At 46.3% G+C, this 71,838-nt stretch overlaps 4 protein-coding genes across 4 annotated transcripts in view; 2 read left to right on the top strand and 2 right to left on the bottom strand.

Moving 5' to 3' along the window:
* The window catches only part of LOC124672425 (indole-3-acetaldehyde oxidase-like), a 7,063-nt gene extending 2,796 nt beyond the window's left edge, over positions 1–4,267 (top strand). The window contains exons 4-10 of the mRNA XM_047208651.1: positions 1–137; positions 621–839; positions 1,468–2,433; positions 2,621–2,713; positions 2,808–2,906; positions 3,548–3,737; positions 3,915–4,267. The exon at positions 1–137 is cut by the window's left edge and continues 73 nt beyond it. Of these exons, the coding sequence (XP_047064607.1) occupies positions 1–137; positions 621–839; positions 1,468–2,433; positions 2,621–2,713; positions 2,808–2,906; positions 3,548–3,737; positions 3,915–4,132 (1,922 nt within the window). The 3' untranslated portion in view covers positions 4,133–4,267. The remainder of the gene's footprint in view (positions 138–620; positions 840–1,467; positions 2,434–2,620; positions 2,714–2,807; positions 2,907–3,547; positions 3,738–3,914) is intronic.
* A 792-nt stretch (positions 4,268–5,059) lies between these two features.
* On the bottom strand, positions 5,060–7,439 carry LOC124670227 (DNA ligase 1-like). The gene is made up of 2 exons (XM_047206733.1): positions 7,227–7,439; positions 5,060–6,648 (listed from the first exon to the last, which is right to left on the bottom strand). The coding sequence occupies exon 2, from the start codon at positions 6,629–6,631 to the stop codon at positions 5,291–5,293; it is 1,341 nt and encodes a 446-aa protein (XP_047062689.1). The 5' UTR covers positions 6,632–6,648; positions 7,227–7,439; the 3' UTR covers positions 5,060–5,290.
* A 17,323-nt stretch (positions 7,440–24,762) lies between these two features.
* Positions 24,763–28,497, top strand: LOC124674039 (syntaxin-132-like). Its single transcript, XM_047210075.1, has 12 exons — positions 24,763–24,851; positions 25,829–25,933; positions 26,038–26,094; positions 26,263–26,311; positions 26,405–26,493; positions 26,574–26,647; positions 26,732–26,774; positions 27,379–27,465; positions 27,573–27,650; positions 27,731–27,811; positions 27,927–27,992; positions 28,104–28,497. The coding sequence occupies exons 1-12, from the start codon at positions 24,834–24,836 to the stop codon at positions 28,263–28,265; spliced, it is 909 nt and encodes a 302-aa protein (XP_047066031.1). The 5' UTR covers positions 24,763–24,833; the 3' UTR covers positions 28,266–28,497.
* Positions 28,488–29,168, bottom strand: LOC124674040 (protein CHLORORESPIRATORY REDUCTION 42, chloroplastic-like). The gene is made up of 2 exons (XM_047210076.1): positions 28,808–29,168; positions 28,488–28,724 (listed from the first exon to the last, which is right to left on the bottom strand). Exons 1-2 carry the CDS (start codon positions 29,074–29,076, stop codon positions 28,583–28,585), a joined length of 411 nt encoding a protein of 136 aa, XP_047066032.1. The 5' UTR covers positions 29,077–29,168; the 3' UTR covers positions 28,488–28,582.
* Between the last annotated feature and the right edge of the window lie 42,670 nt (positions 29,169–71,838).

Raw genomic sequence — 71,838 nt, 5'->3', positions numbered from 1 at the left:
ATACGCCAATTTTATCGATAGAGGAGGCAGTCAGAAGATGCAGTTATTTTGAAACACCACCATTTCTCCTTCCGCAAAAGATTGGCGAATTCTCCAAAGGGATGGAAGAAGCTGATCAGAAGATCTACTCAGCTGAGGTACACTTTAATGCTTTTTCCAAGTTAAATACCTTTGTTAGCCATCCGAAGTCTCTGAATGAATTGATTCTTATGTAAAGTGAAGAGTTTCAACTTGACTAACATTAGTACTCATTAGTCACACCACATGTACCTGGTATATCAAATGGTAGTGCTGAAGCACCCTTTAGTTCCCCTAGAGTAGTTTAGATTAAAGAGCTGTTGTGGTCCTTGTGGACTGTTATTTCCTTGCATGTTCCTTTTCCTCTGATTTGTGTCTGCTCTCTAGCTTGTCCAACCTATTAGTGTCGAACTCCAATTCTAATTGTTGAACAACACAATATACAAGTCAATTTTTTTTTGTTGAACAATTGACATATCATGGCCTCCCTTGATAGTTCTAATTTGTGGTTAGTCCTTTCTTATGTATCTTCTTATAAGGTTCTTATTTACATATCTTTGATATTGTCACACTGTGCTACAGCTGACAAACACTTCATGCAGGTGAAACTTAGTTCACAGTATTACTTTTACATGGAAACACAAACTGCTCTAGCCGTACCTGATGAAGATAATTGCATGGTGGTGTATAGCTCAAGCCAATGCCCTGAGGCAGTACAAAATACCATCGCACAATGCCTCGGTTTACCTTGTCACAATGTCCGTGTTATCACTAGAAGAGTTGGTGGTGGCTTTGGAGGAAAAGCTGTTAGATCTTTACCAGTAAGGATTGGTTCCATCATTACTTACAGCCTTTGAAACACTGGAAATGAGGTCTTGTTATCAGTTTGTGCTTAACATTTTCTTTGAAGTACAAATGGCATGTTCAACTCTGCTATATCTGCCCACTACCAGATATGCTTTAAAATGCAGACGCTATCATCCTGAAGTTTTTTTTAATGAAATTTTGAGTATCCTCACACCCAAAAAAGAAAGAATATCTGGACATATCTTCTCCTTATAAGCATACATGTAAAGATGGCTGCTTCAACTATAATAGAACTGAATTCTCATTGTTTCCTCCGTGGCATTGTTACGCTGAATACTGAAGCTGAACTGTCTCATTTAACAAGATTCAGTTTGATCTGGCAATTTCTCAAAGATATACTTCATGTAAAATTTTCAAGTAATACATGTAGGAGGGAAGGGTGACTTCAATCTTGCTGCTAAATGACACTTACTGTCCCCACTATATTTTCTAACAAAAATGTTAAAGAATCTTCAACATGTCTCATTTGAATATTATATTAAGTTCAGTGTTTCAGAAGGATTTTATGTATCATCGTTTTGTAAAAGTTTATTGAGTTAGCATAAAGTATCAGAACACTAATTACATGTATGTTAATTTTAGGTGGCGACGGCCTGTGCACTTGCAGCTTTTAAGTTGCGTCGTCCTGTTCGCATGTATCTTGATCGCAAGACTGACATGATCATGACTGGAGGTCGGCATCCCATGAAAATATGCTATTCAATAGGATTCAAATCAGATGGAAAGATCACAGCATTGCATGTAGATTTGTTCATAAACGCGGGAATGACCATGGATATTAGTCCGACTATTCCTCATAATTTCATAGAGGCACTAAAGAAATATAACTGGGGTGCCTTTTCATATGATGCAAAGATCTGCAAAACAAACTTTTCAACGAGGTCTGCAATGCGGGGCCCTGGGGAAGTGCAAGGTTCTTATGTTGCTGAAGCTATTATCGAACATGTGGCATCAACTCTCTCTACTGATGCTAAATTGGTAAGGCAGAGAAATATTCACACAGTGGAGAGCCTTGCTTTGTTTCACAGTGAGTGCATGGAAGATGCCTTGGGGTATACGCTTCCCTCTATCTGCAATCAATTGACTGCATCAGCAAATTACCAACATCGTTTGGAAATGGTTCAGGCCTTCAACAAAAGCAGCCAGTGGAAAAAGCGGGGCCTTTCTTTTGTTACAATAGCGCATAAAGTTTCATCTCGACCAACCCCTGGAAAAGTGTCTATTCTTAACGATGGATCCATTGTTGTTGAAGTTGGAGGCATTGAGATAGGCCAGGGGCTTTGGACAAAAGTGAAGCAGATGGCAGCATTTGGTCTTGGCCAGTTGTGGTCTGATCAAAGTGAAGACCTGTTGGAAAGAGTAAGAGTTATTCAAGCAGACACGTTAAGTGCTGTACAGGGAGGGTGGACTGCAGGGAGTACCACATCAGAAAGCAGCTGTGAAGCAGTTCGTCGTGCCTGCAGTATCATGGTTGACAGGCTGAAACCTCTCAAGGAGAAATTGCAAGAAAAGCAAGGGAGAGTTTCATGGGATGGACTAATTTTACAGGTATTGATATGATAATAACAACTTTAGTTTATAGCAACTATAATCAGGATGGTCTTATCCTACTCTGTTTTAGAAGTTAGTCACGCACAGAAATTTGTGCATCTCTGGTTGCTATCATCGAATGCACGCATATGCATTACTCAGTAATGTATTCATTGGTATTAAGATATCACATTTCAATGTACAGGCAAAAATGGCTGCTGTGGATTTATCAGCAAGAGAATACTACATCCCTGGGGCTTCTGGTTCATACCTGAACTATGGAGCTGCTGCTAGTGAGGTATCCTTAGTTTACTCTAGTCTCGGATAGTAGATTGTACAAAATTGAAATATGCACGCCTTCACATCAAGATATTTATATTGGGTATTTGCAGGTAGAGATTGATCTTCTCACTGGAGCAACTACAATTCTGCGTAGTGATCTTATATATGACTGTGGCCAGAGCTTAAATCCTGCTGTGGACTTGGGGCAGGTGGGTGTAACCGGTCTCACTCTATTCTAACTGTTGTTTACGTGTCAACATCCTTAATTGGTCAGTCAAAACCTGGCCATCTGAAAGTCTTCCAGTCATTTCAGATAGCAGGTCCTGGATTAATTCTATTATATTAAACTTTAAAATTAGTACAATTATATTAAACTTTAAAATTAGCACAATATAGTTTTATGGGATGCTACAATATGCATGTTTTAGTTCTATTGGTTTACTGTCTGGTGCTTAGGGTGTGTTTGGTTTGGTTCCCCAAGTTGCCCCGCCAAAAAATTGGTTGCCCATAGAGTTGTGGTTATTGTTTGGTTTGTACCCAAAGTTTTGGCTGCCAATGCATGCCCATCTCTCTCCCTCACAAATTTTTGCCAAAAAGTTGGCAAAACGTGGGCCAAGGATTCCTTAACCAAAATTTTGGCAGCCAACTCTTACCAAATATTTGGTAGGGCTAGTATAGGCATCAACCAAACACACCCTTAGTTTTTGGCATTGGTTGTTCATTTCTTTTCAGTATGTTTATATAATCATGTCCACATGGACATCGACAGAGAGCACATTTTATTAACTGATGTTATTTGCATACAAAGTGTCTCAATATCTTCTGCTGTTGCCCTATCACGACACTTCAGGTGGAAGGAGCCTTCGTTCAGGGAATTGGTTATTTCATGAGCGAGGAGTACGTCACCAATTCGGATGGGCTGGTTACCTCGGATGGAACTTGGACATACAAGATCCCAACTGTGGACACCATCCCTCGGCAGTTCAATGTTGAGCTTCTTAACAGTGGATTTCACAAAAACAGAGTGCTATCTTCAAAAGGTATTTAGTTTCTCCCCTGGTTTGATATCTATGAGCATGCGCCCAAATGAGCTAGTTCTATTTTGCCTTCTAGCCTTCTAGGTTCCTAGCATGGGATAAGATGTTATAAGTCCACAAAACAATTCATGATATCTGTTATAAAGTATTCATGCATTTTTTGGCCTTTATTTGTCGCAGCATCTGGGGAGCCGCCTTTGTTTCTTGCAGCCTCAGTTCACTGTGCAACAAGGAATGCGATTGCCGCAGCAAGGAAGGATATCCACTGTTCTGTGTCAGGATCTTCTTCGCCTTCCTTCTTTGAGTTAGAAGTTCCCGCAATCATGCCTGTGGTGAAGGAGATGTGCGGCTTGGACAATGTGGAGAAGTATCTGAAAACTCTAGTCGGTCCCAAATAATATTCTTCATCCTTAGCACATAATTCTTCAAGAAACTCGTCAGCGCACTTTTTTCATGGACCATCTGCAGAGTAAATTGTAACCCTACCATTAAGAACTGTAAAGCATACTTTCAAAGTTCATAGTGAGAGTTAACTTTTGTAGCCCGGGCTACATGTAGGCCATATTTTGAATCTATAAAAATTTCACTTTAAACATGTTAATTTTTTTGAAAAAAAATACTGTGATGTAGATAATATTGTAATCTACAAGTATGTAATTTTTCAGACTGAAATATGTTGTATTTTGGGCTCAGTAAAAATGACAAATCTTGATTTCATCATCGGTGAATAGTAATGAACAGTACTAAAATCTAGATTTCGTCATTTTGTGAGACTTTGTCATTTTTACCGAGGGAAAAATATAATGTATTTAATTCTGAAAATTTACACACTAGCAGATTACAACATTCTCTACGTCTATGTATTTTTTTAAAAAAATCTAAAACATTCAAATATTTTTAAAAAAAATAAAAAAAAAAGAATTTGAGGTTTTCCATAGTATTGGTGCAAACTAGGAGGTCTTTTCTTTTACAAGAAACATGAGTTCTTATTTTTTACAAGGACTAAGAGGTCTTGTGTATGTTTCACTTCTCAACACATGTACACTCCGATTATAACTGAATTTTGTTTGGACACAAATATTTTGTAACATTTTCTCAAACATTTCACGCAATTACAGTATAGTATACTCATGATGAAACATGCTGTATTATATGCAAAGATATATTGTCCTTGTGAGTCAAATACGCAATTATAGAGTAACAGAATTGTATTTACAGAACATCACCAGAAATTACCGTGGTCATAGGATCTCACTATTGACAATACGGAATATAATGTGATTCATGGTATAATAGCAAAGTACATGTCCGCAGAAGGAGAGGACTAAGAAAGCAAACATCTTTGTGATTCATTGACCCATAGTCAAGAGTTACAAAGTTCATCTTTCGGGAGTGAGAAAAATACAATCATACACTTGTATATGTTCTTATACTTAAGCTATATAGAGTTATTTACTGCACAGAGAAATGCACGCACATATCCAGAGCAGAATTCGTGTTACAACTTACAACCGTAATACAACAGGTGTGAACAACTTAGAAAGAGCTTCAAAAGATCAGGGTGCAGCAACAAGATCCTCTTCCTTGGTGTTGCTCTTCCCACTCTCTTCCAGTATCTGTACAGGCTTCTTCTCTTCAGTGGTCTTTCCTGCTTCCAGTTCCAGCCCCTTGAGCTGCCTCAGGATGTCTTCCTTTTCAGCATGTAGGTCTTGTAACTTTGTGTCAATTTTCTCCAGTTTCTTCTTAAGCTTTGCCGGATCGTTTGTCTTCTCTTTGGCGCCCTTGTCTTTCTTCTTCTTCTCTTTATCTTTCTTGCCTTCATCCTCCCCATCATCATCACCATCCTTGTCATTATTTTTCTTCTTACCTTCTTCCTTCTTGTCAGTCTTATCTTTCTTCTTATCCTTCGTCGCTTTGTCTTTCTTACCTTCTTCCTCCTCCTCATCACCATCCTTGTTCTTTGCTTCTTTCTCTTTCTTCTTGTCTTCTTCCTTTTTATCTGTCTTATCCTTCTTATTTTCCTTCTCTTTATCTTCCTTCTTGCCTTGCACACCCTTCTCGTTAATTTTCTCATCCTGTTTCTTCTCCTTCTCTCTCTTTCTTTTATCCTTGCCGTCCTTTTTCTCTTCAGAAATATCAGTTTCTTTTTTCTGTGAATCAGCATCTGTGAACTTGATCTCTCTTGTGCCCAAACCTCCAGATGCAGAATCATTGTTGCTCTCTACTCCTGCAACTTCTGCATTCTTCTTGATGATATCTTTATCCTCAGCGAGGTCCCTGTCTTTGCTTTCGGCCTTGCTGCCTTTTCCCTTCTTGGCCTTCTCCATTTCAGAGCCTTCGGCGCCATCTTCTTTCTTTTTCTTATCCTTCTCCTTCTTATCCTTCTTACTTGCCTTCTCATCGTCTTCAGTCTTCTCTGACTTCTTCTTACTTGCCTTCTCATCGTCATCATCTTCATGCTTCTCCGGCTTCTTCTTTTTGTCCTTCTTATCTACCTTGTCATCGTCTTCATGCTTCTCTGGATTCTTCTTTTTATCCTTCTTGTTTGCCTTCTCATCGTCTTCATGCTTCTCTGACTTCTTGCTTTCCTTCTTATCTTCTTCTTCATGCTTCTCCGGCTTCTTCTTTATATCCTTCTTACCTACCTTCTCATCGTCTTCTTCATGCTTCTCAGACTTCTTTTTCTTCTCTTTCTCTTTGTCTTTCTTAGTTTCTTTACTTTTGGCCAGCGACTTTGAACCATCGCCAGAGTCACCCTTCACCTCTTCCTTCTCCACAACCTTGGCGTCGATTTCTATCTCGATCTCCTTCTTCTCATCCTCTGCATTGTCCGATGACTTGTCCTTGCTCTTGATCTTGAGGTGTATCTCATCCTTTGACTTCTTCTCTTCCTCCATCTTGAGTATGAGCTAGACTGAATACAAGGAGAAAATAATATGAGCTACACTGTATCATGAGCACTAGAATTCCCTCAAGTTAAAAGCAGTTATCACTTATGAAACATGACTTGTTACAATGTTACATGATGAACCATCATACTCAACGAAAGTAAAGCTTTCTGCGACGAATGATATTTGTTCCCAACACAGCATGTTTCAGCACAGAGGCGTGTTCACCAGTTCATACTATCCTATTTCAGCATCAGATTCACGACGTTCGCACTGACGCTCCATTTGAGGGATTATAAAAAACAGAACTAAGAACACAGACTGACAAACCATGTTTCGGTCTGCACACGGCGCAATGCCAGATCACGCCAGGGAAAATGACTCTTGAGCAAAAGTCATGAGCCTGCCTGACACACGCATACCCTAGGCATGCTCTACTAAGCAGGTTTTTTTTTTGAACTGCTACTAAGCAGGTCTGATACTAGCAGTACTGCAGTAGTAGTACTAAACTAGTAATATGGTGATGCTACCCCTGAATTCCCAGTTTTCCACACCCTATAAGATCATACGAGCTTGAGGGCAGCAAGAAGAAGAAACTACTGACCTCCAAGGAAGGAAAGGAAGGGATCCAATCCAACCAGGATGTGCTCAGACCTCAAAGCCGAGCTGCGACCTCCTTACGGTGACACCGAATCCGGTGGATCGCGCAGCGGAGTGGACGGACGCTGCCTTGGCGTGTTCTTGTGGGTGCTGGAGTGGTCAGATCAGCTCAGATTCGAGAAGGGGGTGGGAGCAGGGGCAGTGGATCGATGTAGTTCGAGAAAGGGAGAAGAAATAGGAGGAAGACGGAGCCGCGTGGGGAAAGCGAGTTGCGCGGGTGCGGCGTGGTGGCCGCGTGTGCCAACCTCGCCACGTCGAACGCGCTGGTGTCGGCTCGATGCGGCAAGGTCTACCGATGGACCCATGTGACAGCGGGTAAACACGGTCAATGTAGCTGAAACCTCAGTCCGGTTGAAGTACTACCGGTGGTGCGAGTGATCGGAGAGGGCTAAGTTATAATTCTAGTCGGATATTTCTTTGGTATCTCCAGGCCCACGAACAAGTAGATCGCTCTGATTGGAACCCGGCCCGTTTAGGCAGGTCGAGCGAAAATACACAGGAGAACCTAGGTCCATTGGAACCTGTTGTTTTGGAGTAGCAGCCAAAACATCGTATATCTAGAGCTTCAAAAATTCCGAACAAAAATTTTGCGTATAGAGGACGCACATATGTATGTACGTGTTAGTTTTCATGCTCAAATTTAAAAGTATATATGTAGCTTAGGAAAAATAACAAGTACGTTTAAGATGAATAGTATAAAGTAAACTTACCCGCACAGTATTTGTCTATAACTTAGGGATGGGATAACTACCTAACTTATTGTTGGACTAAGTTTAATCAGATATTCTATGTTCGAAAAAATCGCTGACATCCACTTACGGGTTTTATCTGACGCACCGGTTTTTCCAACGCTGTTCATCCAAGATGTACGAGGTACCGATCATATCGCAATTTATAAGTAGTAAATATAAATCGGGTAGGACTACTTGGAGGCCAACCTCCACCAAGGTAACTTCCTCCCGCGTAATTAATCTACGTCTAATGCGTGTTGGCTTCTCAGCAAACGAACGAACCCACAACTCCGGTGGGCGTATAGGATGCGGAAGTACAGCTCCCGCGCGACTCGCACGTATGCTTCGCGCATGACACCGGCGCATGCGAAACACTCCTGCGCGCGCGGGACACCATCATGCAAAAAAAATCAGCGCAGAACTAGCTACCTTGACTTCCAATTGTAGCTACTAGCTAGCAAGCTTGCAGGATGCCAACATGAGAAACATGTCGACGTACATCGAAGTACAGATTTGATCGAGTGTCCGAATGACGAGTAGTACAACTTCGTGAACGCTCGAGTAGAGTTGCATATAAGCACGAATACCATTACATACACAACACGAGTGCATCGAAAAAGACGAGTACAACACAGTAAACATGCGAGCACAGTTCAATACAAAACATGATTACAGTTGCATATAGAGCACGAATACAAGTACAGCTACACGAGTACAAGTATAGGTTTTTTTTCGAAATGGGGGAAGTATCACCCCAGCTTCTGCATCCAAGGGATGTACACGGCTTTTTTTATTAGATTAATTATTCACAACATCTTACAAGAGCAAAACAAAAGATCAAACTCGAAGCCACCTCGCTAAACCTACAGAGGGATGAATGGGGTGACAATACACCAACTTACATCATCCAAAAACCAAATGCCTTCCCAAGCCGCCCAATAGCAGGTGAGAAGCACATCCAGTTAAGCAGACTCTCAACGCACGCCAACACACACGCTACAGAAGCTGCTACCGCCGTCTTCCTCGACTCCATCTTCAAGAGGGATCATCGCATTGACCTTGCAAGGCCTATCGTCGATACCCCGCAGCACCATGCCACCGAGACTCAGCGCCGTCGATGTGGTAGATGAATACCACTCCACCAACATCCGCCACCATCCAGCAGCTGCTCCAAAAACGATGCCCCAAGAGGTAGAACGACACAGGTAGCGTCGCCATCGTCCGATCCAGGAGACCCAGATCTAGGGTTTCCCCCGGAGCAGCACAAGTGGGTAGATGCATGCTGCAACGACGATGCCTTCAAGAAGGTTACGACGTGTGACGCCGCCATCGCCCGCCAACAAGACCGGAGTCGGAGCACGGTTTTCACCGGCAGCCGCGCATCCCCAACTCGCCGAGTGTAGTGCCGAGGCAAGCAAAGATGATGCCTTCGACAAGGTAACGACGCCAATCGACGCCGCCATCATCCGCCAAGACCGAGATCGAAGCGCGGTTTTCACCGTCTGCCCCGTCACCCAAAGCTCGCCGTCGACTGGATCTTCACCGCCGGAGATCTGAGTGGGATCCCAAAATCCCCCACCCAAGATCCCAATGAGGCCGTCCCCCTCCGGAGAGGAGGTCGCCGCCGCCATGCCCGGGGCCGCCGCCCCGACTCCCATGTGATGCGGGCGGAGCAGCCCGTCGCGCGGAGGAGAAGGCGTAGCAGCACGACCGCCTCCAAGCCCCAAGGGCCAAAATCCGGCCACGCCACCACCACCGCCGCCTTGCCTTCCGGCCGCCGACGCCACGGACCACCACCACCACAAGGGATCAGGAGCGCCGCCCCATCCCCCATGATCGTGACCATCTGAAGCCCCCGCCACCGCCATGCCACACGGGCTTTGCCCGGCGACACCTCCGGCGGCGGCGGCGAGGGGAGGGAAGGGCTGGAGGGGGCGGGAGGGCCGGTGAGGAGGGCTCCCCGGAGTGGCGCGGCGCCGCCACCCGGGGGAGGGTTAGGTCGGGGGAGCGGCCTGATGAGATCACCTCACACAAACGATCAGTACAAGTATAGGTACATAAGTATAGTCGTGCACACGAGGAAGTACTGGTACAGAAGTACAGGTACACAGTGAGTAAGTACATTTACTGGATAAAGGGAGAAGCTGCATCAAATACACTAAAATCAGAAGTAATTATCAGTTGAAGCACGAGTACAGTTTTGTACACACCACAAATACAACCATACTAGTGTTGGAAGTACGGAAAAAAATTACCCCGAAACGTATCAACATGGATCTAGTTTTGAAGATCTTGACGCGAGGATCTCAAAAATAAAAACGGATCGTAATTTGGACTTACGATTTTCATTTTTTAAAAACGAATCTAGAAAATAAAGGGAAAAAAGGTGACGCAACCCAACCCCCCTCTGCCTTCTCTCTCCTCCCTCATCCCCTGCGACACGTGGCGAGCAGGGAGACCACTTCTCAGGAATTTTCTGGCACCACAACGTGCCACTTGTCACTTGCGGAAGCGAGGTTGCCTTCCTTTCTCGAAGGTCGGTCTTTTTCTAACGATTTAGACATAAATCTGGCTCCGTGCGAAAACAGGCCACGGTGCTACTGGGCTGACGATTGGAGGAAAAAAATCGCCGCACGTTGGGCCGGCCCTGGCCCCGGCTATTGCACCTTTACACACAGCCGCACCAAACAACTCTGTAGCCCTCCTCTAAAAACTCTCTAGCCTTATATTTTCGGTAACATTTGTCAAGTTTCGTGAAAAACCAATATATTTTGTTATCTATGTAAAAAATAGAAAAAAATATCTTGTGAAAAGCATTACTTTTAGTTCTAAATTTTATCTTTTTACTCACTTCACGTGAAAATTCAATTTTTCATGAAACGACTATGTGAGCGTGTAGCACGTGAAGATGTACGTGCACATTTTTGTTTCAATTTTTTTGAAATTTAAAATGTGTGTAAGATGCATTTGAAATAGAGGGAGAATATGTTCTTCCATGTTCGAGCTAGCAGAGATGGGTTGTCGGGCAAAAGTGAAAAGACACCATGTTTCACTACCTCACGTGCACAGGTTACCGGCACTTTGTTGCCGGCAGTTTAGAAATAGGAAAGGAAGACGCTGGCGTTCAGCCGGGGGATCGCGCGTTCGCTTCCTCCTCCTCGTGCGAACGACGCGTGTCCTCCGTGAAAGCGATACCGATGGGCCCCACCACGACCTTATCTCCTCACAGCTCTCTTCTTCCGCTCGTCTCTCCTCAGCTTCCAGGAAACAGGACGCCATGACCTCGCCGAAATAACCGCCGTCACACCCGCCCCCACGCAGCCCCGCCGCGCAGCCCACACGCATCTCCGGCGAGGTCACGGCTCTCCATCGCCGTCGACTCGCTCCGCCGTCCACCCCCGCAATGACGGACACGCATCGGAGGAGTCGGGCCACACCGCCGCTGATGCTAGGGCGGCGGAGGAGAGCCAGACGTGATGCTGCGACCAGGGATGGAGGCCGATGCTCCCAGCGCCGTCGTCGTCTGCTACAAGGAGCGGTGGCTTCTGCTACGACTACGACGCAGTACAAGGGCAGCACCGCGGCGTCTGCTACAGTAGGCGACGACCGCTGCTACCAAGGGTGGTGAAGACCGCTACAAGCGGCGGCGGCGATGTGCTACACGCGGTGGCGGCCTTTGCTACAAACGACGGGACGGCATCAGGTGGTTGCTGCGAACGGCGGCGGCCTTTGCTACAAACCAGACGCCGCCGTGCTTCAAGGAGGAGGGCCGGCGGCGGCCGTTGCTGCAAACCGTGAGCCGCCCTACAGCAACGAGGTCGTCGGTGGCGGCCGTTGCTGCAAACGGCGGCGGCCATTGCTACAAACAGGGCGCCTCCGTGCTGCAAGAAGGGCGGCGAGGTCGTCGTCGGCTGCCGTTGCTACAAACCGGCGCCGCCGTGCTGCAAGGAGGCCGGCGAGGTCATCGGCGGGGCTACAACAGGCCGGGGCTAAGTTACATATCTAGGATGGCGGTGCTGCATGCGAGCGTGCGGCGATGGCTGTCGGTGAAGATGCTACGAGCAACCGGCTTCTCCAACTGCGGCTTCTCCGGCGACGGCCAACTTCTCCGGCGATGGTCCGGGAGCATTGTGCGTGTTGAGCGTTGCTACGGGCTACGGGGTTGTCGATTGCGATTTGGGACCGTGGGGGAATTTTTCCTGTGCGTGAGTGACCTGAAGGGAATTAGTGAACCTGGACACGTGTCACGCATAGGAGGCGGGGGATCGGAAGCCCCCCGATCCCCCGGGGGACGCTCAGCATTGCCCTTAGAAATATGCCTCCAATGCTAGTGATTAGCGGCACTTTCTGACGAGTGCCTTAAACTATGATCTAATTAGCGGCATTTTTAGGAGGAGCCGTCAATGTTTGATTATTGCTGGCATTTTATTGAAGTGCCGGCATTGTTTTCCGAAAAGTGAAGGGCTTAATTGCAAAATAACGAGCTGACCTCCGACCCGACCCGACCCAATTCTTTCCCAGTCCTCGTGCTCCTCTCCTCCACCTACCTCTCTCTCTTGCGAATCGATTCCAGGATGCGCCGCCGGCGTGCGTCCGCCGCCGGCCGCCTCTAGTCACTAAGCCAGCTGCGTCTTGCGCTCCTCCACTGGATCCCTACCCGCGTCCCACCGCTACGCTCCTGAGAGCGAGGCCGTGGCTAACCCTAGCAGTGGGGTTTGGCATGGTCGCCGCCGCGGTTCCCTCGCCGTCACGCCTCGTGCTTCTCCCGTACGCCATCTGCGGCATGCTTCTCACCCCCGCCCCCGTGCTCCTCGCTCCTCCGTCTTTGTGCCGTGCGGCTTGGCGCCGACCGCGTCGAGCCCTCACACGACGCCATCCACCCCATCCCGCGCGGGGTGGCTGCGCTACACCCCGCCGTGGCCGCCTCGAGGACCGCAACATCGCCATGGACCACGACATTCGGGGCCTCCTCGTCGACAACCGGCCGGTTCGCATGGAGCATCGCCGACCGGACCACGCGCATCGAGGCCGAGGCGCACACCGTCGCCGGCGAGGGTCGAGGTCCAAGCAGGTCCTCGCCGACGTGCGGGTGATGGCTGCGCGTCCTCGCCGAGCGGCTAGGGCGTACCCGAGTCCGAGTTGGCCAAGGCCGGCAACATCCGTATGCGGGGAGATCGAGAAGGGCGGGTAAGTCTGTCTCGTTTAATTCCTTTGAATCAAAGGGCAGGCTCCTCCGACTACCCTTGTTCAAATTGAGACCAAAACCCTTCTACGAGTTCATGTCATGACTCAGTTTTAGCACTCCACTAGCAGTGAGTTTGTACTGATAGCAATGCATAATTTGATTGATAGCACCAAAATCAAATGGACATTATTCAGTATACATGATTGTTGATGGACACGAAGAGGATCTACTGCACATAGAAGGATTGATAGTTCTACGTGCAAAATGGACATTGTTCAGTATACTGAACTGTGCCAATTGTTGCTTATGTCCTTGTCTCCTGTTCTGATTGTTGTTTGTTTACACAACACTAACAAATCTTATGTGGAAGCCCAAGTAAGAATGGATGACAGGTGCTTTCTAGCATTCAGTCTTCTCAGTTTGACTATACTTATATGCAGAAATACAACTCTAAGTAGTCTTGTAGGTCAAAAACATTATCATAGGATTGATCATTTTCCATTCTGGCCTTCACAATCATCCCCACGTACCTACACTGAATCTAATGTACATACTGTAGAGAGCATGTCCACCATAGGTGATACTAAAAGGACTGCTAGGAGCTCGATTATTTCATGAGTGCCGGACTCTTAATATATAAAATAGAATTTTGCCTTCGGTGTGTAGGTCTTTCTTGTGCTATCTTGACTTAATTTTGAAAAAAATATGCCATTTCTTGCTCAAAGTTGAAGGGATATATAAAGTTTAAATGCATTTGATCTATAATTTGCAGGCAATAAGTAATTTCTTGCTTTCTTTTTAAATGTGCATCCCTGCTGGGCCACCTGAATGACTTGGGTACTGATGCCATCATGATCCAGAGGTTTCGGGGATGGACCTTGACTGCTCCAACTTGATGTTGTTGCAAGGAAGTAGAACCATCTTCCTTAATTTGGTCCCTTCTTGGTTTCTTATTTCCTGCATATTCCGTGTTGTACTGAGTACTAATTGTATATGAGTTCATTCCTCTTTTGGCGATTAGAAATGTCCAATATTGAAATATTTGAAAAATATTGCTCTTCTTGTGCTCTCCTCACACTACCCAATCACAAACTTTTCAATCGGTTCATGTGGGATTACTGCCTCTCAATATGCCCTCAAATATAATGACAGTCTACTTGATGTGTGTGTTTAGGGTTGTTAGGAGCTATTTATTATCTAGCGCAGTACCTGTACCTGATCAAGGTAGATAAAAACTATAGGTTCTGAGCTATGTTTTTGTTTGCTTCTGGTAATGGACTGTCCTTTTTTTTTTTTCAGATCTGTGCTTCTAAAATGAACTTTGGGTAACCTTTTACCGCGGTCGCTACAAGTATTGCAGTTCTTTTAGTCCCAAAGAGAAGCCAAAAATATCCGTGGAACGTCTCGCCCTTAGGGTTATTGGAACAACACTGACTAAATTTGAGCACCAACACACTTTAAAATACAATGCGCACTTCCTATCTCATAGCCGTGGAATTCCCTTAGACTGTTACTCTCTAGATACCTAAAAGGAAGTTTGTATTTGAATATGATTTTCGAAAAATGAGATGCTATGAGTAAGTACTACTCCCTCCGTCCCAAAATGGAAAAAGCACACTTTATTTTACATCTGGTATTAGCATTGTACTTGTGCAATATGCCAGTTTAGTCCCACTCTGTTTGAAATAAGTTGTTCAATTGTCAGGTAGTTTCCGTCGGTCTCTGAATCTGCCTAACTAGAGCAATCATGTTCTACGTACAACCAGCAGTTTTTAACATCAAAAGAGGAACAAGAGTTGATTGAGCTTCTCGATTGTAATTTAAAGTAATATTTTAATGCTCACACTTTAGGAGGGAAAGTAATTAAGGACCTCCTAGCATTGTTGGGATCTCCTATCACAGTTGGATTTTTATTTTCAGTTCCCTAAATTACATTGATCTGAAAAAAGAGAAGGACATTTCTGAATTGATACTACATAAGCATGAGCCATATATGCCTGTAGAGGGACTATTTGTATCATCACTAAGCATGCTTTTTTTTCTTGCTCAGAATTTCAATAAGCTCTTCTTACGAATTTTGATTTTTCCAGTCATGAGTAATATTATTTAAATTTGAATGCAGGAGAAGAAATTTAGCAGCCTGACCGAACTAATGAAATTGTTGCAACACTTGGGTTAATTTCTGGAGAGGATGGCAAAGAGGAGGCCCAGAAAATCACCAGTTCTGAACTACAGACCATGGACCAAGGAAAAAGAAGCGGATCATATCTGGCTGTTGAGCCTGAGGTTGGTGCTCTGCTTTGTAAATGAGCAAACATATAGTGTTTTTCGTGCTTGAATTAGTTGCATGAGATGCCGATTATGCTGAATTAAGATTGATAGACAAGTTGTTGCCTGAAACTTGAGCTTCTTTCTTCATTTCGGAGTGTGAAAACTGGGGCATTGTTTTGATGCAGGAGGAGACACCATATCCGAAGAATACAAGGACGTGGACATGGTGAGCACCATGTCAGGATCATTGTCCTCATTAGATACTGGCAGCGGACACCGATCGTGAGACGCCCACTCTATGGGATCGAGGTTCAGGGTGCCCGAGGAGGACTCGTCTGACTCCGAGAGCGTGGCATCCAACTTTGAGTTCCACAAGGAGCGAGGGGCATCCGCTCGGTCGGCGCCCGCAGCGGCGGTTCCGCCGTTCTCGAAGCACCCGCCCTCGAAGTGGGATGATGCCCAGAAATGGATCGCCAGCCCGACGACGAACCGTCCTGGTAGGGCCAGCAATGGAGCTTTCCCGAGGAAGATGGAGAAGATTGGTTTTGGTGGTGGGAGGCTGCCGACAACAAAGGTTGTGCTGGAGGCAATGGAAGAGATAGATACTAAGAGGATAGACCCGAGCCAAGAGAAGATGGAGATAGAGTGGCAGAAAGCGGTGAACTGGGCCACACCTGATCCCTATCCAGAAGTGGAGCCTTGCGTGAAGTTCGCACGAGAATTAATACCGTGTACTAGTCATTTTTGAGGATTGGCCCATGGTCGTGGGTTATTTAACTTGAGTTATTTGGAACTTGTAGGTGAGCTAGGATTTTTGCCTTGATCCCATGATTTTTGGGTGATGGCAGCAGGTGGCTCGGCGTCGGCGACGGAGGGGATATGGCCAAGGAGCTTGGTGCCCTCGCACTGCTCCTCGCCCACGTCGCGCCCTTCTACCTCGATTATATTGGGGGCACACTCTGCCCTTGGGGCTACAGGTGCACGTCCTTCTGCTTCCTTCATTGAGCTAATTAAGGATAAAACAAGAACACCAGGGCCTAGATAGATGAATTAATCCATAAATAATCCCCTATCTCTTCCTTGCCTCTAATGTGCTTTAAATAAGATGACGATGTGAATGTACTACATGCTGATTACACTCCGTATTCATGCATAAGTTTGCAGAGAAGTAATCAGCTGGAATAGATATTTGGATAAAACAACTATATGTGCATCGTTTGGTAAAACGGAGAAGTGATAAATGCTCATGGAATATCTTTAGTATATTAAATACATGTAATTTGAGCATTTCTGCGGGCCGGCATATCGGCATTATCACTTGATCTGCCACATTATCCATTCATTCGAGCTGCACTTGCATACAGTTGCAGATAAGAGCCATATCACTTGTTTTGTTACATGGATGTTTTGTTCATTCACTTGCATACAGTAGTTGGATAGGTGGCTATCTTGTCAGCAGAAGCTTTGTTTTATTATTGATTAATTTATTTGGCTCCTCTTTAGTGAACTTTCTATTAACCTTGTCCATTTTTATGCCACTGAATTTACAAGTGTTTCCTACCGGTATACACAAATAGTACCAGCTTGTACTTTTATTTACTATATACTCAAATGGACTAACTTGTTCAAACTTGACACAACATGTACTTGGTATATTAATTCAGTACAGTTTGAAGAGTGGAACAGACATGGATGTTATTGCAGTCCCCATCAACTGGGTACAGTAATACTGACAGTTTTGTACTAGTTCACCATTCAAATACCTCTGAATGTTTTTATTGCTTGCTGTTTGCTTACGTAAAATACAGTCAGATTTCTGTCAAACAATTACTGGAGTATTGCTAATTCAAATAACTGCACCAAATTCAAATAACTTCCTGATGCCAATGGTTGCCGATCACAAGCGTGGGAGTATACATGCATTAATGTGTTTTCATGTAAGCATGTCTATCTATGCAAGTGCATTCTGCCTTTAACTATGATAATGCTTTCTAAGGAAAATAAAGGAGTATGAGAGTGCTTTTCAGAAGTAGTGTAATGGGGATGCACAAGTGAACCTGCACATAGCTGCTCGTCACAATAGAACCATGTCATAACAAAAACCTAGAATGTTTGAATATTCGGTATCGAAGTGTAGCCAAACATTGGTTGCGAAAACACATTATATTGGATCATGCAACATATATTTCCTAACTTTTCAAGTAATAAGTACAATACTCTGTCTTAACTCTTGATTTGCATGCCATCTGATGAACGGAACTGCGTTTTAAAACTGCAGGATGAGCAACAAGTGGATCTTGAGGCTGCAGTGGAGGCAACCGCTTAGTTCTTGAACAAGTAAATCGGGAACAAATGAGGGAAATTGAGAACCCTATTGGTCAGACAAGTAAGATTGAAGCAAGTTAGGTGAACCCTGTTAGATGAACCTTGTGTATTTTATATAATGGTTTGAAACATGTTTCAAACCATGTTGTTCATGATGTGGAGATGAACCCTGTTGGTCATGTAAGTTAGATGCCTGGATTGTGAATCCTTGAATGTTTCAGAATGTTGGTTTCAGACGTAGATTGCTTGGAAATATTGGTTTTAAATATTGCTTGACTTCTTGAGTGTGATGTATGCTTGACTGTTAGATTGCTTGAATGTTTGCACGTAGTATAGTATCTTTGAAAATGCCTAAGAAAATAATCATCGGCACTAGAATTGAAAAAAGTAATCGGAGGCATCTCTGGAAAAGTGCTAGCGAAAAGATATCGCGGCATCTTCGAAAAAGTGCCGGCAAAAAGATTCCGCGGCATCTTCGGAAAAGTGCCGATAAAAAGATTCTACGGCATCTTTGGAAAAGTGCTGGCAAAAAGAATCCGCGGCATATTCAAGAAGTGCCTGCAAAAGGATTCCACGACATCTTTAAAAGTGCCTGAAATAGTTAATAGCGGCATTTTTGAAAGTGCCTGAAAATACAACTGAAGGCGTTTTCTGAAAAGTGCCGGCAAAGACCTACCTCGACTGGAATAAATGCAGCACTTTTTTTTGTGCCTTGAAAAAACTTTGCCGGCACTTTTGGTACAATTACCGGCACTTTTTTGTGCCGGCAATCTGGGTACGTGACGCAGTGTTTGTGGGCGGGGATGGTGGGTAGGGGGTCTACGTTTTATAATTTAGCACTCTAAAATAAAATTTTCACTAATTTTACCAAATGGGGGGGGGGGCGTTGGCCCCCTGGCTTTCACATAGCTACGTCACCGAAGGAAGGCTGCATTCACAACCTTGCGGAACGTGCTCTCTCAGATATTACCGCAATCCGAAGACACTACACGAGGAAGCACGCGGGGAGCAAGACCCGGCGCTACGATTGTGGACGCTCGTATGACATCGAAGCTGATCTCAAACAGCATCGCAAAACCTTATTTCCAAAAAAATTAACTAACTCTTAATGGGTTTTGTGTGCAGGAAGACACTAGCGCATGGGCTGCCGCGGCCAGCCCGTCGCCGATGGTTTTGACTTCATGGGAGACCTATCTCTCCGTGTGTCATCCCCTGCAACACTCTATGCATGGAGGCCCCCTAGCTAGCGCTCGATCGTCAAACTCGCTCCGAGCGATCACTTTCCGACCCATCCGGAAAAGGAAATTCACTTTTTTCGACTTTCCATTTCGGGCGTGACGCCGCGCTTGAAAAATAATATCGCGAGGGAGAAATTCGACCCCGCGACCTCAGGGGTGCGCGCGCCCAGAAAACCGCGGCTGACCATCTCGGCAAGGACGGGTTTGTGTTGGGATGGGAGACGTACCAGTTTTATACAAAATAATAAAACATCGAAGTTAGAGATAAGTGGCTAATACGTTCCGAACTACAAATAGCAAGCAAACCGGAAAGTGTGAGAAGTTAGTTATCTCAAAAATTAATTATATTTAGAAAATGTTTTGACTTTTTAGCACGCAATTTATTAATGCTCTCCCGGTTATTTATCAATAGTAAATGTGAATAATTACCTACCCAAAAAGCTAATTTTATTTTCAATATTTTGACAATTTTTTTAGCTCACAATTAATCAACCTGCACCGTGTTATTTATCAACGGTAAATGTGAAAATTTATCAACCCAAAAGGCTAATTTATTTTGAATACTTTGCCACTTCCTTAGCTCACATTTTATCAACCATGTGTCGCGTTATTTATCAACCATAAATGTCAATAATTACCTTTCCGAAAAGCTATTTTTATTTCGAATATTTTTGCAACTTCTATAGCCCACAATTTATCAACCCTCCCCCTTGCTATTTATCAACGATAAATGTGAACAATTACCTACCTAAAAAGATAATTTTATTTTCAATATTTTGATGATTTTTTAGGTCACAATTTATTAACCCCGTGTCGCATTATTTATTAATGGTAAATGTGAAAATTATCAACCCGAAAAACTAATTTATTTCAAATATTTGGACACTTCTTTAGCTCACAGTTTATCAACCCTCTGCCACGCTATTTATCAACGGTAAATGTGAACAATTACCTACCGGAAAAGCTAAATTTATTTTGAATATTTTTGCAACTTTTTTAGCTCAGAATTTATCAACCCTCTCCCTCGTTATTTATCAACCCTTATGCCTGTTATTTATCAACGGTAAATGTGAAAAGTTATCTACCCAAAAACCTAAATTTATTTAGAATATTTTAGTGACATTTTTAGCTCAAAATTTTATCAACTCTACCCGTTATTCACATTTTTAGCTCACAATTTATCAATTGTTTTGCCCAATATTCATCAATAGTAAATGTGAAAGTTATAAACACGAAAAGCTAATTTTATTTAGAATAATTTTTGGGAATATTTTTAGCTCATAATTTATCAACCCCTGTGTTCGTTATCTAGCAATGGTAAATGTGAAGAGTTATCAACCTGAAAATTTAATTTTATTTACAATATGTTAGAAACATTTTAGCTCACAATTTATCAACCACTACCCATTTATTATTAACAGTAAATGTGAAAACTTACCGACTCGAAAAGTTTGATTTTATTTAGAATATTTGGCTCTATTTTTACCTCACAAAGTTATCAACCCTCTTGTCCGTTTTTTATCAATGGTAAAATAAGAAAAGTTACCGACCCGAAAATTTAATTAAGTTGAAAGAGATATTTATTTGAGTTGCAAGTGTATTTATTTGAGTTGCAAGTGGTAATTCATTTGAGTTGCAAGTAGTTTTCCCACCCGTTATTTTTTCCCTCTTAAAAACCACTAGCCCGAAAAAGGGAATTAGAAAATAGTCCAAATAACATGAATTTTTGTACAAAAGTAACAAGAATATAGGAAAAAGAGAAAACATGAAAATAATTTGTAAAAGGGAATTGTACAAAGGGAATTAAAAAATGCATAGCTAGGTTGAATTTTGAATAAAATTACGCAATAACTGATACAATTGAAAAATAGCATAGAAGGGAATTCGCAAAAAAACATATGTTAACGTTTATAACATGTACATTCTATAGTACAAATTGTATATCTCTCTCGTTTTAGCACGAATAACTATTGGCTCATATGGTTAGCACGTTAGGCCAGGCGTGCGTGGAAGGAGATTGTAAGTTCGAATACCTGCGGGCGACCTAGCGCTTCGCTCGTAGGAAATGCTCGCGGGAGCGATCGTTCGCTAGAAAGGGAATTCGCTATGCATGGTCATTGGACGAGTGGATGACTGATTTCTCTCTCTAGTAGATGTCCGAAAATGCGTTCACGCAGCTGATCTCGGGCGTTGTGGATATCTGGGCCCTTGCATGGCATAGGGATGTCCATCCCTGGGTCCCACGATTTTGACTACCCACTTTACAAGATTCCCTTCTCTAAATACACTACCAATTGAAAAACTAGCACAACTTTCACGTAATAAATTCAAATGAATTTTTATTTTCATATTCGACTTCCTCGCGACGAGCTCTTCAAAATGAGTCTAATATTCAATATTTTAAAAGTTATTTTGTAAATCGCATCTATAGAGTTCTCTATTATCGGGGCATACAGATCCGGACACTACGTCCATGTAGTCCTGCGAAATATAGTACTCGATTTTATCAAGTCCTTCCAAATTTGTTTGAACGGTACATGTAGTATTTGTGAAAAGTACTTCTATTTTTGTACATATGACAGCTGCAGATTCCCTTTTCACGTGGGAACCATTGGCACGAATCTCGAAAAAGGCTGAATAGAGACAGTGGCTATGATATCAGCTTCGCCCGAGATCAGCTGCGGAATCTGCGCGTCGGTAGATGTCCAGATGTATTAAGTACGTACTAGCATTTGGACCTTTCTGCTTTTTTCTTCATATCGTTGCACCAAGACTGTGCTCATTGTACCAAATAGTAGCCTTATTATACGGCTGAAACCCACAAATGAGATGAATTAGTTTGATGGATTTCTAGTTCGCTACCACCGCTACCGCTATGAGACCGCATACGATCCCAGGTTATATATCTTGACTGGGTACCATCACCCACCTGCAGTTGGAATCTCCGCTAGGGCAAGGATGCAAGCGGCCACGAGTCCAAGTCTCGCCTAGATGTCGTGTTTGCCGTACCTGTCGGAATTCGCTATGCATGGTCATTGGACGAGTGGATGACTGATTTCTCTCTCTAGTAGATGTCCAGATGTATTAAGTACGTACTAGCATTTGGACCTTTCTGCTTTTTTCTTCATATCGTTGCACCAAGACTGTGCTCATTGTACCAAATAGTAGCCTTATTATACGGCTGAAACCCACAAATGAGATGAATTAGTTTGATGGATTTCTAGTTCGCTACCACCGCTACCGCTATGAGACCGCATACGATCCCAGGTTATATATCTTGACTGGGTACCATCACCCACCTGCAGTTGGAATCTCCGCTAGGGCAAGGATGCAAGCGGCCACGAGTCCAAGTCTCGCCTAGATGTCGTGTTTGCCGTACCTGTCCCATGCCGCCTCGGCGCCTGCATCCCAGCTGAGCTAGGTCTGCGTCTACTCCGTCCACTGTTTTCAACTGGGTCTACTGCGTTTATTGTATTATTGTCAAGTACCGAATTACTGTATATGTTTTAGAACATAAGCATTTTTAGAAAGCAGTAAAATTTATATTTTGGAGCGAAAATACTCCGTCCGCCTCATGAAACTTGTATTAACTTTGTCAAATTTTAGATGTTTTTAGCATCTAGATACATCTAAACTTTAATAAAATTTATACTCTTTCCGTCCTATGAAACTGGTGTGAGATTGTCTAAATTTAGATGTATCTAGATTTTGACACACCTCCGACATGTTTCATCGGATGCCGAGAGTAGATGGATATATGGAGGGAGTATAGCTGGACAAAGCTTTGGGCCGGGCCTTAAAAAGCTTAAAGCTGAAAACCTAGGCCCTATCCCACCTCAACCCGACCGCCGGGCTTAGAAATCAGACCCGAGCCTAGCTCAAAGCCGAATAAAAGCCTGACCTGACTTGTAGACCCGAAGCCTAGTCTGAGCCGATGTTTAGGTTCAGTATTCTAGCCCAAGCCCGACCCGACGTGCAATCTTAGCTCGACCCAGCTTGCTAATTTCAGGCCGGGCCGTCTGCTCATGCCCAAGTGTACGAGGGAATATTGCTTACAACAGTTAACAATACGATTGTTTGTTCTAAAAAACCGCAGTACGATATTTTGCTACTCCTGATGTGCCAGTAGATGTAGTGGAGCGGCACTATGATTGACGGGGCCCGCAGGTTGGGTTGGTCGTGCCAACCGCACCGCTGCCCTCCAGCTTGGACTGCGCCCATTGGCGGGTCCCACAGTGCACGTCCCGCAGCGCATACAATGACAGCTGGGGTCTGAAGAACCGGCCGTGAGGTTCGGCGCAGGTGGGGCCAGTGACAGCCGCCGTTTGTACTGGCAGGTTGGCTGCCCGCTGCCGACCCGACGCGGTGTTCCAGCTGCAACTGCAAGGGCGAATTGAAAAGTGCAAAGCACACTCCTGTCATCAGCAGGACAGAACCAAGAACAAAATACTGTACTGTATTTGGAGAGTTTTGCTACGGCTACACGCGGCAGTGGACTCGCTTTCGCTTCAGTTTTTTTTCTTTTTGCGGGACAGTGAGTTCGCTTTCATGGACATGGAAAACACTGAATGTTTCGAAAGTCTTTGGATCTGAATTACTATGTGTTCAAATTCGAAACACAAGAATCTATCGTCAACACAGACATGCTTACTTTAGAGCTGCAAGTGGAGCCCACCAAAGTTTTATTTGTAATTTATAGTTCAAAATATGGCCTTAATTTTACACTAGATTTTTTTTTTAAAAAAAAGCAAGATTTCGGTGGGATCTCACTTGACACGTCAACTTTTTTTAGAAACACAATACAACCATAGACGCTCACAAATACGTACCTACACACACCTGATGAGCATCTCCAAAAGACCGAGACTAAGAAACTGATGTGGCAGGTTTTGAGATTGACAAAGTCATCACAGACGCCTCGCCGCCATCGGAAACTTCGCCTTCCACCACTAAAATAATATTTTGCTTTTTATAAAACATCCAGGGTTTTAAACTCTAGTGGCTTGAGGATGTCACCACTCATTGCTCTTCTAAACATCCAACCACATGTTGGTTCTTGGACATGTTACTTACTCTTGTAGTTTGAGACAATATACTCGGGAACATTTTGTTTTACTACTCCCTCTGTTCACTAATATAAGACCTTCTAGATATTTTAAAGTGAACTAGGTATGGACCAAAGTGAGTGAATCTACGCATTAAAATTAGACTAGAAACATATCGAAATAAGCGAATTTACGGAAAACTAAAGAATCATATATTATTGAACAAAGGAAGTAGAATACAGCAAACCAGAGCGTACACATGAAAAGCTTAACGCGCAAGTATTTTTTTCCGTTATCGGTCTAATTTCAGCTATGACTATACATTAAAGTAGTGATAGCATACCATTATTGGTTACGAGTTATGATTAAGTCCTTATCATTGACCTCCACCTCAAATACCAAAAGATACTTCGGCAACCAACATTTATTTAGAAAAATCAATCAATAATGAGTAATACATGGAAGAAGACATCATAATATTAAGAAAAGATTTGTACGATTTTCTACCGTATCTTCAAAAACAACCTTGGTGTCTGCCGTGTGAACGCAGCGACGACGTCCAGGGCCCAGCTGCAGAGACAGAGGGACAATCCAATAACTCGTCAGTTGGACCCACCTGCCAGCCTCAGCGCGCGGCGCGTCCAGCTTAACCCGCACACGTTAAAGTGTCACCTACGGTACAACGGCCACCTCTCTCTCTCTCTCTCTTTCTCTCTCATCGCCGTCTGCCAGTTCCTCTCTCCTCGCCGCGCCGCCATGAACAACCTGCTCACCGTAAGTGCCCCGCTCTCCCGCATCCCTCCTTCTGCTCCTCTCTGAACCTCCCTCTCCCCTGATCTCATCGCGCTGGCTCCTCCAATTGCTTCGCCGAGTGTGACGGGGATCCAGCACGCGAGCTCGAGATCTGGGCGGGGCTAGTCGCCGTGTCCCCTCCCGCGCGGAGGCTTCCAACTCCTGGCGGAACCGCCGGTCTTTCGCCAGGGAAGCTCCAAGTCGGCTGCGCTTGATCGGGTCTGGCGGCGGTGGAGTGACTGGTGGGGAAAGGGATTGCTTCACCGGCGCCGCGAAAGAAACAGAAAATGCCACGCAAGGAATCGTCTTTGTTGCTCAGATGTGCGGGGCGAAGTAGAATTTTTTTCCTTTTAGGATGGTCGCGGTAGATCTGTTTTTCTGTGTTCTGGGCTGGTTGTGCTAGGAGCAGGGGGCTACTTGCTGTCTTTTTTTGTTACCTTCCCGGGATGGGTTGTTCCGATTTCAAGCGAGCTTTATGCTTAGCCTTGGAGTAAATAAATTTTGGTCTCATGGCCAAAACACCATTGACTGCTAGGTTGAAAACTCATAATGATTGCACTAGTTATTTGGACAGTCAAATTAACTGCCTTCGAATTTCTGCGGGGTTTGATGTGCCCCAAGACTTCAGAACGTTCTTTTGGCATTACATGGTCAACCCTATGTTTGTTTCTACATGCACTATGTTATGAATTACAAATGGTTTCTAACTCGGAAGGAATTGTTTTACTTTTGAAAGTGACAGCTCAAATTCTCTTTTGGCGGTTTATCTGCCTTGTTAGGAATTTGTAAGCTTAATGATTATAATGCTAATAATGTTTTATCAGGACACAATCTTATTAGTTGTAGCTGGTGAAAGTAGCACATTTGGCTTGTCAGATTGGTTTCATAACAACCGAGCCCTCTTCTTTGCAACTGCCGCAGTACATTTATTACATATTGTGAACATTCCGCTTTTGCAGGATTCCTTTGAGCTTCCTCGGCGTGATTCCTCAAGAGATGGGGACGTTGAAATGGGAATGCATCAGCCTGATGCTTCAGATAATTTAAAAGGTTTCTTAAAAAAGGTAGTCTTCGGAGAATTCTGTAGCCCATGTCTCTGCATTTTGCAACAGTGCACTTTGTCCAGTTTCTGCACTTCAGATTAATGACATGATGGTTTGATGCATAGGTTGATGGAATCGAGAGCCTAATCGCTAAGCTGACGAACCTCTTGACTAAGCTCCAGGTCCATTCATCATTCCCCAAACTAATATTTTCCTGCTTCCTATGTTTGCTCATGTATTCATTTTAGTAGCAACTATGGGATCTTGTGTCTCAGTATTAAGTTCCTTGCTGAGTTTATCAATGCCTTGCAGTTTTATAAAATATATTTGCACGCCGCTTTTGCTTGCAGACTGCAAATGAGGAATCAAAAGCAGTTACAAAAGCGAGTGCCATGAAAGGTGAGAACTTGTGTACTTTTGCAGCGAATGAGTTTGGACTCTCTTGAAACTTTCGCTATACTCATAGTCAGACACAACAATACTTTTATACAGCGATTAAGCAGCGAATGGAGAAAGATATAGATGAAGTTGGCAAAATTGCTCGCTTGGCAAAGGCAAAATTTGATGAACTGGAAAAAGACGTATGTTTCCCTGCTCGTGAATGGCATTTTCTCTTAGCAGTATTTGCGTAAATTAATCGTCTGTTGCCCCTGTGATACAGAACCTTTCTAACAGGCAGAAACCTGGATGCGGGAAGGGTTCTGCAGTAGACCGATCAAGAGAGCAGACTACTGGGTAAATTTACTGCTGATTTCTGTTTTTGATCTCTTCCCTTTATGAATTAGTGTTATTCACTATGCTTATTACTGATCCCTACAGAGCAGTAAAAAAGAAATTGAAGGGACGGATGGATGAATTTCAGGTATTGTTTATTCTAACTGGAATGTCTAACTTGGCATGTATGTGAGGATTTTCCTGTTCCGTGAACAAATGTTCCCTATAATGTCCAATAGTTCTTAATATGCAAAGACAATTAAAACTAGTCAATATTTCTATTTACGAGGGCTATTTCATATGCCTCATAGAGCTCCAGGGAGAAACCACTCTGCATCCATGCCTATGAGACATCAATCTTGTTCTTCATAAGCGGGGAAAGTGGCTCCATTGATTCTTGTATATTCTTACAGCTGAAAATAAAGACATTAATGAAAACTGCTTAGCTAAATGTCCCAGTCTGGACTTCCATTTATCACTTGATGGTAAGACTGTAGAAGAGCGTTCCTTAGTCAGTATGACAGATTGGTAGGCTTCATTGATTCTTTTATGTTCTTACAAGTAAAATAAGACATAAGTGAAAACGGTTTAGCTAACTGCCACAGTTTAGACCTTCATTAACTCCCCTGATGGTAATGCTCTAGAAGAGCCTTACCATTCTTAGTCACTGATGGATTGATGGAACGAATGCTATCGGCCTGATGTCTCTGAAGAAGCCTGAAATATATTGATGGTGTTACCCTCTGATGCAGGTATTGAGAGAATCAATCCGGCAGGAGTACCGGGAAGTCGTTGAAAGAAGAGTATTCACTGTAACAGGAAATCGCCCTGATGAAGAGGTAAATAGTTGCAACAAATTTTGATATGTGTTTAATTTTGTACTTTGCATTGCAATGGCATTTATATGTTTTATTTACACTGTGCCTCCTTACTTTGGAACCTGCAGACTATTGATGATTTAATAGAGACTGGGAGAAGTGAGCAAATATTCAAAGATGCGGTTCAACAGCAGGGGAGAGGCCAGGTAAGTTATATATAACATGATCGTTACTTACTGTGGGAAAACTCATCAAAATCTCATCAGGATAATTTTGTGTTTTCCAGATTTTGGACACTGTTGCTGAGATACAGGAGCGACATGACGCTGTAAGGGATCTGGAGAGGAAGCTTCTGGAGCTGCAACAGGTCACCATTCGTTTGCATAAGCTCTTATATGATTTCATAGCTCACTGCATGCATATGTGAATACATGTGGGATTATCGTCTTAATTTACCCCAGTCCATTGGTTTTGCCTTGTAGATATTCCTGGATATGGCAGTGTTGGTCGATGCTCAAGGAGACATGATCAACCACATCGAGACACATGTAACACCACTTAGGAAAACTGTTTATTTGTAATAGATCTAGCCAATTTTATGAACAAGCAAATCATTGGTGCTAACACTTGCATTGTCATGCCCTTTTTCTTGTTCCAAGGTTTCAAATGCTACCAACCACATATCGCAAGGTGTGGGCGCCCTCCAGAACGCAAAGAAGCTGCAGAGGAACTCGAGGAAGTGGATGTGCTACGCCATCATCCTTCTCCTCGTGGTAGTGGTGATCGTCGTTGTTGCAGTTATCCAGCCATGGAAGAAGTAACTCCTGAGCGCGACCTGAAACCGAAGATCTCGGCGGAATATATATACTGTTTTCCTGTTTGTGTAATCTGTGTAGTCCGGTCCCACTCTTCTATCGCTTGTACCTATGTTCACCCAGACAAATGCCCATATTGTTTGCCCTTTGGGGCTACTGCTATTCGTTTGAGTTTCTGTGTGCTCCAACTATGCTAGCTGTGAAACTGGTGAATACGAAACTCAGTTGTGCACCCTGATTCCTGAGTCTTTTATTGCAGTTGTGCAGCAATGCTAACAACATACTATAAGAAAGTCTTGATGTTTGTTGCTGGATCTAAAAGCTTATTCGTCTTCGGCCTGATTGTTGCTGCTGTCGCCTTCCTCATCGACGACCTCCAGGGCCTTGAAGTGCTTGCCATCCAGCAGGTACGTGCCGACAGCAAGCCGCACAGCCCAGACGTCCTTCGGCTTCCGCGCCATTATCCTGGGCAACGTTGGAATGTCAGGTGCCACAAAGAAAAGGCATATCCACTGGACTGCTTGTAGAGTGTAGGATTGGAGTGCTACCTCCCGACGTCGCCTGGTTTGACGCGGCCGGCGTTCTGCCGAAGCGAAGGCACCGACGCTGCGGTCTTGAGCATTGGTGGTTCCTGGATGATGACAATCGGCGAGCCGACCTTGAGCTTCGCCTTTGAGATGTCGGAGGCGTCGCTGTTTGCGCACCGTACACTGATGCTGGAACGATATCGTCGGACTGGAAAGGTTGGGATCGCCGGCCATACGGCGCAGCAGGATGAGGGAGATACAGCAGCAGCGGTTGGCTGTAGTAGCATCATCGTGCCTACTGAAAGCAGGATAAAGATAAGGGCCTTGCAGTTGTGCCTGTTAACCAGTGGCCAGTGGTGTGCCGTGGACCAGGCAAGGAGGCAAACGGAGCGTGGATATTAATTCTGATTTTCTACGCCCTCTTTAAATCGTTACCGAGTGCACTACTAGCGTAAGAATCGGGTTCCATATTTGACAGGCCGATGAGATGACACAAGAAACCAAAGGGGGATGCGAAAGACGTGCCATATCTTTATAGAAGGGAACAACAAAAATACAAGAAACCAAAGGGGGATGCAAACATCTGCCCTCGGTCAACCCACACATACACCCAAAAAAAAAACTAAAGGGCTACTCTCGCAACATGACTCTCCGCTCCCCTTCCCTCGCGGCCCACCAAAGGCCAAACTCCTGTAGGACTAAATACCTCAGCTATGGACAGGTCGAAATGCTACCATGCACTGCAAATCATAACAAAAATACTACACGGGTAAATCGGCAGAACATCCCCTAAAGCAGTATGAGACAGAGAAACGCCACTGTAAACAATATGCATGAACAGAATATTTGAGCAAACATTTGATATAACCAATTCAATGTTTAGGATAAACAAGCAAATATTGGTGTAAAAACTCAACATAACCAATTCGATAAAAGTCTGCCATCCCAGACACATCCAAGTGATTTTTAGGTTCCGCCTAAGCAAAGATAAAGAGCAAAATGCGATCATAGCTTGCAATGAGTCCTTCCGTGGTTAATAAAGTGTCTCCCAGGCCCTATTGCCCTAACTACTAAGAATAGCATTGCCATAGGAGCAAATGCTCTCATTATATAAAATAATTAAAAAACAATTTTAAAAATGTTAAAAAATTCTGATATAAATTTGTTGGTGTACATCTTGACATTCTATGTTAGTGCACAAATTTTCGTGGAGAAACAACATTTTATAAGGCGTGTACAAAAAAGACAAAAAAATATCCTGTACGTAGTCGTGTTATAGCATCAAAACTTGTCTTTTTTACATGAGCCACAATTATTTTTAGTTTTTTCTGAAAACTTGTGTACCAATATAAAATGTCTAGATGTACATGTAAAAATTTAGTTTAGAATTTTTTGACACTTTGAAATGTGGATTCACATAATGGGAGCATATGCTCCTATGAGCCAAAGTGCATTTCCCATTGCCATAGGCATATTCAATAACTTAGTCTGATGACACTTTCTAGTCTCACATGCGCTTAACAAGCGAGCTTCAACGCCTCATACACGGGCCCTCTGTAGAACCACAACTCGCTCCTCCTTCATCGGACGCTGCAACATGCAAAGGAGCTTATAAGATAACCAACCTGCAAACCCAAATGAGACAGACCAAGACAAAAGATTTAACTTACACAAAAGATTATTGAAACACTGCCACACAGAAGTATGGTTGTAACAACTCCCAGCACGCCCAATTCTCTTGGACGAACACCGTACCTGTTAAGCGATATATTGTTAGCTCCTACTACTAAGAGCTTGCTACTCACACGCTGATCACTTGGAACACACACACTCAAACTCCAAGAGAATGGAGGACACGAGTAGTATTTTGGTGCAGCTCAAGACGTCTGCTTTTCTTGCTTCTTCTCTACTACTTGGTGTGTCCTGAAATGATACAAGGGTGTCCTATTTATACTACTAGATGAGCTGCATGGTTTAGCTCTTCTACTACTCTCCAAAGTGTGGACAGCTGACCGTTGAAGGCCAAGAAGTCCAGCCCCATTATTCACCTACAGCATTGCACGTTTATCATCTTCTAGCCGGCCATGCAAGGCTGATGTTCACACTACTACTATTACTACTAGCACATGCACCTACACATGCACATGCCCGTACTGGTTGAGTCCTCTAGCAACTTGATTAATACAACAATTCTCCCCCTAATCTAGTTGCTCTAGAGGTTGACGACGCCAATTCTCTCTCGCAGATTCTGAAACTGAATGCGACCTAGTGCTTTGGTCAGGATGTCCGCGAGCTGGTCATGAGTGCCGATGTACTCGACGTCGATCTTTCCATCCTCGACACACTCCCTGATGAAATGGAAGCGTGTCTCGATGTGCTTACTCCGGTCATGGAAAACCGAATTTTTGCACAGCTGAATTGCAGACTTGTTGTCCACAAAGATTGTCGCAGTGTCATCCTTCTTGTCGAGGAGGTCGCCAAGAAGTCGGCTGAGCCAAATTCCTTGGCAAGCCGCGGTTGTTGCAGCAATGTACTCCGCCTCGCACGATGAAAGTGCGACCACCTTCTGCTTCTGTGACTGCCAAGTCACAGGGTTACGACCAATCATGAATAGCATACCTGAGGTGCTCTTTCGGTCGTCGATGTCTCCTGCCATGTCGGCGTCGCTGTAGCCGATCAGCTTGCCACCCTCCTTATCCTTCACGTAGCGGCAGCCATAATTGCGCGTACCAGCAATGTACCGCAACAAATGCTTGACAGCAGCCATGTGCTCTGTCGTGGGCTTCTCCATGAACCGGCTGACGTAGCCAACAGCGAATGCAATGTCAGGCCGAGTGTGCACAAGGTACCTTAGGCTCCCGACAATGCTGCGGTAGAATGTTGCGTCCACCGGTGGGTTAGAGCTCTCCTTGCTCAGCTTGAGCCTCGGCTCCATTGGGACGTGCACTGGGTTGCAGTCGCCCATGCCGGCCTTGTCGAGCAGCTTGCCGGCGTATGTCGCCTGGCCAAGTGTTATCTCCCCAGCGGTCTGCTTCACCTCGATACCGAGGTAGTAGCTCAAGAGGCCTAAGTCGCTCATCTTGAACTTCTCCTTCATCTCCTTCTTGAACTTGGAGATCTCTTGTGTGCTCGCACCAGTCACGACCAAGTCATCGACGTAGACACCGAGAAGTAGTCGCGTGTCTCCGGTGCCGCGCGCATAAACAGCGTGCTCCGACGGGCTCCTCTGAAACCCAAGCGACAACAGTGTGTTGTCGAGCTTAGCATTCCAGGCCCTCGGTGCTTGGCGCAATCCGTAGAGTGCCTTGCGCAGCCGCAACACCTTGCCTTCTTCTCCTTCGCGGACAAAACCAGGTGGTTGAGCCACGTACACCTCCTCCAGAAGATCGCCATTGAGGAATGCCGATTTAACATCCATGTGGTGCATTTCCCAACTCTGTTGTGCTGCAAGTGCGATGAGCACGCGCACAGAGTCGAGTCGAGCGACCGGGGCGAATACTTCGTCGAAGTCGATGCCGGCGCGCTGGACATAGCTCTTTGCAACAAGGCGAGCCTTGTGCTTGATGATGTCACCAGCACTGTTCTTCTTTAGTTTGAAGACCCACTTGAGCCCGATGGGGCGATGACCCGCTGGCAAACTTGTGAGTTCCCAGGTGCCATTCTCCTCGATGGCGGTCATCTCATCCAACATGGCAGCACGCCATGCTGGGTGTGGTTCAGCTTCGGCGAACGTGGCAGGTTCTTCACCCACCACCAGAAGGAGCTCCTCAGCGGACTCGGCGACAATGTTGTCGATGGTGCGGAACCTGCGTAGGCGTCCGTCACCATCCGCCGAGGTTGGTGTCACTCCAGGTGGAGGTGACACGAACTCGACTGGAGCGTCGTGACCAGCTTGCTGCAACGCAGGCATAGTCGCAGGTGTTGCTGGTTCCTCCGGTTGCTGTGTGGAGAGTGGCGGAGATTGTGCTACTCCCCCATCATCCGTGGCCACATCGTCGTTCACGCTAGTGTCGATTCCAGAAACGGGGAAGTCGATGGTGAATGTATGAGCGGGGTGAGCGTCGGCGTGCTCAGCCCACTCCCAGCTTGCATCCTCGTCAAACACGATGTCTCGGGAGACATGTGCGCGCTGCGATACTGGGTCAAATAGCTTGTATGCCTTTGATCCAACATCATAGCCCATGAGTACCATGGGCGTGCTTCGGTCATCAAGCTTCTTGAGTTGGGGGCGCGCTGTCTTGACATGTGCAACACATCCAAACACCCGTAAGTAGGACACGTTTGGTATTTTTCCATGCCATACCTCATACGGAGTTTTGTTGTCGACGCTGCGCGTGTAGGAGCGATTGAGGATGTAGACCGCCGTGGTCACCGCCTCTCCCCAGAATTTGTTCGGCACTCCTCGCGCCTTGAGCATGCTGCGAGCCATGGCAACAACGGTCTGGTTGCGCCGCTCCACCACGCCATTCTGTTGAGGAGAATAGGGAGCGGACAAGTGCCGTTGGACGCCGTGGTCGGCGCAGTATGCATCGAAATCCTTGGACGTAAATTCGCCGCCGCGGTCCGTCCGGAGCGTGCGCAGTTTGCACCTGCTCTGCACCTCAGCACTTGCCTTGAAGCGCTCGATTGCCGCCTCTGCCTCGTCCTTCGAGGCGAGCAGCGTCAGCCACATGTAGCGGCTGTGGTCATCCACAAGAAGCAGGAAGTATCTCTTCCCGCCTGGTGTCGGTGGTGATATGGGGCCGCAGAGGTCACCGTGCACCAACTCGAGCTTCTCCGTCGCGCGGAACTTGGCCGTTTGAGGAAACGGGGCGCGACGTTGCTTGCCCGCCAGGCAAGCATCACAAAGCTTGTCGACATGGTCGATCTCTGGGAGACCGCGCACCATGCCCGTGCGCGCCATCTTCTCCAGAGCACCAAAATGCTGATGGCCAAGGCGCTCGTGCCAGCGCCATGCATCACTGCCGCGGCGAGCCGAGAGGCAAACCGGCTGCGCGATTTGCAGAGGAACCTTGTACAAGCGGTTTCGTGAGCGCGCCACCTTGGCGAGGAGGCGTCGGCTCCTATCACGGACGTACATGGTGCCGCCGTGTATCATCGTCTCACAGCCATTCTCATCGAGTTGGCCGAGACTGATGATGCTTGTCTTCAGGCGCGGGATGCAGTAGACCTCCGTGAGTGCGCGGTGCTCGCCGCTGCGACTAGTGAACATTACGGTACCGCGCCCGCATATGTTCACCACGGAGTTGTCGCCGAACTTCACCGAGCCAGTGACCTTCTCGTCAAGGTCGGCGAAGGCTGCACGGTCGCCCGTCATGTGGTTCGATGCACCGGTATCTAGATACCACGGCGCATCGACGGGTTCCGCCTCGTCGCCAAGCCGTACTTTTGTGCGTTCTTCGTTGAGGAAGACATGGTCACTAGTGCGCTCGGGCTCCATCGAGATGGCAGTCACTTGTGCCATTAGCATCGCCGGTTCATTGTCGTCGCCGGCCTGCACCAAGTGTGCCTCATCTCGCTGCTTCTTACGGCACTCACGAGCCCAGTGGCCCGGTATACCGCAGTACCGACACTTGTTGTCTTGCGGGGCGCCGTTTGCGGTGCGGCCTCGTTGGCCGCCCTCTCCAGCCCGATTACGTGCGCCGTCCTGGCCGCGCCCGCGTCCTCTGTCGCGGCGCCGGTTCGGCACATAGCCGCTACCACTGCTACCAGACAGACTGTCGCGCTCGCGATGCATGCGAGCGCGCCACTGGTCCTCCGTGAGCAGGAGCTTGCTACTGGAGTCGTGCTCATCGTCGTCTCTTTCATCGACGACCTTGAGCCGGCCGACGAGCTCCTCAATGGACAAATTATTCAAGTCCACCAAGCTCTCAATCGACCAACACAATTGCTTGTACCGCTTAGGAGCGATACGTAGCAGCTTGAGGACGACCTTCTTCTCGTCAAGCGGGTCGCCAAGGACCTCCAACTCGTTGGCGAGAGCTTGGAGTCGCATGGCGAAGTCATCGATTGACTCCCTTGGACGGAACTTGACCTCCTCGTAGTTGAGGCGCAGCGTTTGCGCCCTCGACTCGCGCACTCGCTCGGCGCCGAGTCGTAGAGTCTTGAGTGTGTCCCAAGCCTCCTTGGCTGTCTTCTTGACGGCGAGGGTGGCGAGCATCTCCGGCGGCACGGCACGAAGGATTGCTTCGAGTGCCAGCCTGTCGTCGGTGAACTCTGCGTCACCCGTCTCCACCGCCTTCCACCAGCCACGACCTTAGAGAATGACGCGCATGAGCAGCGACCATTCGTGGTAGTTGGAGCGTGTTAGGAGCGGAATTGCCGTCGAGGACATGCCCGCGTCACGCGCAGAACGCGGAGCTGCTAGCTCCCGTCCGCCGTTCTTCGCTGCCAGCACACGAGCCATGATCCTCTCCTCGATCTCGGCTTCCATTTCCTCCGACGTCCTTGACCCGCTAACACCTCCGCCCTTCGGCATAACTACACAACTTGGCTCTGATACCAATTGTTAGCTCCTACTACTAAGAGCTTGCTACTCACACGCTGATCACTTGGAACACACACACTCAAACTCCAAGAGAATGGAGGACACGAGTAGTATTTTGGTGCAGCTCAAGACGTCTGCTTTTCTTGCTTCTTCTCTACTACTTGGTGTGTCCTGAAATGATACAAGGGTGTCCTATTTATACTACTAGATGAGCTGCATGGTTTAGCTCTTCTACTACTCTCCAAAGTGTGGACAGCTGACCGTTGAAGGCCAAGAAGTCCAGCCCCATTATTCACCTACAGCATTGCACGTTTATCATCTTCTAGCCGGCCATGCAAGGCTGATGTTCACACTACTACTATTACTACTAGCACATGCACCTACACATGCACATGCCCGTACTGGTTGAGTCCTCTAGCAACTTGATTAATACAACATATATGTATATTAAAGCAAACAGCACAAGAAATCAATCAAAGGTTCCAGAATATGCCTATTTCACTAGTCTTTTGAAACAGAAAAGCCTGAACAAGTCTATGACTGATTCATGCGACACCAGCCAAATTGAAATCTTGGTAGTGTTCTGTACAACTTTACCTACTTGAAACAAAGTGATCTAGTTCATGTGCAAAATCAAAATCACATATGTCCTACCTATTTTGTGAAATGAATTAACTACTATGTCAACTTGAAACAAAATCGAAATCATGCGACACAAGCGAAATTAAGGTCCTGGCAATGTTCTGTTCCATTTTACCTGCTTGAAACAAAGGGATCCTGGGCCCTTAGTTTCTTTGGGCTAAGCCCTTTTTTTACCTACTTGAAACAAAGGGAGTATATTTTTCTCTTTTAATAAAATTTACTGTCGGAGCCTCTCCTACAGTTTTCGGCAGAAAAAAAACTAAGCAACTTGAAATAAAATCAAATCATGCGACACCAGCGAAATGGAAGTCCTGGTAGTGTTCTGTAACATTTTACCTACTTGAAACAAGGTGATCCAGTTCATGTGCACAGTCAAAATCAAATATGTCCTACCTATTTCTGAAATGAATTAACTGCTATAGCAACTTCTGACTGCCATAGATGGCCACAAGCATTAGCAAAAAATAGTGGCTATCCTGATTTCTTCTTCCTTCTGATAGATTTCATTACTGATTATCACATCTTATAGAGAATGCCAAATCGTAGAAACAGGTCTAGATAAAGGTGCTGACTAGAATTACCTTGAGAGGCTCAGATAGGAGAGGAAGTAAGCAAATGTGATCAAAGTAATCGCGGTTGGGGCCTCTTCAACACCAGGTGCGTGATGATGTAGAAGTGCAGTAGCAGAATAGGTGCGAACCAGGCACATGTCACAGACATGCCAAGAAGATCATCTGTTACCCACTTATCTGGACCAGGGACAAGCTGATGGGTGATAGTATCTTGGGGTCGGGCATTGAGTATGGACATATTGTAGGCACGGAGGGCCAGTGTCATGGGTAATGCCACTGTGTATATCACACTGACCAGCGTAATCGGTGGGTTCAGCACCGATTTGGTCTGAAACAGCAAACATGGGTACAATATTATAGGCCATAGAAAATAACGTCAGAAAAGCAACACAGGAAGCAGGGGAAACCTTTGCAAGCAGACCAGGGAAAGGATCAGCGGGTTGTGCAGGACCGACTTCTGAACCTGAATCTGAATCTGCAGAGTTGGTTGCAAGGAACGAAATAAATCAGAAAGACAAAAGAAACATAATATTGATGATTAATGTACAGAAAGCCTGTTCAACAGTAAAAAAAAAGGACTAGTTCCTAATCTCCATCTTCACCGTATAGCTGCTATAATCTGTAACTAGAATATATAAATTATTCCTTACTAAAAATTGAGCTAATAAGATATACAGCTAGCACTCCAGATACAGTTACCACGAGCATTAGCAAATTAGTTAGCAGCTGAGTATTTAATAAACAAACTATTTTCCTTACCAAGCACCCAACATGTGGATGATCATGTACTAACTGAAGCTTAGTGTGGAAGCTAACTAGCTTAGTGAAACACGTACTTGCTGGGGTACAGACGACATGAGTCAGTAGGCACACTCAAATGACAATGAAGTTTCTAGTAAAATGTAAAAACCTAAAGATCCCACAATGAAGCATATAGTGAGTGAATTGATTAGAACTGAAAGATCAAGATGGTGCTTAAAGAGCATGCTCAAACAAATTAAACACATAATTATAGTCCAACGCATCGAGAATAAGTAACAGTATCCACCAAGAGGACCCTCATTGGTGAATTGGGTGACAATATAATGATATCGACAAAGTAGCAATATCTTCTAAAGCTCAATAAATATCCAAAAATGTACAATCAGACCTGAACTACATATAAAATGGATCAATTACTTTCATGTTGAGTGAATAGTCAGAGCTCCAGGTGGTTTGATGTAGCCCCGCCTATCGTCGATACTACACCATGGCCAAGGAGTCCCCCAAGTGGACCAACAAGCGCAACCCCGCCTATCATCAACGCTACACCATGGCCAAGGAGTCCCCCAAGTGGACCAACAACACAAACCTCCGCCATATATGTCAAGGTGAACCCTTTCCTCTCTATGGTGGACCTCAACACCAACTTGAATGGTATGCTACCTCATGCCTATCATCATTGTGTCTATAGGTGCCAACATCGACAAGGACCAAGAGAGAAGGAACTCCCATGGTGCAAGGAAGAGGAGAAGAAGAAGGAAAGAAGAGAAGAAGGAAGAGGACGAAGAGGCGGGAGGAAGAGGCCCAGCCTGGCCGGTCCAGGACCCGGTCAGACCGGACCCACAACCGGGCCGTCCGGTCCCAGACCCGGTCGACCGGGCGCCCAACCGGGCGCAGCTCCCTCGTACCGGACGAAGACCGGAAACTTCGCAGTTTCCCGGTTTGCGCCCGGTCAACCGGACCCATGACCGGACAGCCCGGTCACAGGCCCGGTCAAACCGGACCCCTGACCGGACAGCCCGGTCACAGGCCCGGTCAGACCGGACCCAAACCGGATCTGACGGGTTTGACCCCACCAACTTGTACCCGTTCGGCCCAAGCTGCCTTGTATGCCTATATAAGCACCCCGGTCGCCCCTTACCTCTTTAGACAAGATTTAGGCTTAGACATGGATTTGAGCTTTGTCTCCCTAGGGTTTCATCCCCTTTGTATCAAGGCTACCCTTGTTGGATGATTGGATTTGTGAGTGTGAGATTCTAGTGCTACCCACTCTCTCTCCCACTCCTAGATTCATCTCCCTCACCGATCTCTCACTCCGGGATTCTACCGCGCGTCTCTCCCGGTTGATTCTATTGGCGTGGTCCATCGAGCCACGGGGGTAAGTATCGATTGTATCGGGTTGGTGTGCGTGCGTGAGTTCTTCGTGTTCATCGTGTTCCTCGCGCTCTCTCTCTCTCCCTCCTTGGATTTCGGGTCAACCGCAAGATCGGGCCACACACGGGGTCTTAGACCTCATCATATGGTATCAGCAGCCTTTGGTTTCCGCGGATTTGACCCCCCACCCATCCAATTTCGTCTCTAAAAATTTTCCCCAAAAATCCCCAAAAATAGCGCTAAATTGCCTCTTGACCGATCTCGTGATTTGGTTGCGTTTTGAGTGGTTTTGGTCCGTGGATCCGATGTTTTTGTGCTTGATCTACTCTTTCCCCAACTTTGAGCCTCCAATTCCATCGTTTCCCCTCGATTTGGTCGATTTGGTTTTGGTTTGGGGAAGAACATGAGAGAGAAAGCTCCAAATCGTGAAACCCGGTTTCGAACCCGGTCAACCGGGCCACAGACCGGACGAGCCAGCACAGAACCCGGTCAACCGGGCCACAGACCGGACGAGCCAGCACAGAACCCGGTCGACCGGGCCACAGACCGGACGATCCCGCACAGAACCCGGTCAACCGGGCTACGCACCGGACGAGCCAAGCACAGAACCCGGTCGACCGGGCGGAAACCGGACAGGCCGGTCCAAGCTCCGGTCCAACCGGGCCCCAGACCGGGCGCATCCTCGCGCCCTCCTTCGACCTCGACATCCGGCGATCTCCACCACCACCACCACCACCACCACCATCGCAGGTATAACTTGCAGCTGTCACCTTGTAACCCCTCTTCCTTTTGCGATCTATCCCATCGAGCATTGCTTGTCTAGTGTTGCGAGACATTGCACGTGGTCCCGCATGGTGAGGTGTGTGTGTCGTGTTGAGTAAGGCATCCAAGCAAACACTCGTGTGGCAAGATAGCAAAAGTGAGGCTAACGCTAACATAGTGCGTGAAAAAGCCCCAAAAACACAAAAAGAGTGCGAGTAGCACCATACATCCATACATCCATACATCCATACGCCCATACATACAAAAGTGTCCAAGTGCCACCAAAAATACAAACGAGTGCAAGTGCCACCATATACAAAAGAGAAAAAGCTTTTAAGCAAAGAGAGATACGAGAAGAGAGGCCGCGTGTGAATCTAGTTGTCTCTCCGTTGCAACCAAAGCTTTGCCTCTCCTTGTGTTAGTGTGACACCGAGCATCCGTACATACACTTTTCCGCTCACTTTTGGTTGCACTAACCCCGTTTATCTCGTGTGTGTGTTCCACATCCTTTTTCCGTGTTTATAGTGATCTTCGCATCAACACTTGGATTTTTGGATTTCCACCACTCTTAACAACATACTCGATCTTGGATTTGTCTTTTGGCTTTCCACAACACTCGCCTAACACCATATTTTCTAGCTTTTGCGTGTGGTTTTGCGTGTGTTCCCGATACACTTGATCTTGCTTTCGGCTTGGTGGATGGCCTCAATACTATCTTACCTTGGTAAGAGTGCGAGGTAGTCTCCTTCCACTAACATACACCATATAGATACCATCGTGCTAACATGGATAGCGAAGATGAAGATACGGAGGAGTACATGGAGCACTTCGAGGAGAATACCTCCTCAAGCACCGCGGATGTGGAGGAACATGTGGAGCTCTACTCCGACTATGGCTCCCCAAGCATCACCGACATCTCCGACATCGAGGAGCTCGACAACGACCATGGCTCCCCAAGCATCATCGACATGGTGGAGCGCCACCTTGAGGACAACTTCGACGAGCCCTACATCGACAATGGCTCCTCAAGCATGGACAACATGGTGGAGCACAACCTTGAGGACGACATCGACGAGCTCTACATCGACAATGGCTCACCACTCATGGACGACATGGTGGAGCAACGCCACGAGTACGACATCAACACCATGGCAGAGCCTCACCTACGCTCCACGATGAGCAAATACGATGCTCCTACATACCCCTACTTGGCAAATGGAGCTACATATGAGGATGGAGGACCTCCACGAGGGCACCATCATATGGATCGTCAAGAGCGTCCCCATCATGAGCGTCATCGACACTCTTCTCCGAGATCCACAAGGCGCCACCATGAGAGTGCTTATGCACATGATCATCTATGGCGAGTTCATCATATGGAGCATCAAGAGCGTCCCCAACATGATCGTCATCGACATACGTCACCACATGAGCTTCGCCACCACAAGCCACTTCATCATCGCCATCGACCAACATCTTCCACGAGTCTTCGACGACACCACTCAAGCCATGGTGATGATGCACGAAGACGAGAGCCTCGACATGAAGGCGACAAACACCATGATAGGGTGCCTACCACTCCAAGGATGGCAAGTGCACATCGAGCATACCTTCCTCATAAGGCGACTTCCACCTCTTGTGCCACCACCACAATGGCCTCTACCTCGTCACGTGCCTATGGACTACGATGCTACAAGTGCAAGCAACAAGGCCACCCTCCACGGGAATGTCCCAATCTCATATGTGAGGTGTGCAAGGCCAAGGGTCACGTGGCATGGCAATGCACAACGCCAAGTGCCAAGACGCTCTTCTTCGACAAGCTACAAGCACAAGTCCCCAAGATGCCTACGGCGCCAACACTTCAAGATGAAGAACTCCAAGGCCATCGCAAGGACGATGTAGATCCGAGCCTAGCTCTCCTCATCACTACGGCGCCACCGCTTGAGGATGACTTGGGAGGCGATGGAGTTGAGCATGGTGAGCATGGGATTCTCCCTTCACCTACGGAGGCGCATGGAGTTGAGATGGTTGAGCATGGGATTTTCCTTCAACCAAGGAGGCGCATGGAGATGAGAAAGTCGAGCCTACTCCCCTATGCTTCATTGATGAGTTGGTACCAATCCCATGTGAGAATGAGAGCCACTTAGCCCACTTGAGTGAGAGTGATAGTGAGTTGAGTGACTTCCACCCCATATGTGAGTTTGAGTGCTTCCGTTTGGAGGACATGAGTGATACACCAAGCGAGTTGAGAGAGGTAGATGATAGGTCCATGGAGGACATCGCCTTTGCTAACACATTAACCTCTCCCTCGTTTGTGTCTTCTTATGTTGCACTAGGTTCCACGGAGGATGAGTTCCCGATTATGGAGACGATGTACATGGTGCATGAAGATGATGATATCTCACCATGCTTGCTCCAAGATGGACATGTCGACCACATGGATCCTCCTACTTCCACAACACCTACCTCAAATGAGTCGGCCTACAAAGGTAACAACATAGGTGTTGATGATGCCATGATCCCACTAGTGGACATGATGACTTATGAGTGCATGCATGATCTTGATGATACATTTGCTACGTCACATGCTACTTTCATTTTCCCATGCGATACTTTGCTTGATAACATTGTTGATCATGTGGAAGTGAATGCTTGTGATACCATGTCCATGCCATGCTATGAGAGCTTCAATTTTTCCACCATTGCTTGCAATATGTCGACCACTTGCTCTTTACCATGTATTGCTTGCAATGATAATGACAAGGATGACATTAGCTTCCGCATGCTTTGTCCAAAATGCTTACACCATTCCATGATCCTTGCATCCAAGATTGTGAACAATTGCTCTTTCTTATGCTTGGTATGCAAGAATGCTTATTTCATTGTTCACGAGATGGCCCCCATAGCCTTCTCACTTTTTGATGATCATGAGTTACCACATGCCATGAATGCACCTTCTTGCCATTGGCACCATCGCCATGCATTCCATACTATCTTGATTGACACTAATGGTGATGTGCACAAGACTTGGACCATCATGATGGATGATGTGTTCCTCTACCATGCACACACGCTTTTTGTTTTGCTTCTTCCATGTGTAGGTACACGGACGACAACTTCCACCGCCACGGAGCATGAGCTCACGAAACGCGCAATTGAGAGCTACCCCAACAAGGACCCAACCCGCGAGAATCACACCAAAGGGTATGTTCCCACAATCCTTCGCCCTCATGTGTTTCCGACTTGCCTTGTCGAGTTTCCGGTTTGGTCCAACTCCTCGTCAACTCTTTTGCCTCTTATGCAACATATCTTGACTCATCTTGTTGGCACAATGGTTGTTGTATGTCTTGACGATATCATCATACACTCCGAAATTCTCAAGGACCATGTCATACATGTGAGAGACACCTTATGCATCTTGTGCCACATGTCACACAAAAAGTTGCTCTTCTTTGGATTTCTCATTTCATCCTTGGTAATTGCACTGGATTCTTTCACACTTGAGGACACTCATACTCGGCTCAAGCCAACCACACTCTCCCAAGTTCGAAGTCTCCATCGATTTGCCATTGCACATAACAATTTTGCCCCAAATTTTGACGCCGACACTTGCCTTTTGTTTGTTCCACTTGTTTGGGACAATGCTACACCACACATTTTTGACACCTTACAACTCTTACATGCACAAAATTTTGCCCTACCACATTTTGGATACATCGACACTCTTTTGGTTCCTATTTTTGCCAAATGCCTCTTGGAGAAACAACTTGATGCTTCGTGTTTTGTTGAGAGCCTTTTGTTCGCCGATCACAAATTTGGCATGCACAAGCTTTCCTTTCGCAAGTTGTTTTTCCCCAAGCTCTTCTTCGACCGCGACTTTATCCCTCTACCACAACATGGGACAAGCGTCATGGACTACACCGTCGGTGAGGAGGAACAAGAGTCGAGGACGACTCTTCCCCAAGGGGGGGGAGATGATGTAGCCCCGCCTATCGTCGATACTACACCATGGCCAAGGAGTCCCCCAAGTGGACCAACAAGCGCAACCCCGCCTATCATCAACGCTACACCATGGCCAAGGAGTCCCCCAAGTGGACCAACAACACAAACCTCCGCCATATATGTCAAGGTGAACCCTTTCCTCTCTATGGTGGACCTCAACACCAACTTGAATGGTATGCTACCTCATGCCTATCATCATTGTGTCTATAGGTGCCAACATCGACAAGGACCAAGAGAGAAGGAACTCCCATGGTGCAAGGAAGAGGAGAAGAAGAAGGAAAGAAGAGAAGAAGGAAGAGGACGAAGAGGCGGGAGGAAGAGGCCCAGCCTGGCCGGTCCAGGACCCGGTCGGACCGGACTCACAACCGGGCCGTCCGGTCCCGGCACCCGTCGACCGGGCGCCCAACCGGCGCAGCTCCCTCGTACGGACGAAGACCGGAAACTTCGCAGCTTCCGGTTTGCGCCCGGTCAACCGGACCCATGACCGGATAGCCCGGTCACAGGCCCGGTCAAACCGGACCCATGACCGGACAGCCCGGTCACAGGCCCGGTCAGACCGGACACAAACCGGATCTGACGGGTTTGACCCCACCAACTTGTACCCGTTCGGCCCAAGCTGCCTTGTATGCCTATATAAGCACCCCGGTCGCCCCCTTACCTCTTTAGACAAGATTTAGGCTTAGACATGGATTTGAGCTTTGTCTCCCTAGGGTTTCATCCCCTTTGTATCAAGGCTACCCTTGTTGGATGATTGGATTTGTGAGTGTGAGATTCTAGTGCTACCCACTCTCTCTCCCACTCCTAGATTCATCTCCCTCACCGATCTCTCACTCCGGGATTCTACCGCGCGTCTCTCCCGGGTTGATTCTATTGGCGTGGTCCATCGAGCCACGGGGGTAAGTATCGATTGTATCGGGTTGGTGTGCGTGCGTGAGTTCTTCGTGTTCATCGTGTTCCTCGCGCTCTCCCTCTCTCCCTCCTTGGATTTCGGGTCAACCGCAAGATCGGGCCACACACGGGGTCTTAGACCTCATCATGGTTAGCCTTAAAAAGAAAAAAAACTGAAACATGCTAATAACCACACTGTTGGGGCCTGAGGACTCTAAAAGCAGGTTCAAAGCAATGCAGTAATCCAGAACCCAGGACCAGGAGAAGCATACACTAGCTATATATGAATCGAGAAGTGCATTCACAGACCTCAACCCTGGAATGCATAACCCTGGAAGAGGAGGCTGTGTGGGAGGGGTGGGTGGGGGAAGGGGGAGGCTTGAGATGCTAATGGGGATTATTATGGTCACCCGAACTGCAGGAGATATATTTTCTGGCCGAGGAAATGGAAAAATAATTTTTGTCGTTCCAAGCCTAAAAGCAAGGGGCATTCAAAACAGCCGCACTTTACTCTCTCTCTCTCTGTGTGTTTAGTTTGAAAATGCTACCGAAATTGCAATTAACCACAACAGAAAGCACATGATCATGTACTACAGCCACGCCATCTATCCATGACGGAAGGAGACGGACGTCAACTTTACAGCTAATGCTCCCCCTTCCTGGAAACGGAAAACATAACTGGCTTCATTTTCTCCCTGCAGTGGACCCCGCGGGCAGTCTGAGAAAAAGAAACGCATTGTGCGGTCTGCGCTCGGCCGTCAGGTTCAACATAACGGAGTCGGGCCAACACAAGGACACAAATTAAGGAGCAAATTGCACAAACCACCTACTTTTGCTGCATGTGTTGCACAGACTACTCACAATTGCCGTCTTTTTCAGAGAACACCACATTTACATGTGTTCTGTTGCAAAGAGATCTAAACTGAAAATTAACCCAGTTAACAATCAAACTGACGACCAGGGTCCACCAAATTTACACATGGTTGAACCAGCCCTCCTATCTTCCATAATATAGAGAAACAATATGACACAAATAATTTGGGAAATTTTGACATAATTTAGAGAAACAATATGCATCAGGTGTCATAGAACAAAATATTTAGATATAGTAATCCATCAGGTTCACACACAACATCAAGTCGTATGCATGCAATACTCACCTCTCTAAGGGCATCTCCAGCGGCGCGACGCAAACGGTCGTTGTCCGCCGTGACCAGAAATGCGTCTGGCACCACCTCCAGCGGGGCGACGCAAAGTGACCGGACCATCCGCGGAGACGCAATCCTGGCCCTGTTGACGTCAGAAACCCCCTGGCGGGCAGAGACGGGCAACAGTAGAGCCGGGAACAACTAGGGCTGCGGCTGGCCCCAGTCCCTCAGAGCGACGGCCCGCAAAGCCTCCTGGTCACACGCCCGATGCTATCGCAAGGGCGTGCCGCCTGACCTATACCTGGTCAGGAAGGTGTGGATGATGCCTCGCTTAGTTTCCTGCATGGCATACACGTAAACATTAAATACGAGCCTCGATCGGCTCTCGAGTTATCCCGTGAATCGGCTCAAAGAGCCGATCCACCCATGATTCGTACAAGGTGTCCGAATATATGGTGGTCCCGCTTGATTAAGATAAAGCTAATGAGATCTACGACGATTTAGGGTTTTCACCGCATAATCGGATCATCCTACTCACGATTGGGCCTCGCGCTCGCGCACGGTGACCGTAAGCCGATCCTAGACAGGGCCTAAAAACCAACACGAGGTTGATCCCGGAACATCCTTTCTAGGGCTAGCAAACGTCACCCTACACGCCGCTGGATCCTCCAACCCTTTGTAAGGCCTAACTATTGCGGATGTTAAACTAATCCTTGATGAACAATGAGCAACCGTAACGGATCAGATCTACTAAACTATGATCAAGCGGGTGCCGCCCTACACCTAAGATAGGTGTAAGGGCGGCTAGATGTGCAAGGGTTGCATAACGAAAGCATATGATTCGAAGAACAATGCTAACCCTAACACATCTAAGATAACTACGTTGCTCGCCATCAAAAAGGCTTCAGCGCGAGCAACGCATGAACAACAGGATAGGCTTGTGCTGCCTAGATCGCAAGATGCGATCTAGGCAGCATGGTGCTTACCGGAGAAACCCTCGAGACGAAGGAGTTGGCGATGCGCCGAGATTTGTTTGTGTTGAACGTTGGTTGTTGTTTATTCCATAAACCCTAGATACATATTTATAGTCCAGCGGACTTTCTAACGTGGGAATAATCCCCACCGTGCACGAGACAAACTCTAACTTTTAATCTAGATACAATCTACTATAATTAAAGATACACGGGCAATCTAGCCCAAATTCTCCGTGCAAGGCCGCTTCAGAGATCGTCCACGTGTAATCTTCCAAGCCCATCTTGATCGCGGCCCATCTCCTCGATTTAGCCAAAATCTGGTGATAACACATGCCCCCCGGTTTTGGTAATGATAATTTCAAAACCACTATGTTTTTCCTCCGAGGGGTCATGTCGTGGCAGAGCAGAACCGTCGCAGTATTTCCATCATGACAACTTGCCTTCCCAACTTCTCTGCACGATTTGACAGTTTTTTGGCACCACTTCCTCGAAAACCGTTCGGACATTAAATCCCCACTTCTTTTATCCAACCGTACAGAGCAGTTCTTCTCCTCATCCCTTCCGCATTAGCACTCCAAAAGCCCTTCTGCGCACCATGTCTTCTTCCTCCTCCGCCTCATCGGGACTTTCTCTCGAGTCCTCTTCTTCCCACGAGCCGACGCCAGAACCGAACCCACAAGAGGTCCATGTGGCCAACACCCGTCGCGCCATAGAAGCCGGGGAGGAGCCAGACCATGACTTCTCCATCTGGTCTGAGGACGACAAGTCCTCGACGGACGGGGAGAGCGACCTCCGCTTCCTCGCTGACGGGGAATCGGAGGAGGAGAGCGATGACGATCGCTTCTCCTGGGATGACTTCACCTCCTCCGAGGAGGTGAAGGAGGAGGAAGAGGAGGAGGAGGACGACGACGACAGCCCCTCCGACGAGCCGCCGGCCAAACGCCACTGCCCCTGGCCAGGGAATCTCAGCGACTATGACAGCGATGACGACGACGATGAGGAGGACGAGGACAACGAAGGTCCCGCCGGTGGCCGCTACAGCAGCGACGACGAGCCCGCCGGGAGCAGCGCCGACAGCGGCGGCGAGGGTGACGACGAGGGCAGCGACGGCCCGTAGATAGGACCTTTAGCATAGGACTAGCAGTAGTAGACGGGCAATGTATCCCCTTAGTACTCCCTTTTGAGAGCAATCAGCTCTTCTATGTAAGAAATCTGGTTTATCAATGAAGAAATTCCCCAATTTGATTTTGCCGATTTCCTTTATGCCAAATTAGCCGATTTCCCTTTATGCTGATCCGCCGATCGTCACTCAGCCAATGCTTAATGAGCCGATGGCAACGCATCGGTCTCTCACGATAAATCTCGAGATAGATCCATCCGGACCCCCCAAACTCCCGGTCAAACAGGGCCAAGCCATAATCGTGCAACCCCTAGATCTTGTAAATGCAGATCTGACCGAATGGAATGTTAAACTTAGCGGCAAAACTCCTGAAATAATGTCCAGTCTCCTTATTAACTTTAAATTTCAGACATTCTTCTGCCGCATCCCTCTCTTCCAGATCCTCTTTGCTTTCAGGAGAGCCCCAGGATTGTTGCTGGGTCAACTCAAACGTTGAAGCTGCCACTTCTGCAGAACAGGCATCACTTGTCCACAAATTCCCTTGTGATAGTCTGCAGCGACGTTTATAATCCTGCTCTGTTTTTTTGCAGCAACCATCTCTCACGATAAATTGAAATGCAGAGCCAACCGATTTCAGCAAAATCGGCTCCTTATAGCAAAGGACCTTTCGTGGCAAGCTGCCCCCCGAGCCTCAGTCGGGGCGAGAATAGCAGTGAGCCGACCAAGTCGGTCATCCTCGGTTTCCAACTCGTAATGCAAGCATCAGCCGATTCCAACAAAATCGGTTCTTCGCAGTGAAGAAATTTCAAGGTGAGCTGCCCCCGAGCTTCTCCGACTCACATCTTGCGCCCTGGCTGGTCAGATCGGCTCATCATCTTTGGCAGGCCGAAGTAACTTCCGGTGAGGATGCCTTTGAATTTCTGATGCCCTCCAAAACTCTGGACGTAACAACCCCTGGAAGTGACAGTTACCAAGTCACAACCTTGGTCAAGCCTTAGGCAAAAAATGTTACAGCTGATTGCTTCGTCATCGGCTGTTCTCCTGGTCCTAGAAGAGATATGCTCCCTTCGTTAGGCTCATCCTTACCCTGACTTGCACGTTTATGCTGCTCTCGTCGTTGGTCAGGGTCATGATCCTCAAACTACCCCAGCCGATGACGAACGAATACTCGCAAAGAGAACCCGGAGATCCTTGAAGAGAAGATCCACTTCCTGCTCCATTGATCCTCTAATTATCACAGTTATACCTCTTGAGTCGATGGCCATTCCTCGGCTTTATATCCAAATTTTCGAATTTTTTGGCCGATTTATGTATCGGCCCCCATACTTCAATACCCATCACCAAAGGATGAGATGCTTCCACTGCATATCCTCGTGTTTCACCCACCTGGGTGCCCCCCGAGTCGATTCTGTCAAGAGAATTGATGGTCTCGGCTCTGTTGGATTACATGTTGAACCCAGGCAGAATGGATGGTGAGGATAATTTCGGCCGATTGCTGGAATCGGCCTCCACGTTGCTTGCTCGGTGAAGGTTTTGTAATGTCCCTTCATAAATTTTTTTGGGGCCGATCCCCTGGATCGGCATCGCCACGTTCGTCCATCGATGTTTGCTTTTATTACAAGGTCAGGCCTGTGGATAAAACCAGCCTAACCCCGTTTTTTGTCACGTCGATGCGCTCGCAGTCGTCCAAATTGATGCCTGAGAGTGGCTCTTGGCCTGATGTCTCCCAAACGTCCATGCCAGCTGTTGAAATCTCGACTGAATCATCTGCGTGGACGACTTCTACTTCATCCCCATCCCACTGTATTAGGCATTGATGCATCGTGGATGGGATGCAACAGTTGGCGTGGATCCAATCTCTCCCTAGTAGGACAAGCATAGGTACTTTTACTCGTCGACAATAAAGAACGCCGTAGGGACGGTTTTTCTTCCTACGGTTAGATCCACATTCGAGCACACCTTGTGCGTCGGATTCTTGGCCGTTGAAATCGCTCGGTGTCACATTGGTCTTGATCGGATCCGAGCTGGAACGTCCCAACCGACGTAGCATGGAGTATGGCATGATATTAACTCGCCGCTCCGGTGTCTACCAACATCTTGTTGACAGAGCTGCCCATCGATGTAACCTCTCAAGTACGGGGCCTTCGGATGCTCGTAACTCCTTTCTTGTGGCTTCTCAAAGATGACCGGCCGTGGGCCGCAGATCCAATTGTGCCACGGGTGCTTCATATAATCTTGGAGCGCTAAACTCCGTTGGAAGAATGAAGACCATGTTTGTGCCGGCCGATGTATCATCATCGGCTTTCCTCTCGCTTGGGGCGCCACTCTTTCCTTTGTGGCCGACCTTCTTCGTCCGGGGTTCGCTGAATTTTGGCGGCCAAATCAGGCCGTGCCTTCCTCGCCGTGTGCAGGTACAATCTTTCAGCCTTCTTCCAACCCACGTAGACGCTGAACCCTTCGCTTTGGGAACGGCCGAGCCCATCGGGGCACCACCCGGGCCGATGATACTTGTCTTCTTCATCATCGTCCTCTAGTTCCTCGAGATCTTCCACCCGAGCGGACTCAGCATGCTTGTTCCGAGGCGGGAGAGGCCCTAGACGCTTGAACACGGACACGTTAGCGGCATCCTTCTTCCTTTGTTTGCATTCGGGCAGTTCTCGATTGTTGGCAATCGGCTCATTCCCGAGTCCCAAGCAATGTTTGAAGAAAGGACAGTCCCAGTGCCTATCCATGTCATCCTGCCCCCTTGACCTTCCTTCGGCGTGACGATTGTACCCGTCGTGGTTTCTATCATGCCGACGGTACCTCCCGTCCTCTCGCATCGGACCGACAAATTCTCTCATCATCTACGTCGTAGCGCCGACGTCGGTCGTACTCGTTGCTCATATTTGTTGAGGAGATGCACGGAGAGTGGACGTTGATACCGCACGCTTCTCCCTTCCTCCTCCGTCGTGTACCGTCTCGTCATCATCTCGGGGCCGGTCGCGTGGATCGGCCTCCTCTTTATCCTTGCCACGGGAGTGGCTGCTTTCGCCTCATCTTTGCCATGGCGGCTTGCAAGCCCTGCCATGTTGACACCAAAGGAGAACTCTGGCTGGCATATGGAGTGGCTGAGATCCACCATGCTGACGCCAGACAACGGACGTGAGTTTCTATCGAGCTTGATACCTTGCGGACGGGTCTTCTCAAAGGAGCCGATGAGTTCGGCTTCGAGGGTTGCCTTGATCTCATCGTGTTTCTTCTTGAGCTCATCAGGCAGATCCACGTACTTGACCGGAGTGCTTTCCGCCATCTCGGATGTAGATGGCGATGTGGTGGATGTCGAAGGTTGTCCCACCGGGCGTGCCAGAATGTGTTGACGTCGAAACCGCCCGGCGGGCGAGACGGGCAACACAAGTAGAGCCGGGAACAACTAGGGCTGCGGCTGGCCCCGGTCCCTCGCAGCGACGGCCCGCAAAGCCTCCTCGGTCACACGTCCGATGCTATCGCAAGGGCGTGCCACCCGACCTATACCCGGTCGGGAAGGTGTGGATGATGCCTCGCTTAGTTTCCTGCATGGCATACACGTAAACATTAAATACGAGCCTCGATCGGCTCTCGAGTTATCCCGTGAATCGGCTCAAAGAGCCGATCCACCCATGATTCGTACAAGGTGTCCGAATATATGGTGGTCCTGCTTGATTAAGATAAAGCTAATGAGATCTACGACGATTTAGGGTTTTCACCGCATAATCGGATCATCCTACTCACGATTGGGCCTCGCGCTCGCGCACGGTGACCGTAAGCCGATCCTAGACAGGGCCTAAAAACCAACACGAGGTTGATCCCCGGAACATCCTTTCTAGGGCTAGCAAACGTCACCCTACACGCCGCTGGATCCTCCAACCTTTTGTAAGGCCTAACTATTGCGGATGTTAAACTAATCCTTGATGAACAAGGAGCAACCGTAACGGATCAGATCTACTAAACTATGATCAAGCGGGGTGCCGCCCCTACACCTAAGATAGGTGTAAGGGCGGCTAGATGTGCAAGGGTTGCATAACGAAAGCATATGATTCGAAGAACAATGCTAACCCTAACACATCTAAGATAACTACGTTGCTCGCCATCAAAAAGGCTTCAGCACGAGCAACGCATGAACAACAAGATAGGCTTGTGCTGCCTAGATCGCAAGATGCGATCTAGGCAGCATGGTGCTTACCGGAGAAACCCTCGAGACGAAGGAGTTGGCGATGCGCCGAGATTTGTTTGTGTTGAACGTTGGTTGTTGTTTATTCCATAAACCCTAGATACATATTTATAGTCCAGCGGACTTTCTAACGTGGGAGTAATCCCCACCGTGCACGAGACAAACTCTAACTTTTAATCTAGATACAATCTACTATAATTAAAGATACACGGGCAATCTAGCCCAAATTCTCCGTGCAAGGCCGCTTCAGAGATCGTCCACGTGTAATCTTCCAAGCCCATCTTGATCGCGGCCCATCTCCTGATTTAGCCAAAATCTGGTGATAACAGGCCCAAATATGCGCCAGGTTTGCGTCTCCGCGGACGTTCGGCGGACACGGAAAGTGTACGCTCGCGTCAGGCGGACGTTTCGTCGGGCCCGCCTGGCAGTGACGCAGCGTCGATGCGTCTTCTCCGCCAGTATGCGGCAGCGAGGCATTGCTTCGGCAGTCTGCGGCCGCGTAAATGGCGATGCCTCGCGTGGCGCGCGGCCGCCGCCTACCTCTGCGCACGTAGTAATGGCGATGCCACGCGTGGCGCGGCCGTTGCCCTGCCTCCGACCTATATATACAGGGGCGCGAGCATCTCATCTCCTCCCCACTAAACCCTAGCCGCCACTGCTGTAGCGCCGCTTCCTCTCAGCCTCCAGCAGATCCACCATGAGCAGCGCCGGACGCGGCCAGGCTGCCGCGCCTTGATGTCTACACAAGCTTCTATTCCTGTAGACAGTGTTGGCCTCCATTAAGCCTAACTAGTGAAATAAAAACAAGAAACAAAAAGATATAATTGCAGGATCTAAAGGAAATAGCTTCGAGCACTCACACACCGACAACAGTGCTAGGAACAAAACGAGATGGTTCGACTCAACCGTGTGTAAATTTGGTGGGCCCCAGTTGTCAGTTTGGCTATTATCTGGGTTAATCCTCAGTTTAGACCTCGTTGTAACATAGTACATGTAAAGGTGGTGTTCGTGCAAAAGACGGCAATTGTGAGTAATCTATGCAACACATACAACAAAAGTAGGTGGTTTGTGCAATTTGCTCCAAATTAAGGGATCGTCTCCAGTCTCGAGACTCTCGCCGTTGCAGGGCGGCTTGGTGAGCCCCTGACTGCTTTTGCAACGGCCCGTACTAGCCGGGCACAATGTACATGGACGGGGAGGTCATCTAATTAACCACGCATTCTGCTAAACATACATCGCTCGATCAGCAAGGCCATTCAACCCTATCTTTTTCTGCTTTTCGACGTTATTAATAATAACATATACTGTAGTAGCTTCTCTAGCGCCGTGCACTCAAAATAAATTCAATTTTGGGTAAACAATTCGTCCTGCTTTAACAACAAAGAAACACAATTGTTACATCAGAAACGAGATTTTAGGGTTAGGAAGAAAGTCCACTTCTTGTCCTTAAACTCTTGGAGAAGTTCATTTTCGTTCTAAAAAATATTTTCCGTTATGTGATAATAATGATCACTTGTTTCTTTCTTGTCCATTTGCAAAATTAATTTGGAGAATGGTATTTTTTGCTTATAACATTCCTCCTCCATCCAATATTACAAATATGTTTGGTAATTGGTCGAATCGGGTTAATACAAAGGATAAAGAGCATATTCGTATTGGTATTTCTGCGATTTGTTGGTCTATATGGTATGGACAAGTAGAAATGACATTGTGTTTAATAAACAGAAGGAACCAATTTTTTGCAGGTTATTCTTCGTGCGGCGCATTGGATACAACTTTGGGCATACCTTCTTCCGGAGGATCAGCGGGATACTATGGCTACCGGATGCAACCAACTTTTGACGGTCGCACGAGACTGCTATTTTCAGGCTACTGGATGGCGGCACATTAAAAAAATGAAGATAGATAGTTTTTGTTTACTTTTCGTATTCGTTTGGCTGATTCTTGTCACAGCCTTAGCTTACACATGATTGTAATATTTATACATTTTGGACCTCTTTTTAAATAAAGGATATGGATGTGTGCATCTATTGATGCAGAGGCCGGAGTTATGCTCCCATATCGAAAAAGAATGGACACTGAGCTACTTTTCAACCCCCCCTGACATAGGCATCCTCAATGGGCCTGCCGAAGAAGGTACCCGGGGTTTATTGAAGGCCCACGACCCGAAGGATAAGAAGAATTCGGAAGCCCAACTTGATAGTTAAGGAAAACTAGAGTTGTATTAGGAGAGAACATTTGTAATATTACGGGAGGAGTTAGAAACCTTCCCGGACTCTGTAACTTGTACATCACGAATCCCTCGGCTCCACCTCCTATATAAGGGGGAGTCGAGGGACAAAGAAATGATTGATTCATTGTCTCGCAAACCCTACTTTTCATATCGTCGAGCACTTTTCGGCTGAAACCTTCGAGATCTACTTGCCGTCTACTTCTAACTAAACCCTAGTCTACAACCCGTAGGCATTGACAAGTTAATCCCTTATCACCCCCCCCCGGTTTAGAACATGAAAAGAACGAGAAATCAACCAACTAACTTGGTTTTTAATCAAACCAAGCCCAAGCTAGTAGAGATGTCGAACCCAACATCTTAGTGAAAGAAATTGAAACCCTTGTGTCTGTAAACCGCTCGATTTTACTATCTCATAATTCACTTGAAAGCACACCAAGAACGCTCGCTTGCGTTTTCCTATTAGCATCATCTTGCCCCTTTGGCCTTGCATCGGTGCCTTGAGTTTTTGCCACACGTGACAAATATTTGCCTCTCTCAACAGGGATAAGGACTAAAAGTGAATAATTCTGAGAGTTTAAGGTTCATCTTGAACCAAACGAAAGTTTTAGGACCAAAAGTAAACTTTCACTAGAATTTAAGGACCAAAAGTGGAGTTTATTCTTATAGTTTTCATCATCAAAAGGCTATGAGGTCACGATCTTCTGTTTTCGCCTTTAGAGGATCTCCATTCGCGCCCCCCAAATGTTGTCCGGTCAAAGCTCCGGATCGGTCGCTTGTGATTGGGGCACACCCATTTGCAGTCGTGTCCTTCAAACATGGTGTACCCAAACAATAAAGGGTTTTCTATTCTCGTGCTCCTGGTTCGTTAGTTGTACTCAGATTTCCCTAGCCGCTTAACTTTTTCTCAGTTTTCCCCTCCCTCTAGTTTGAAACCCCACGCAGACGCTCAGACGGGAGGGTTGCCATCTGGTCAGAGGCCTTGACCATTACCGGTGACGGCTAGGGAGCCGCGGTGGTTTTGAATTGACCGTTGCTTTCTAATTGTGTTGACTGTTGACTGGAGGAGCTCACCCAAAGCTTTCCCCACCGCCCGAGACTGGAGGAGCTCACACACCGCCCCTCCGCCACCACGCCGTCATGCCCTCCTACCTTATGGTGTCGTCCACCGCCGAGCCACCCCCGCCCCCACGACCACCGCCAGGAGGTGGAGAGGGCTCCGCCTCCACTAGATCTAGATCTACCCCTTTCGCGGTAGAGTTTGTACAGCCGCATGGTGTGCCGATTCTTCCCCTCAACCGCGGAGAAGATTGGGAATCGGAGGGATCTAACGCATGGATTCCATCTGGGTAAGCATCGCCAGCCTTTGTGAATTAACAGTAGGCAGTTTTTGAGCGCCAATCGTTGTTGCTCAACTAACTGTGTTGCTTTTCGAATAGGATTGATTCAGCGCTGGCTTTTCGGCTGGTGGTTAGGCTGGATTCTAGCTTTACGCGTGATTCTAAACGCCATACGAGTGGGTTTTACATCCCTGTGGTGGTTGCAAACACCATCTCGTTGAGGGACTTGAAATCTAACATCTACGATAAGTACGCCTGGAGCCCTCGCGATGCAGTTCATTGCGAATATTTCAACAGCACGGAGCGAAGATTGGTTCCACTAATTTCCGACGACGATCTGGGAATTCTTTCTTGCTTTGAATGCTTCTTGTCGTTTCGGTAAAACTCGTATCCATGTGGACAGGGGCCAGGCATCATCCGGTGTTGGGGCATCATCAGGTGGTCGGGCATCATGTCTCTCTACTGCTGCTGCCTCTACTAATAGTGTGCGCCGCGGCGCTCCTTGTAGGTCCACAGCAGCACCATCTGTCCCTAGTGCTAGTGGTAGCCAAATCGTTCCTGCAGTCGATGTGGAGGACGATGCAGAGATTGAGGATCAGTCTCCTCAAGATAATGAGGATGAGTTGATGTTTCCTGAATTGGTAGATCGATGTAGTAAGCAGACAATGGAGGATCAATACATGGAAGATATTGCTTTTGGTGCCAGATTTGATGACACTGATTAAGAGAAGGATGAGAACAATGACAACCTCGTTTTAGCCGATTACGAAGGTGATGACTTGCCAACAATTGAGTGGAACATGGCGGATCCTCAGCTTGAAGAAGGCACCGTATTTCAAACGATGATGGACTGCCGTAATGCAATTACTACATATTGCCTTCTTTCTAAGAATAATTATGAGGTTATTAAAAGTGAGCCAGGTAGGTTCACAGTTAAATGCCCATACAAGAGGTGTAGGTGGAGGCTGCATGCATCCACAATGCGCAGAAGCACCTTGGTTCAGGTACTACGCCAACCAGTTGTGTATTTTAGATCATGATGTAAAATTTGTTAACTGTTACTGACATCCCTTATCATTATGTTTCAGATAAAGAAGAACCCGGTCGTCCATACTTTTCCACCTCGAGGGGGAGATCCAGAGGTGAAAACAAAGCTAGCGAAGACTAGGTGGTTGGCAGATGCAATCATAGATTGGCTGAGAGAAACTCCTTCACTTGGTCCAACAACACTCAAGAAAAAGATGCTTGAGAAGTTTGATATAAAAGTACCTTACATGAGGATGTTCTGTGCAAAGGAAATGACTCTTGACATGATCAATGGTCCATGGAATGAAAGCCTTCAGTTGCTTTACACTTTCAAAGCTGAAATGGAGATGGCTAGTCCAGGCAGTGTTGTAGCGATAGACAAGCATACAGTTCCCTACAAATTGAAAAGCGGGAGGATAATGCAGAAGGAATGTTTTAGAAGGGCTTTTGTTTGTTTCAAAGCTTGCTGGAAATGCTTTCTGGACGGTTGTAGGCCTTATTTAACCGCGGATGCAACAACTCTTCATGGAAGGTTTAAAGGACATCTAGTTGCTGCTACTGCAGTTGATGGACACAATTGGATGTTCCATGTTGCTTATGGAGTTTTGGGGGTTGAGTCAGAGGAAAGTTGGACTTGGTTTCTGTAGAATTTGCACGACCTTATAGGTCATCCACCAGGACTTGTTATCCACACAGACGCTTGCAAAGGTTTGGAGAGTGCAGTAGAAGCAGTATTCTCTGGAGTGGAGCATAGGGAATGTATGCGACACTTGGTACAGAATTTTACAAAGAAATTCAAGGGTAAAGTTTTTACTGACAACCTATGGCCAGCTTCATATACATTCAGCACTAGGAAGCATCTGTTTCATTTGGATGTGCTGTATAAACAAAAACCTGGGGTGAAGGATTACTTGGATGAACATCATGGTAGGGTGTGGTCAAGAAGCCAATTCAATGAAATTTGCAAGGTACACTATGTAACAAGTAACATTGCAGAGAGTTTCAATTCAAAGGTCAAGTCATTGAAAGGGCTTATGTTGTGGCAAATATTTGATAAGATTAGGCAAATGATCATGATAAAGATCGATCTGCGTCAAAGAATTGCATCCACACAATATGCTGACCATCTCATGCTCCCATCTTTGATTAAGTCTTTGCATGCCAGGGAAAAACAATTGAAGATGAAATGCACCAGAAAAGGAATGGAGGCTGAGGTAACCTACACTGACAGTAAAAACATGCATTGGAGGTATCCAGTGAGTTTGGTTGATAGGACATGCCATTGTAGGGGATGGCAGATCCGTGGGATACCCTGCATACACGCATTGTTTTTCATGAGTGTTATAGGGGGTGAAGAAGGTGAAGTTGATCAGTGTGTGTCAGAGTATTTCTCTATTGCCAAATTTAGGGCTGCATATGCTATGAATGTTCCTACCTTGTTGGGAAAAGACCAATGGATGAAAGTCGATCCAGGCTTCAAACTGTACTCTCCAGCTTTGACTAGACCGGCAGGTAGGCCGAGGAAGAATAGGATCAGAGCTAGTGCAGAGGGTGGTGCACCGATTCGAAAACGTAAGTGCAAACGTTGTGGAATCCCTGGACACATTGCTAGGCTTTGTAAAAATGAAGTTGACACAGCTTTTGGAATGGAAGATCACGCGGGAGCAGCAAATGCATTGGAGAATGAAGCAGCAATTCAAAATGAGGAGATTGAAGCAGCAATTCAACATGAGGAGATTGAAGCAGCAATTCAACATGAGGAGATTGAAGCAGCAATTCAACTGATGGAGATTGAAGCAGCAATTCAACATGAGGAGATTGAAGCAGCAATTCAACATGAGGAGATTGAATCGATGGATCGAGAGCTGTTTGAACCGATGGATCGAGAGCAGAAGGAACAGATGGAGAGAGATTGCATTGATTTTATGATTGGCCAGATGAGTGATTACTTGGAAGAGCATATTGCAGAAGAAAAAGCACAAGCTTCACAGAAGAAGAAGAAGAACAAGAAAGAGGGCAAAAGGAAGGTAGACACCGGTAAGGTGGTGGCCTCAGCGAGTCACACCAGGAGCAAGAGAAATTTTTTATTCTGAACAACTAATTTGAATTTGTATGAAAAATTTGAATATGTATGAACAATTTGTATTTGGGATCACATTGTATTGAACAATTTGAATTTGTATGAACAATTTGTATTGGGGATCCCTTTGTATTGGGGATCCCATTGTATTGAACAATTTGAATGTAGGAATCCCTTGAATGTATGTGTTAAGCCACATTTATCATTTTCTCTAGGGTTTAGGGTTTTAGGGTTTAATTCAAAATAATTCAAAACATGGTGGAACCTTCCCATGGAGTCTTGTTATGTTACCTGCAACCTAGAGAAATAATAATGGAAAAGGAAATATAGAGATATGAAGTTTTTATGCCAAAAGCTTCAAAACCACTTCCTAGTTCATGAGCTACTAGCCATGAAGATTCAGGGCTTTCTACTCAACACACCTCCCAAATACCCACTATGCTTAAAAACTTTGTCCAAATGAGTCCAAATTCGTCACACTTGTGTATCTTTGAATTGCAAACAATATCTCGTCGGCCAAAATGTGCTATACTGTTCAAATAACACAATTTTACAATTTTTATGCCAAAAGGTTCAATTTCCCTTAGTCCCTTTATTATTTGGGTGCCCCTGTTTTACTTAGTGTTACTCAGTTTTCCCCCTCCGGGCCCACTTGTTTTACTGAGTCCTACTCAGTTTTGCCCTTCCGATAAACATTTCCTCACTTTCCCCCTCTTAGTTCTACTTAGTTTTCCTCACTTGTACTCACTGGCGGATCTCTGATTGGTTGAGATGTATGTCACACGGATCTTGGTTGGTTGAAAGCTCAACGTACTCTTGCATCGTTCGATCATTTATGATCGGACGGCCTGTATATCTCTCTCTACCACGATGGACGCATACGGAGAGAAGAGCAGAGCACATACCTACCAACCCTGGCAGTCGCATATTCCAGTCGCATCTTCCTCTCTCCTATTTCCTCTCTTACTCCGGCGGTCGCAGCGGCGCGGATCTAACCGTGCGTGCGGCAGCGTGCGGCGGCACGGATCTAACCGTGCGGCGGCGTGGATCTAAGAGTGCCGGTGAGGATCTAACCCTCAGAAATAGTTGAAATGTCTCTCTCTGTCTCACTTTCGTTTCTCTTCTCAAATTTGTTGATGATGAAGAACACTAAGACGACGGCCGTGCCGACATTAGTCATCGATGGCAAGATCATTGAAGCCATCGCCTAAAACATCGCTTCGACGGTGCAGATCCAGCATTCAATGTCGGAGCCTGTTGATGTCTCACTTCCGTTGCCCTCCTCAGATCTGTTGCTGATGAAGGACACCAAGACGGCGGCCGTGCCGAGAGTTGTCATCGATGCCACGAACATTGAAGCCATCGCCTACAACATCGCTTCGACGGCGCAGATCCAACATTCAATGTTGGAGCCTGTTGATGTCTCACTTCCGTTGCCCTTCTCAGATCCGTTGCAGATAAAGGACACCAAGACGACGGTCGTGCCGAGAGTGGTCAGCGATGCCATGAACATTGAAGCCATCGCCTACAACATTGCTTCGACGACGCAGATCCAACCTTCAATGTCGGAGCCTGTTGATGTCTCACTTCCGGTGCCGAGAGTGCGAATCGATGCCAAGAAGATTGAAGCCATCGTCTACAACCGCGCTGCGAAGCCACCGATCCATCCCTCCGCAGATCCGTCACTGATGAAGTACACCAAGACAGTGGCGGTGCCGACAGTGGTTTATCGATGCCACGAACATTGAAGCCATCGCCTACAACATCGCTTCGACGGTGGATGGCGCAGATGACCACCCCTCAGCCACCCGTCATCCCGGCCCTTCTTTCCCATCGCTGCACAGCCGTGTTCGACGCCGCAAATTGGGATAAATTATGATAAATTTATATTTTTCAATTTCAAATTGGGATAAAATTGTTCGAACTACTACCTCCGTCTCAAAAAAATCTTCTCCACGTTCTTGATGTGTCCATGTACATCCGTATGTATGATTTGAATTCTATCCCAACTTGATTGGGAAGATTGATATGTATTTGATCCGAGAGGCTGGTACATGCTTTCACTTTTGGGGTCCCTTCACTTTTATAAGATGTTCATGCATGCTAAAATTATCGCGCGCATTACTTAACATAACTAGGAAATTGTACGCCAAAATACAGTGGTTAGAGCCACAACAAAATACAGTGGTTAGAGCCATCTAATGAATAACAATTCTATACTATCTAAATCGTCTACCACAACCACATAACTGCTAGGACAGGGATGACATCTAATAAAACTGCCCAGATGAATCTACTTTTCTCCTCTCCCGTCACTTGAAGTTCATGTTCTAGATTTTCTACCACTTGATCAAATACGGCAAGATCTGTCTCAACTCTCAACTTCTCCTTGCGAATAAGCTCTGAATTCTTCTTTTCTTCCTCCACAGTACGCTTCAGCTCGAATATCATCAGGTTTTTACGGGCCAATTCATCACCTAAATTGGCCGCCTTATCCTCCAAATCCATCCTCTGGCTACACCACTGGGTTGATTCATCTTGGTATGCAATGTACCATGGATCATCGGCTTGCTTGGCTAACTGTAACAATAATGGAAAAAAGAACAACTGAAATCACTCCAACAGGCCATGGCGGCACTTCAAATTCAACGGTAGTATAGAGAGCAGAAGCTACATACATGCACTTCCGACGAGGTAGGAGAAGTAGAACGTGACCACGACATGATCAAATCCCCACCCTCGCCGATGTACCCGCTACGACCAGACATTGAGGACTATTTCGCACCTGCAAACTCCAATAAATTACGGGAACCGAATCAATTAGGGGGCGGGGGAGGCAGAAGCGGAGGTATTACCAAGCTATACCACCAATTGGTGCGCGGAACAAATCCCGGTCTTCGTGGGCGGCGGATCAGCTTGCGGCGGACTTTCCTTCGGTGGGTACAATGCGTGCGGACGAAACAAGTGTTGGAGCCGTGGTTGACGTGCAACGCCGCAGTCCGTCCGACGCCGCCAGGGGATAGAGCCGGCGGCGCGACGAGGCGCCGGTGATGGCTGCTCCGTCCGAGGGTGGGGAATGAGCTACCAGCGGTTCTCCGGTGACTAATGAGATACACAATACTAGGTTCCAGCCATCTTTAGCATAAAATTCACTTTAGATTAAGCTGCAAAAATTGTCACCTGTTGGGTCCAGCTTAAGAAAAATTAATTAGCGAACTTGTTGCTTCTCTCTAACTAAAAGCATGGATATATGCCTTTTCAGTAAGGGCGACCCCTGATACGTCTCCAACGTATCTATAATTTATGATGTTCCATGCTTGTTTTATGACAATACCTACATGTTTTGTTCACACTTTATGTCATTATTATGCATTTTCCGGAACTAACCTATTGACGAGATGCCGAAGTGCCGGTTCTCGTTTTCTCGCTCGTTTCGGTTTCAGAAATCCTAGTAAGGAAATATTGGACGAAATCAACGCCCAGCATCTTATAATTGGACGAAGCTTCCAGAACACCCGAGAGAGACCAGAGGGGGAACACAGGGCCACCAGATGCCAGGGCGGCGCGGCCCAGGGGGGGCGTGCCCCCCTAGTGTGTCACTGCCTCGTCAGCCCTCCGACTCCGCCTCTTCGCCTATTTAAAGGTCCCTGACCTAAATCTTCGAGACGGAAAAGCCACGGTACGAGAAACCTTCCAGAGCCGCCGCCATCGCGAAGCCAAGATCTGGGGGATAGGAGTCTCTATTCCGGCACGCCGCCGGGACGGGGAAGTGCCCCCGGAAGGCATCTCCATCGACACCACCGCCATCTTCATCACCGCTTCTGTCTCCCATGAGGAGGGAGTAGTTCTCCATCGAGGCTACGGGCTGTACCGGTAGCTATGTGGTTAATCTCTCTCCTATGTACTTCAATACAATGATCTCATGAGCTGCCTTACATGATTGAGATTCATATGAGCTTTGTATCACTATTCATCTATGTGCTACTCTAGTGATGTTATTAAAGTACTCTATTCCTCCTCCATGATGTAATGGTGACAGTGTGTGCATCATGTAGTACTTGGCATAGTTTATGATTGTGATCTCTTGTAGATTATGAAGTTAACTATTACTATGATGGTATTGATGTGATCTATTCCTCCTTTCATAGTGTGATGGTGACAGTGTGCATGCTATGTCAGTACTTGGTATAGTTGTGTTGATCTATCATGCACTCTAAGGTTATTTAAATATGAATATCGAATGTTGTGGAGCTTGTTAACTCCGGCATTGAGGTGCTCTTGTAGCCCTACACAATTAGTGGTGTTCATCATCCAACAAGAGAGTGTAGAGTGGTTTTATTATGTGATCAATGTTGAGAGTGTCCACTAGTGAAAGTATGATCCCTAGGCCTTGTTCCCAAATACTGCAATTATCACTTGTTTACTGTTTTACTGCATCCGTACTGCCTGCAATAATACCATCATTAACCACACGCCAGTTGTAGCAGCAAGCTATTTTCTGGTGCCGTTACTACTGCTCATATACATTCATACCACATGTATTTCACTATCTCTTCGCCGAACTAGTGCACCTATACATCTGACAAGTGTATTAGGTGTGTTGGGGACACAAGAGACTTCTTGCATTGTGATCGCAGGGTTGCTTGAGAGGGATATCTTTGACCTCTTCCTCCCTGAGTTTGATAAACCTTGGGTGATCCACTTAAGGGAAAACTTGCTACTGTTCTACAAACCTCTCGCTCTTGGAGGCCCAACACCGTCTACGGGAAAAGGAGTGTGCGTAGACATCAAGCTATTTTCTGGCGCCGTTGCCGGGGAGGAAAGGTAAAAGGTACTCACACTCCGGATCTCGGCTACTAAGCTATTTTCCGGCGCCGTTGTAAGTGCTCGAAGCTATTTCCTTTAGATCCTGCAATTGCATCTTTTTGTTTCTTGTCTTACACTAGTTTGGCATAATGGAAAGCAACATTGAGCTTTTAAAATTATTTCCTGAGTAGACATGGATGGTTTGATGCGAAAATTAAAAAACCCATGGAACATATTAGTATGAACACTTTGAACACCATTGTTGCTAATAATATGGAAAATTCTAAGCTTGGGGAAGCTGGTTTTGATGAGCATGATCTTTTTAGTCCCCCAAGCATTGAGGAGAAAATTTTCTTTGATGATACTTTGCCTCCTATTTATGATGATTATAATGATAGTAGTCTTTTGGTGCCGCTTGTTATGGAGGATAAATTTGATTATGATTACAATATGCCTCCTATATTTGATGATGAGAATAATAATGATAGCTACTTTGTTGAATTCGCTCCCACTATTACTAATAAAATTGACTATGCTTATGTTGGGAGTAGTAATAATTTTATGCATGAGACTCATGATAAGAATGTTTCATTTGATAGTTATATTGTTGAGTTTGCTCATGATACTACTGAAAATCTTTATGAGAGAGGAAAATATGGTTGTAGAAATTTTCATGTTACTAAAACACCTCTCTATATGCTAAAAATCTTGAAGTTGCACTTGTCTAGTTTTCCTATGCTTATCGCATTATGCCTACATAACTTGTTTATTTACAAGATTCCTTTTCATAGGAAGCATGTTAGGCTTAAATGTGTTTTGAATTTGCTTCTTGATGCTCTCTTTTGCTTCAACTACTATTTCTTGCGAGTGCATCATTAAAACTGCTGAGCCCATCTTAATGGCTATAAAGAAAAGACCTTCTTGGGAGATAACTGTGGTGACCCTGCATACCACTGCATGTTGTAGTATGCCAGTCGTTGATATAACATTCACGAAGTACCATTCCGCAAATATTACATCCCTCAGAGTAGTACAACAGAACATAGCAGGTCCATAACTCATTCATTTATTATTACAAGCATAATACACATATCGTCTCGGAGCTCCTCTTGGGTCCTAAGAGGGATACTCCTGGGTTCGAGGCGAACCCATCTTAACTTACAATATAAAAGTTTCACTAGATTATACATTTATTTTCTCGAGCAGCTAAGTACTAAGAGTTCGCACTGCTCGGTTACTACTACTTCTCGGTGATTCTAGACTTGATCTCCTCCGGAAGCCTCCCCGGTTCCGTAGACTATAAGGTAGTCTACGCCCTCAACACCTCCAGAGAGGTCTGGTTCTTCATAGCCAATGATCTCGGCTCCTTCAGAGTTGTCATAGTCCTCCTCCAGACGGTTCATACAATCTAAGCAAGGGATTTAAGAGTGGGATGAGTACGAGCGTACTCAACAAGTTCATTATAGATAAGAGGTGTTTAATGCACTAGCTACGATATTAGACCAGAAAGTCTAATACCAATGCAGGTTTTGATAAACATTTCTTCAAGAGGTTGCTTTTATTTCAAAGAGCTATGTCCGTCGGCCTTCACCGGTTTACTAGAACTTCATGGAGCTCCTTTCCAGCAGCGTTCGCAGTTCCAAATCCCGGAACAGGGAGTGACAGGTCACGATTCATTACACTCTGCAGAGGTGTGTTGCTTTACCCATAAGAGATCTTAAACTTGGTGCCAACCAAGCAGCTTTCCCGTCCACACTTCCTTCGGTCTGAGGCCCGGTATAAGGTCATAGCCAATCATATTCCTCCGCTACCTCGCACACCCACCCTTTGCTGCATCCCCGGCACTGGTGACCCTGCATACCACTGCATGTTGTAGTATGCCAGTCATTGATATAACATTCACGAAGTACCATTCCGCAAATATTACATCCCTCAGAGTAGTACAACAGAACATAGCAGGTCCATAACTCATTCATTTATTATTACAAGCATAATACACATATTGTCTCGGAGCTCCTCTTGGGTCCTAAGAGGGGTACTCCTGGGTTCGAGGCGAACCCACCTTAACTTACAATATAGAAGTTTCACTAGGTTATACATTTATTTCCTCGAGCAGCTAAGTACTAAGAGTTCGTACTGCTCGGTTACTACTACTACTCGGTGATTCTAGACTTGATCTCCTCCGGAAGCCTCCCCGGTTCCGTAGACTATAAGGTAGTCTACGCCTTCAACACCTCCAGAGAGGTCTGGTTCATCATAGCCGATGATCTCGGCTCCTTCAGAGTTGTCGTAGTCCTCCTCCAGACGGTTCAAACAATCTAAGCAAGGGATTTAAGAGTGGGATGAGTACGAGCGTACTCAACAAGTTCATTATAGATAAGAGGTGTTTAATGCACTAGCTACGATATTAGACCAGAAAGTATAATACCAATGCAGGTTTTGATAAACATTTCGTCAAGAGGTTGCTTTTATTTCAAAGAGCTATGTCCGTCAGCCTTCACCGGTTTACTAGAACTTCATGGAGCTCCTTTCCGGCCGCGTTCGCAGTTCCATATCCCGGAACAGGGAGTGACAGGTCACGGTTCTTTACACTCGCAGAGGTGTGTTGCTTTACCCATAAGAGATCTTAACCTTGGTGCCAACCGGGCAGCTTTCCCGTCCACACTTCCTTCGGTGTGAGGCCCGGTATAAGGTCATAGCCAATCATATTCCTCCGCTACCTCGCACACCCACCCTTTGCTGCATCCCCTACCCTGGGTCCTCGCCGGTCCCATTATTCCCGTATTTCAGGGTGGACCCCGACCACGACGACAGTCTGGGATCGAACCAAACTCCTTCGCCGGCAGATGCAACCCCTCATAGACCGCAATACCGTGGGGACTTCAATGGCTTCCCCAACCTACCGCTTGCACTTCGGCGACAAGTGTGATACGGACAAAGCCGTGGGGACTTCAATTGGCTTCCCCAGCCTACCGCTTGCCCCGACAGATGACAAGTGTCTACGGTAAAGCGCGTCCGTTGATGTACAAGAGGTGGAAATATGATTAACTATTCCGTCCCACTCCAGATCTTATGGTTAACACGGGTATTACGGCACAAGAATCACTGGACGACATTTGTTGTTTAATCCTAGATGGATATAAACCTTTGCAATGGAACCTCCACCATATCAACACAATCCATGGTTCCATTGCCCACCACATAGTCATATTCATAGTTATGAAAATAGTGGTTTTGGTTTTTATGCAATAGTGATAACCATAGTACTTTGCAAGTAATTTGATAAAGATACTCAAATGACATGAGAAAGTGATGAACTTGCCTGAACACTGCAAAGTTTTGCAGTTGGATGGTGTGGACTGACCCTTGTCCTCTGTTTCTGAAAAATAGCATCATTGTCCGATAAGGGCAATGGTTAAAGAAGCAATTATGCATGATTCAGCTTTTAGGGTTTGTTTCCCCCCTTCCGATGTCATTATTGTTTCATGTGAGAGGTTAATACTAAGAATAATTTGGGGATACTCTATTTAGAGTAAAATACAACCTTGAAATGTTGTCAAGGTGTTTTTATAGTCCAAAGGCATTAATGGACTTATTTTCATTATTGAAAATAATATGTGTGATTTAAATGATTATTTAAATCATCAAATTAAGACTTATTCTTAGTTGTCTTCAAAAATTCCCTTTGATATTTTATTCAGGTAGAGAATTTTATGCTGATCAATTTTCATATTTTTAATTATTTTTTAGAGCTATTAAATATTTATTGTGCTTTTCCAAAGTTTATGTATTTTAATTGAATTATGAAATGGCAAAAATGCCCCTGGGCCCACATGTCAGTGCGGCCCAGTGGGTTATGTCGCACCCGAGCCACCAGTTCGGCTCGGTCGGCCCACTCGTCCTCTCCTCTCTTCCTCGCGCGGAAACCCTAATCCCCCTCGACTCTCTGGCGATACCGTGGTCGCCGCCGCCTTCGCTGAAATACTCCGGCCGTCTCCGGCCAACTCCGGCGACGAGATGCGGCGGATCTGGACCGCCTCACGACGGTGCACCAGATCCTCCGGCTCGATCTGTTCTTCATCTCCTTCTTCGTTCGCCCCCGTCGCGTTCGCCCGCACGGCTATGAGGTTGCGCGGTGATGCGTCGCTCACCGGCGACTCTAGCGCCGTGACGCCGCCGTGGGCGCTGTCGTGGTGGTGATGGGGCGCTCGCGCTCGGCGACGCCAGGCCTGGCCGCGGCTTGGCGCTGCCGTGGTTGGCCCGTGCCGCGGTGCCGCCATGGCACGCCGTGGTGCTCCGCTCCAGGTACGCGCGCCTCCATCTTCTCCCCTGCTTCTTCCTTCTCTGCCATGCTCTACTGCTTGTGCTTGCTATGCATGCGTGTGTGCTACTGCTGCTCTTTTGGCTAGCTGCTGCTATTGCTCTACTGCCATGACTTGGTTCTATTCTTGTGCTCATGCTGGTATACTCCTCTCTCTCTGAGCTAAGCATCTGTGCTCATCTTCTGTATTGTTGTGACTCATGAACACTTGCTCATGAACATTCTATGATGCTCCTGTCATGCTAGGTTGGTCTTGAGATGCTACTGGTACTGTACCTATGCTGTGTATCTAGTTAGTTGCCCCTGGCTTGATTTCTGGGATGAATCCTTGCATATTTGCAAGTGCCAGTGCTATTTGTGTGATGCTTATTGGACTCTGGCTCATGGTAGGCTTGGCCTTGCTTAATTGTTGTCCATATACATCAATTCCTTGATGATATGCCTCTGGATACAATCATAAAAATGGTTTATGTACTTGTCTGTGATTCAATTGTTGCTTAACTGTGGCTGTTTAATTTATATAATTCCTGTGTGATGCCAGTGATGCCCTAGCATGCTCTGGCATGCTCTAGCAAGCTTCTGATGATCTTGTGATCATCAGTTGCTTGTTAAAAGCTGTGGTGCTTCATCTTGTGCCTTACTAGTGCTTAATTTGAGCTGTGTGTGGGTGACATATAAGTACTGGTGTGTGTTGTTGTTGGCTTAAGCAATTGGTTGTTGCTTGCGGTGATCCATTGGATCCACTTGCAAGGCTCAGTGTATTTATTACTTGTATATTCATTTATCCGTGTTGTCTTGCTTGGCTAAGTGGATAAATGATGTGAACTGCTTGCAGTTGTGATCATCTTACAGTTAATTTGATTGAGCTAGAGGGATGCCAACATCTGTTGGGAACCCTAGCTTCTTTTTGAACCCATCTGGGTGATGATATCTGTGCATGGCTTCTCTGTTGGGTTTGGTAAAGTGGTTGAGGTGGCCTTGACAGCAATTCTTTGCTGTTAGGGTAGCTCCCACCTTTGTTGGCTTGCTGTAATTTGGTGAATGCATTACTGGTTAATCCCTTTATGGATTCCCAGTGGTCTTTGATGTTGACAAACATGGTTAGACACATATTGTCTATCAGTCTGATGGTGTACTAGGTTTTAGGTGCTAGGTGACTTTGGTTGACTAAGTAGGTTCATTTCCTTGCTGGATTGCCTTGGTTAAGCCACTGACTTGGTCTAACCAGTGTTCCCTTGGTGATTACCTATTGGCTCACCCATATTTGCTTGCACCACTGACTTGGTAGCCAGATGATGACACAAACAGGGTACTCACACCCTATGGCTTGTGTGTGTTTGATGCACATGCTTATTTATGAGCAAGACAGATGCTTGCTCATGATTCTATGTGTATACCTCACTCCAGCTCCTAGAAATGGGTGTTGGTGTAGAGGTTCAGCTGCTGATTGAGTTCTTGGCTTGCCCTGCTCCTCCTTGCAAGCTTGATATCTTGGTTTATTTTCTGGTGATTGGGGAATAGGTGAAACAGCTCTAGCTGTTCACCTGTTCTTGGTGTTCTTGAGCTGTTCTTGGTATCTTATGACTTACCCTGCTTCCTGTCGATGGATGAAGCTAATGGCTAGGGTTTTGGGCTGTGAAAAGCTTTTATATGATCTTCTTCTTCTTCTCTGGTCGACAACAAGGCCTGGCATGTGTTGGTGACTCACTAGCTGTGTGTATGTGTGCTGTGCTCCATGCACACAGCCTTGTGAGCAGGCTGTGTGTGTGTGTATCCTGATACTTTGCACTTGGCTGTGAGAGTGGATCAGCTCGGCAGAACTTGGTATTATCCACCATTTCCATTTCTTTCTAACCTGCCAAGTGGCTATGCCACTTGGCATAACTTGTTTTTGCTTTGATTTATGCAGGGATCAATCTGATGATCCAAATGGGCATGAAGATCATCAAATCCAAGTTCAAATGGAGATTACTTTGTAGTATTTAGGATAGTATATTACATTGTACTTTTCTTTTATTTTCTTTCTTCTATTTTGCCAATTTATGTAATGTGTTGTAATATTTCATATTACTATTCTGGATATTGTAAATGACAATGTATTATGTGTGATTATCAATAAAGCTCCCTTTTTTCTTAATGAGCTTTATATAATTGTTGTACTATTTTTTTATTCTTGATTACTTATAATTGTTTATTTAATTATCTCAAGTTTGAATTGTGAGATATCCATTTAATGTTTGAATTTAAAATTCAAATTCAACTTTGGTTTGAATTCAATCATGCAACTTAAGATTGTGATGCAAGACCTCTTCTCTCTTCTCAAAACCCTAATGTAGTTGAGTAGGAACAAGTTTGTCGCACTCTCGAAACCTTAACCCTGTAAGATGTCGAGAGAGAAACTTGTCCCCCTTCGATGCGAGTTTTGTTTTAAAAGCGCGAAATTTCCCCGAATTTACGATGCAATGCACATCCCTTTCTAAAATCTACCCCTCGATCATCTCTAAACCTCGGGACATTACAGCCTTTCCCCCTTAAAGAAAACTTCGTCCCGAAGTTGTGGTTGTAATACCTGAAGAGTTCGGGGTATGTTTTCCTCAGGTCTTCCTCCTTTTCCCAGGTGGCTTCCCTCTCGTGGTGATGTTTCCACTGTATCTTGCAGTACTTAATAGCTCGATTCCTGAGTTGTTTCCAGTTCTCCTCGAGAATCTTTGCTGGCTTCTCGATGTATGTAAAATCTGGTTGTAACTCGAGCTCATCACGTGATACTGGCTCATCTGGGGTCTTCAAACACTTTCTGGGTTGCGACACATGGAATACGTTGTGAACTTGGGATAACCTTCCCGGTAGTTCCAATTCAAAGGCTAACCCTCGGTTTTGACTCGGAATCTTGAAAGGTCCGATGTACCTAGGGCTTAACTTCCCTTTTACTCCGAATCTCTGGAGTCCTTTTATCGGGCTCACCTTGAGATATACCATGTCTCCAACTTGTGGTTCCCATGTCCTCCTCTTTTGATCGGCATAACTCTTCTGTCGGCTTTGGGCTATCTTGAGCCTATCTCTTATAATGTCAATGATTTGTTGCTTTTCCTTGACATAATCAGGATTGAACTCTTTGCTTGCTCCAGCTTCATACCAGCATATGGGTGATCTGCACTTTCTTCCGTACAGAGCTTCGAATGGTGCCATCTTGATGCTGCTTTGATAGCTATTATTGTATGAAAACTCTGCTAGTGGCAAGTGCTCTTCCCATGATCCTCCGAAGTCTAGGGCACAAGCCCTAAGAATATCCTCTAGGATCTGGTTAGTTCTCTCGGTTTGTCCACCTGTCTGAGGATGATAGGCGGTACTATAGTCCAACTTGGATCCTAAAGCTTCATGTAGTTGCTTCCAAAATGCTGACGTGAACACGGATCCTCGATCCGACACGATCTTCTTGGGCACTCCATGTTTACTCACGATCTCTTTGATGTAAAGATCGATGAGTTTCTCTCCTTTATCCTGCTGATTTACTGCTAAGAAGTGTGCACTTTTCGTCAACCGGTCCACGATTAACCATATCATGTCCTTCTTTTTATTGGTCATGGGTAGTCCGGTGATGAAATCCATTCCTATCTCCTCCCATTTCCATTCTGGAATGGGTAAAGGTTGTAACTTTCCTGCCGGACTCTGGTGTTCAGCCTTCACCCTTTGGCAGGTATGGCATTCCGCCACGTATTGTGCTATCTCTCTCTTCATGTTGTTCCACCAGAATAACTGCTTAAGATCCATGTACATTTTGGTACTTCCCGGATGTATGGAATATGGTGTTTGGTGAGCTTCCCGGAGTATTACTTCCTTGATCTCAGCAATATCCGGAACGCAAATCCTCTTCTGAAACCATAGTGATCCTGATTCTCCTCTGTGAAATTCTGATGGTCTACCTTCATCTATCCTTCTCATCTCCTCTACGATGAATGGATCGTCCAGCTGACCCATCATTATCTCATTCTTTAAGTTAACATTTAGCTCATCGGCTACTTGTAAAGCCGATAGTCCTTCATGAGCTTCTTTCTCCCAAAGTTGTATTTGGGCTTGGCTTATTTCCTTCCTCAACTCCGGTGATAACTCTTGTTCCACTCCTCCAGTGCTCTTCCTACTCAAGGCATCTGCTACAACATTGGCCTTCCCTGGAGTATAATTGATGGTCAAATCATAGTCCTTGATTAGTTCTAGCCATCTTTTCTGCCTCATATTGAGTTCCTTCTGAGTGAAGAAGTACTTGAGACTCTTATGATCCGTATAGAGCTCACACTTGGCTCCATAGAGAAAATGTCTCCATGTTTTAAGTGC

The sequence above is a fragment of the Lolium rigidum genome, chromosome 7, assembly GCF_022539505.1.
Source record: "Lolium rigidum isolate FL_2022 chromosome 7, APGP_CSIRO_Lrig_0.1, whole genome shotgun sequence".
Classification (NCBI taxonomy): Eukaryota; Viridiplantae; Streptophyta; class Magnoliopsida; order Poales; family Poaceae; genus Lolium; species Lolium rigidum.
The sequence above is the reverse complement of the archived record's forward strand: the minus strand, read 5'-3'. Positions and strand labels throughout refer to the sequence as shown.

What these genes read in the sequence shown, in the direction of transcription:
- LOC124670227 (XM_047206733.1), bottom strand. Translation starts at nt 6,631, where the DNA reads ATGGAGGAAGAGAAGAAGTCAAAGGATGAGATACACCTCAAGATCAAG.
- LOC124674039 (XM_047210075.1), top strand. An exon ending in TAAAAGGTTTCTTAAAAAAG is followed by an intron (nt 25,934 to 26,037) that starts GTAGTCTTCGGA and finishes TTTGATGCATAG; the next exon opens with GTTGATGGAATCGAGAGCCT. An exon ending in AGCTTCTGGAGCTGCAACAG is followed by an intron (nt 27,812 to 27,926) that starts GTCACCATTCGT and finishes TTTGCCTTGTAG; the next exon opens with ATATTCCTGGATATGGCAGT.
- LOC124674040 (XM_047210076.1), bottom strand. Translation starts at nt 29,076, where the DNA reads ATGATGCTACTACAGCCAACCGCTGCTGCTGTATCTCCCTCATCCTGC. An exon ending in AAACCAGGCGACGTCGGGAG is followed by an intron (nt 28,725 to 28,807) that starts GTAGCACTCCAA and finishes AACGTTGCCCAG; the next exon opens with GATAATGGCGCGGAAGCCGA.